General features: G+C 39.6%; 2 protein-coding genes and 1 long non-coding RNA gene across 6 annotated transcripts in view; 2 read left to right on the top strand and 1 right to left on the bottom strand.

Annotated features, from left to right (window-relative positions):
- Positions 1–14,099: 14,099 nt before the first annotated feature.
- On the top strand, positions 14,100–14,558 carry LOC144003609 (uncharacterized). Its single transcript, XR_013279029.1, has 3 exons — positions 14,100–14,112; positions 14,210–14,308; positions 14,418–14,558. It is a non-coding gene; the product is annotated as an uncharacterized LOC144003609 (long non-coding RNA).
- Positions 14,559–25,568: 11,010 nt separating this feature from the next.
- Positions 25,569–50,139, bottom strand: LOC144003475 (monocarboxylate transporter 2). Of its 4 annotated transcripts, none has more exons than XM_077499752.1 (6): positions 49,720–50,139; positions 40,403–40,646; positions 33,734–33,877; positions 31,004–31,792; positions 28,219–28,492; positions 25,569–26,651 (listed from the first exon to the last, which is right to left on the bottom strand). In XM_077499752.1, exons 2-6 carry the CDS (start codon positions 40,617–40,619, stop codon positions 26,531–26,533), a joined length of 1,545 nt encoding a protein of 514 aa, XP_077355878.1. In that variant the 5' UTR covers positions 40,620–40,646; positions 49,720–50,139; the 3' UTR covers positions 25,569–26,530. The 4 variants fall into 4 exon arrangements, with proteins under 4 accessions (XP_077355878.1, XP_077355880.1, XP_077355881.1 ...); XM_077499754.1 differs by lacking the exon at positions 49,720–50,139 and adding an exon at positions 49,502–49,698; XM_077499755.1 differs by lacking the exon at positions 49,720–50,139 and adding an exon at positions 42,246–47,235.
- Positions 50,140–68,163: 18,024 nt separating this feature from the next.
- The window catches only part of lrig3 (leucine-rich repeats and immunoglobulin-like domains 3), a 25,552-nt gene continuing 21,626 nt past the window's right edge, over positions 68,164–72,089 (top strand). Inside the window, exon 1 of the mRNA XM_077498896.1 lies at positions 68,164–68,583. Coding sequence (XP_077355022.1) covers positions 68,411–68,583 — 173 coding nt within the window. The 5' untranslated portion in view covers positions 68,164–68,410. The remainder of the gene's footprint in view (positions 68,584–72,089) is intronic.

Consider the following 72,089-nt stretch of genomic DNA (forward strand, 5'->3'; position numbering starts at 1 on the left):
ACAGGCGTTGGACTTTGAAAATTTTTGGGCCTGCGTCAGACTTTGAAAATTTTCGGACAGGCGTTGGACTTTGAAAATTTTCGGACAGGCGTGGGACTTTGAAAATGTTTGGGCCTGCATCAGACTGAAAATGTTTGGGCCTGCGTCGGACTTTGAAATTTTTCGGCCAGGCTTGGGACTTTGAAAATTTTCGGACAGGCGTCAGACTGAAAATGTTTGGGCCTGCGTCAGACTTTGAAAATTTTCGGACAGGCGTTGGACTTTGAAAATTTTCGGACAGGCGTCAGACTTTGAAAATGTTTGGGCCTGCGTCAGACTGAAAATGTTTGGGCCTGCGTCGGACTTTGAAATTTTTCGGCCAGGCTTGGGACTTTGAAAATTTTCGGACAGGCGTTGGACTTTGAAAATGTTTGGGCCTGCGTCAGACTTTGAAATTTTTCGGCCAGGCTTGGGACTGAAAATTTTCGGACAGGCGTTGGACTTTGAAAATTTTCGGGCCTGGTGACCCAGGCTATTGAAATGAATGGTGTGGGACTTTGAAATATTTCAGGCAGGAATCAGACTTTGAAAAAATCTCACAACCAGGCCAGAGAGCAGGCCGGCTGCCCAAGGAGGCCGCCCCAACCCTCCTCTTTGTCGGACATAAGTCTGGTGAGCCTCCCTTGTTCGGCCCTGGAGGTGCCTCGTCTGAAATTGCTCCCTTCTGAAATCGTGACAACTCCATTTTGCGGTTTAGGTGGAAAGGTCCCCAGATAGGGAACCGGGTGCCCTATCTGCAGCGCCCCCCAATGGTGGCCGGCGGTACTGCAACCCTTTTAATCCAGGCTATTGAAAAGATTGGTGTGGGACTTTGAAAATGTTCGGACAGGCGTGAGACTTTGAAGATTTTCGGCCAGGCTTGGGACTTTGAAAATTTTTGGACAGGCGTGGGACTTTGAAAATGTTTGGGCCTGCATCAGACTGAAAATGTTTGGGCCTGCGTCAGACTTTGAAAATTTTTGGACAAGTGTGGGACTTTGAAAATTTTTGGACAAGCGTGGGACTTTGAAAATGTTTGGGCCTGCGTCGGACTTTGAAAATTTTCGGCCAGGCTTGGGACTTTGAAAATTTTCGGACAGGCGTCAGACTTTAAAAATTTTCGGCCAGGCGTGGGACTTTGAAAATTTTTGAACAAGTGTGGGACTGAAAATTTTTGGACAAGCGTGGGACTTTGAAAATTTTCGGACAGGCGTGGGACTTTGAAAATGTTTGGGCCTGCGTCGGACTTTGAAAATTTTCGGCCAGGCTTGGGACTTTGAAAATTTTCGGACAGGCGTCAGACTTTAAAAATTTTCGGCCAGGCGTGGGACTTTGAAAATTTTCAGAAAGGCGTGGGACTTTGAAAATGTTTGGGCCTGCGTCGGACTTTGAAAATTTTCGGTCAGGCGTGGGACTTTGAAAATTTTCGGGCAGGAGTGGGACTTTGAAAATTTTCAGAAAGGCGTGGGACTTTGAAAATGTTTGGGCCTGCGTCAGACTTTGAAAATTTTCTGACAAGTTTGGGACTTTGAAAATTTTCGGACAGGTGTGGGACTTTGAAAATTTTCGGACAGGCGTCAGACTTTGAAAATGTTTGGGCCTGCGTCAGACTTTGAAAATTTTCGGACAAGCATGGTACTTTGAAAATGTTTGGGCCTGCGTCGGACTTTGAAAATGTTTGGGCCTGCGTCAGACTTTGAAATTTTTCGGCCAGGCTTGGGACTTTGAAAATTTTCGGACAGGCGTTGGACTTTGAAAATTTTCGGACAGGCGTCAGACTTTGAAAATGTTTGGGCCTGCGTCAGACTGAAAATGTTTGGGCCTGCGTCGGACTTTGAAATTTTTCGGCCAGGCTTGGGACTTTGAAAATTTTCGGACAGGCGTTGGACTTTGAAAATGTTTGGGCCTGCGTCAGACTTTGAAATTTTTCGGCCAGGCTTGGGACTGAAAATTTTCGGACAGGCGTTGGACTTTGAAAATTTTCGGGCCTGGTGACCCAGGCTATTGAAATGAATGGTGTGGGACTTTGAAATATTTCAGGCAGGAATCAGACTTTGAAAAAATCTCACAACCAGGCCAGAGAGCAGGCCGGCTGCCCAAGGAGGCCGCCCCAACCCTCCTCTTTGTCGGACATAAGTCTGGTGTGCCTCCCTTGTTCGGCCCTGGAGGTGCCTCGTCTGAAATTGCTCCCTTCTGAAATCGTGACAACTCCATTTTGCGGTTTAGGTGGAAAGGTCCCCAGATAGGGAACCGGGTGCCCTATCTGCAGCGCCCCCCAATGGTGGCCGGCGGTACTGCAACCCTTTTAATCCAGGCTATTGAAAAGATTGGTGTGGGACTTTGAAAATGTTCGGACAGGCGTGAGACTTTGAAGATTTTCGGCCAGGCTTGGAACTTTGAAAATTTTTGGACAGGCGTGGGACTTTGAAAATGTTTGGGCCTGCATCAGACTGAAAATGTTTGGGCCTGCGTCAGACTTTGAAAATTTTTGGACAAGTGTGGGACTTTGAAAATTTTTGGACAAGCGTGGGACTTTGAAAATTTTCGGACAGGCGTGGGACTTTGAAAATATTTGGGCCTGCGTCGGACTTTGAAAATTTTCGGCCAGGCTTGGGACTTTGAAAATTTTCGGACAGGCGTCAGACTTTAAAAATTTTCGGCCAGGCGTGGGACTTTGAAAATTTTTGAACAAGTGTGGGACTTTGAAAATTTTCGGACAGGCGTTGGACTTTGAAAATTTTCGGGCAGGAGTGGGACTTTGAAAATTTTCAGAAAGGCGTGGGACTTTGAAAATGTTTGGGCCTGCATCAGACTTTTAACATGTTTGGGCCTGCGTCGGACTTTGAAAATTTTCGGTCAGGCGTGGGACTTTGAAAATTTTCGGGCAGGAGTGGGACTTTGAAAATTTTTGGACAAGCGTGGGACTTTGAAAATTTTCAGAAAGGCGTGGGACTTTGAAAATGTTTGGGCCTGCATCAGACTTTTAACATGTTTGGGCCTGCGTCGGACTTTGAAAATTTTCGGTCAGGCGTGGGACTTTGAAAATTTTCGGGCAGGAGTGGGACTTTGAAAATTTTCAGAAAGGCGTGGGACTTTGAAAATGTTTGGGCCTGCGTCAGACTTTGAAAATTTTCGGCCAGGCTTGGGACTTTGAAAATTTTCGGACAGGCGTCAGACTTTAAAAATTTTCGGCCAGGCGTGGGACTTTGAAAATTTTTGAACAAGTGTGGGACTTTGAAAATTTTCGGACAGGCGTTGGACTTTGAAAATGTCTGGACAGGCGTGGGACTTTGAAAATGTTTGGGCCTGCGTCGGACTTTGAAAATTTTCGGTCAGGCGTGGGACTTTGAAAATTTTCGGGCAGGAGTGGGACTTTGAAAATTTTCAGAAAGGCGTGGGACTTTGAAAATGTTTGGGCCTGCGTCAGACTGAAAATTTTCGGACAAGCGTGGTACTTTGAAAATGTTTGGGCCTGCGTCGGACTTCGAAAATGTTTGGGCCTGCGTCGGACTTTGAAATTTTTCGGCCAGGCTTGGGACTTTGAAAATTTTCGGACAGGCGTTGGACTGAAAATTTTCGGACAGGCGTCAGACTTTGAAAATTTTCGGGCAGGCGTGGGACTTTGAAAATGTTTGGGCCTGCATCAGACCTTGAAAATGTTCCGACAGGCGTCAGACTTTGAAAATGTTTGGGCCTGCGTCAGACTTTGAAAATTTTCGGACAAGCGTGGGACTTTGAAAATGTTTGGGCCTGCATCAGACTTTGAAAATGTTTGGGCCTGCGTTGGACTTTGAAAATTTTCGGACAAGTGTGGGACTTTGAAAATTTTCGGACAGGCGTTGGACTGAAAATTTTCGGACAGGCGTGGGACTTTGAAAATGTTTGGGCCTGCATCAGACTGAAAATGTTTGGGCCTGCGTCGGACTTTGAAATTTTTCGGCAAGGCTTGGGACTGAAAATTTTCGGACAGGCGTCAGACTTTGAAAATTTTCGGGCAGGCGTGGGACTTTGAAAATGTTTGGGCCTGCATCAGACCTTGAAAATGTTCCGACAGGCGTCAGACTTTGAAAATGTTTGGGCCTGCGTCAGACTTTGAAAATTTTCGGACAAGCGTGGGACTTTGAAAATGTTTGGGCCTGCATCAGACTTTGAAAATGTTTGGGCCTGCGTTGGACTTTGAAAATTTTCGGACAAGTGTGGGACTTTGAAAATTTTCGGACAGGCGTTGGACTTTGAAAATTTCCGGACAGGCGTCAGACTTTGAAAATGTTTGGGCCTGCATCAGACTTTGAAAATGTTTGGGCCTGCATCAGACTTTGAAAATGTTTGGGCCTGCGTCGGACTTTGAAAATTTTTGGACAAGTGTGGGACTTTGAAAATTTTCGGACAGGCGTGGGACTTTGAAAATTGTCGGACAGGCGTCAGACTTTGAAAATCTGTGGGCCTGCGTCAGACTTTGAAAATTTTCGGACAGGCGTGGGACTTTGAAAATTTTCGGGCAGGAGTGGGACTTTGAAAATTTTCGGACAGGCGTCAGACTGAAAATGTTTGGGCCTGCGTCAGACTTTGAAAATTTTCGGACAAGCGTGGTACTTTGAAAATGTTTGGGCCTGCGTCGGACTTTGAAAATGTTTGGGCCTGCGTCGGACTTTGAAATTTTTCGGCCAGGCTTGGGACTTTGAAATTTTTCGGCCAGGCTTGGGACTGAAAATTTTCGGACAGGCGTCAGACTTTGAAAATGTTTGGGCCTGCGTCGGACTTTGAAAATGTTTGGGCCTGCGTCGGACTTTGAAATTTTTCGGCCAGGCTTGGGACTTAGAAATTTTTCGGCCAGGCTTGGGACTGAAAATTTTCGGACAGGCGTCAGACTTTGAAAATGTTTGGGCCTGCGTCAGACTTTGAAAATTTTCGGACAAGTTTGGGACTTTGAAAATTTTCGGACAGGTGTGGGACTTTGAAAATTTTCAGACAGGCGTCAGACTTTGAAAATGTTTGGGCCTGCGTCAGACTTTGAAAATGTTTGGGCCTGCATCAGACTTTGAAAATTTTCGGACAGGCGTCAGACTTTGAAAATCTGTGGGCCTGCGTCAGACTTTGAAAATTTTCGGACAGGCGTGGGACTTTGAAAATTTTCGGGCAGGAGTGGGACTTTGAAAATTTTCGGACAGGCGTGGGACTTTGAAAATTTTTGGACAGGCGTCAGACTTTGAAAATGTTTGGGCCTGCGTCAGACTTTGAAAATTTTCGGGAAGGCGTGGGACTGAAAATTTTCGGACAAGTTTGGGACTTTGAAAATTTTCGGACAGGTGTGGGACTTTGAAAATTTTCCGACAGGCGTCAGACTTTGAAAATGTTTGGGCCTGCGTCAGACTTTGAAAATTTTCGGGCAGGCGTGGGACTTTGAAAATTTTCGGACAGGCGTGGGACTTTGAAAATTTTCGGACAGGCGTTGGACTTTGAATTATTTCGGGCCTGCGTCAGATTTTGAAAATTTTCAGACAAGTGTGGGACTTTGAAAATTTTCGGGCAGGCGTGAGACTTTGAAAATTTTCGAACAAGCGTGGGACTTTGAAAATTTTCGGCCAGGCTTGGGACTTTGAAAATTGTCGGACAGGCGTTGGACTTTGAAAATTTTCGGGCCTGGTGACCCAGGATATTGAAATGAATGGTGTGGGACTTTGAAATATTTCAGGCAGGCGTCAGACTTTGAAAAAATCTGACAACCAGGCCAGACAGCAGGCCGTCTGCCCAAGGAGGCCGCCCCAACCCTCCTCTTTGTCAGACATAAGTCTGGTGAGCCTCCCTTGTTCGGCCCTGGAGGTGCCTCATCTGAAATTGCTCCCTTCTGAAATCGTGACACCATTTTGCAGTTTGGGTGGAAAGGTCCCCAGATAGGGACCAATCTGCCCTATCTGCAGCGCCCCCCGATGGTGGCCGGCGGTACTGCAACCCTTTTAACCCAGGCTATTGAAAAGATTGGTGTGGGACTTTGAAAATTTTCAGACAGGCGTGGGACTTTGAAAATTTTCGGACAGGCGTCGGACTTTGAAAATTTTCGGACAGGCGTCGGACTTTGAAAATTTTCGGACAGGCGTCGGACTTTGAAATTTTCGGACAGGCGTCGGACTTTGAAAATTTTCGGACAGGCGTCGGACTTTGAAAATTTTCGGACAGGCGTCAGACTGAAAATGTTTGGGCCTGCATCAGACTGAAAATGTTTGGGCCTGCGTCAGACTTTGAAAATTTTCGGACAAGTTTGGGACTTTGAAAATTTTCGGACAGGTGTGGGACTTTGAAAATTTTCCGACAGGCGTCAGACTTTGAAAATGTTTGGGCCTGCGTCAGACTTTGAAAATTTTCAGGCAGGCGTGGGACTTTGAAAATTTTCGGACAGGCGTGGGACTTTGAAAATTTTCGAACAAGCGTGGGACTTTGAAAATTTTCGGCCAGGCGTGGGACTTTGAAAATTGTCGGACAGGCGTTGGACTTTAAAAATTTTCGGGCCTGGTGACCCAGGATATTGAAATGAATGGTGTGGGACTTTGAAATATTTCAGGCAGGCGTCAGACTTTGAAAAAATCTGACAACCAGGCCAGACAGCAGGCCGTCTGCCCAAGGAGGCCGCCCCAACCCTCCTCTTTGTCAGACATAAGTCTGGTGAGCCTCCCTTGTTCGGCCCTGGAGGTGCCTCATCTGAAATTGCTCCCTTCTGAAATCGTTACACCATTTTGCAGTTTGGGTGGAAAGGTCCCCAGATAGGGACCAATCTGCCCTATCTGCAGCGCCCCCCGATGGTGGCCGGCGGTACTGCAACCCTTTTAACCCAGGCTATTGAAAAGATTGGTGTGGGACTTTGAAAATTTTCAGACAGGCGTGGGACTTTGAAAATTTTCGGGCAGGCGTGGGACTTTGAAAATTTTCGGACAGGCGTCGGACTTTGAAAATTTTCGGACAGGCGTCGGACTTTGAAAATTTTCGGACAGGCGTCGGACTTTGAAAATTTTTGGACAGGCGTCGGACTTTGAAAATTTTCGGACAGGCGTCGGACTTTGAAAATTTTTGGACAGGCGTCAGACTGAAAATGTTTGGGCCTGCATCAGACTTTGAAAATGTTTGGGCCTGCGTCAGACTTTGAAAATTTTCGGGCAGGCGTGGGACTTTGAAAATTTTCGGGCAGGCGTCAGACTTAGAAAAAATTCTGGCCAGCATGGGACTTTGAAATATTTCAGGCCTGCTTCAGACTTAGAAAAAATTCTGGCCAGCATGGGACTTTGAAATATTTCAGGCAGGCGTCAGACTTAGAAAAAATTCTGGCCAGCATGGGACTTTGAAATATTTCAGGCCTGCTTCAGACTTAGAAAAAATTCTGGCCAGCATGGGACTTTGAAATATTTCAGGCAGGCGTCAGACTTAGAAAAAATTCTGGCCAGCATGGGACTTTGAATTATTTCGGTCAGGCGTGGGACTTTGAAAATTTTCGGGCAGGCGTCAGACTTAGAAAGAATTCTGGCCAGTATGGGACTTTGAAAATTTTCGGACAGGCGTTGGACTTTGAATTATTTCGGTCAGGCGTCGGACTTTGAAAATTTTCGGCCAGGGGTCAGACTTAGAAAAAATTCTGGCCACCATGGGAGTTGGAAACATTTCAGGCCAGCATGGGACTTAGAAAACATTCTTGCCAGCATGGGACTTTGAAAATTTTCGGGCAGGCGTCAGACTTTGAAAAAATCTGACAACCAGGCCAGAGAGCGGGTCGTCTGCCCGAGGAGGCCGCCCCAACCCTCCTCTTTGTCGGACATAAGTCTGGCGAGCCTCCCTTGTTCAGATCTGGAGGTGTCACGTCTGAAATTGCTCCCTTCTGAAATCGTGACAACTCCATTTTGCGGTTTGGGTGGAAAGGTGCCCAGAAGGGAACCGGGTGCCCTATCTGCAGCGCCCCCCGATGGTGGCCCTCGGTACTGCAACCCTGGTAACCCAGGCTATTGAAATGAATGGTGTGGGACTTTGAAAAAATTCAGGCAGCTGTCAGACTTTGAAAATTTTCGGTCAGGCATCAGACTTGGAAAAAATTCTGGCCACCATGGGACTTTGAAATATTTCAGGCCTGCTTCAGACTTAGAAAAAATTCTGGCCAGCATGGGACTTTGAAAAATTTCGGGCAGGCGTTGGACTTTGAAAATGTTTGGGCCTGCATCAGACTTTGAAAATTTTCGGACAGGCGTCGGACTTTGAACATTTTCGGAGAGGCGTTGGACTTTGAAAATGTTTGGGCCTGCATCAGACTTTGAAAATTTTCGGCCAGGGGTCAGACTTAGAAAAAATTCTGGCCACCATGGGAGTTGGAAATATTTCAGGCCAGCATGGGACTTTGAAAAAATTCTGGCCAGCATGGGACTTTGAACATTTTCGGCCAGGCGTCAGACTTAGAAAAAATTCTGGCCAGCATGGGACTTTGAAAATTTTCGGCCAGGCGTCAGACTTAGAAAAAATTCTGGCCACCATGGGAGTTGGAAATATTTCAGGCCACCATGGGAGCTGGAAACATTTCAGGCCAGCATGGGACTTAGAAAACATTCTTGCCAGCATGGGACTTTGAAAATTTTCGGGCAGGCGTCAGACTTTGAAAAAATCTGACAACCAGGCCAGAGAGCGGGTCTTCTGCCCGAGGAGGCCGCCCCAACACTCCTCTTTGTCGGACATAAGTCTGGCGAGCCTCCCTTCTTCAGCCCTGGAGGTGTCACGTCTGAAATTGCTCCCTTCTGAAATCGTGACAACTCCATTTTGCGGTTTGGGTGGAAAGGTGCCCAGAAGGGAACCGGGTGCCCTATCTGCAGCGCCCCCCGATGGTGGCCCGCGGTACTGCAACCCTGGTAACCCAGGCTATTGAAATGAATGGTGTGGGACTTTGAAAAAATTCAGGCAGCTGTCAGACTTTGAAAATTTTCGGTCAGGCATCAGACTTTGAAAAAATTCTGGCCACCATGGGACTTTGAAATATTTCAGGCCTGCTTCAGACTTAGAAAAAATTCTGGCCAGCATGGGACTTTGAAAATTTTCGGGCAGGCATTGGACTTTGAAAATGTTTGGGCCTGCATCAGACTTTGAAAATTTTCGGACAGGCGTCGGACTTTGAACATTTTCGGAGAGGCGTTGGACTTTGAAAATGTTTGGGCCTGCATCAGACTGAAAATTTTCGGACAGGCGTCAGACTTAGAAAAAATTCTGGCCAGTATGGGACTTTGAAAATTTGCGGACAGGCCTTGGACTTCGAAAATTTTCTGACAGGCGTTGGACTTTGAATTATTTCAGGCCTGCGTCAGACTTTGAAAATTTTCGGACAGGCGTTGGACTTTGAAAATTTTCGGGCAGGCGTGGGACTTTGAAAATTTTCGGACTCCTGGTAGCCCGGCCATTCAAACCAATGGGAGGATTCGGACCCCTGCTAGCCCTGCCAATCAACTCAATGGGGCTTTGAAATATTTCGGGCAGGCATCAGTCTTGGAAAAAAATCTGACAACCAGGCCCGAGGTGGCTGCCCCGAACCTCCTCTTTGTCAGACATAAATGTGGTGAGCCTCCCTTGTTCGACCCTGGACGTGCCTCATCTTAAAAGGGACCCTTCTGAAATCATACCCCATACCTTATGCGTTTTGGGTGCAAAAGTGCCAGAAAGGGGACCCAGGTACCCTATCTGCAGCGCCCCCCAACGGTGTCCCGCGGTATTGCCCCCCTGGTAACTAAGCCCATTGAAATGGATGGGGCCCATTCAACTCAATGGGGGGATTGGCACTCCTGGTCGCCCGGCCATTCAAACCAATGGGAGGATTCGGACCCCTGGTAGCCCGGCTATTCAACTCAATGGGGCTTTGAAATATTTCGGACAGGCGTCAGACTTGGAAAAAAAATCTGACAACCAGGCTAGGGAGGGGAGGGGGTCATCTGGCCGCCCCGAACCTGAGTCGTACGTGTGGCGAACCTCCCTTGTTCGACCCTGGAGGTGCCTCGTCTGAAATGCTGACAAGTTAGGTCAGAGGTTTGAGCACTTACTTAACACATTGGAAGATGTGTGTTCAAACCCCCGCTTGGGTAACTCTTTAGTACAAATACAATATTGAATACTAATCATTGTCATATTATTTTACATCCATTACTTTTCCATTACCATCACATTTATGCTAAGCGATATAAATTTTAACCAACTGACTATCATTTCAGGAAATTAAATGGTAAATGCACGTGTCCCTATTTGGCTTGCATTCAGCATCAGATTACTGATCATGACTGACAACTATCTGCAGATACAGCCCACTGCATAATAATGGTGGGCGGATCGATCCAAATATCGATATTATTGATACCTAGACAGTATCGATACCGGATCGATACTGTCACTAAAATATCGATCTATTAGTTTAGTTTCGGTTTGGCTCAACTTTGTAGCAGATTGCATGAACACATACAGTACTGTACTCAAAAAATATATTTTTATGTTTTGTTTTATATTTGTTGTTCAATACAATTACATAAAATGTCTGTTTGTTTCCATTTTGCAGATTCCTGGTGAAAACTCTGTCAAAAAGAGCTTGTTGCAACATGGCTCTGGCTGATCTCTTTTACTCTGCTGTCACCTGCTGGTCGTTTTTTTCTAATAACTACCATTGCTTTAAGCGGCCTCTTTAAGTCAGAAGCTGCATCAAAGCCTTCTGTATGCTCTAGCATAGAAAAACATTTTTTTTTTTAAACAAAAACAAAAAAACATATAAATACGTTTTTGGGAGTGCAGGACAAAGTTTAAAAAAAAATATTTAAATGTTTTTGGAATTGAATAGAGTTGGAATAGAGTTAAGGGCCTTCATCGAGATTCAAACCTTAGAACTGAGAAGCAGACATACTAATCACTTACTTGTACACCATGCTGGCACGTTAAACATGTCACTTTTTTTTAATGAATGAATAGCTGTCAGTTGTTGCTACCTCATGATGGCGTCTCGTTTTCCTGTTAACGATGAAGATATGCTGAAGGGTTACTTCTGCCAGGCAGGCAGGAAGTGGATTGATTACACTTGTTAGGTGTCCTTGATGAACTTGCAACACAATTAGTTCAAAAACAACGGTGCCGGGGAACATTCACAAAAGTACCCACAATACAAGTTACATTTCCCCCCTCAAATCTCCCATGTCGTTCTTGGCTTTTTGGTCACTGGTGTGAACAGGAGATGCTCCTCTGGAATCAAAAACTTGCAACGAGCTTTCAAGAAAGACACAATAGAAACCTGCGGCAGCTTGCGCTCTCCTGGGAAGACTTTCTACATGTGTTATTATGTACTTTATGAGCTCCTCCCCAATTAGCCTCAGTAGGCTGTTATTGTGCATTTCAAACTCAAAAAGTGCATAAAGTGAAAAAAATATGTATTTAATAAGACTGCTGGATGCTTTTAAATATGTTTTATGAACCACTCCCTCCCCAAACTATCCCTGAATAAATACAATGAACAAATAAATGTAATTAAATTGGATTCGTTAATGAATATTTCACAATCAAAATGTGAACAATGTGAATTTTTTTTTCTGTACACTGAGGCACAATCAAACTGGCATGATCACACAGCTGCAATAGAAATAAGTCACAATGGGATGTTTTTGTCCATTTTGAATGCCCATTAAGTGTTTTTCAATGCATCTTAATGAAATTCTTGATAAGTTCCCGGTGAAAAGTTATTTCAACAAAACTGTATTGTGAGCTACTTTAACGTTATACATCTTGAACATTAATGTTGCAGGAAAATGGAATAAATAAATGAATAAAGTCTCATATGATATGTTAAATACAACTGAGCTGTACCTGCAATGACTCCACCACTAGAGGGAGACTCAATCAGTGCAAGATCAATCAAGAATGTACAATATGCCCAATTCCAGTATTGTGTTAAAGTGTGCAGTTCACTATAACAGGGAGAGGGGGACGGGTTACAGTCTGATGGACTGCCCAGCCCGGTGACCTTTGACCCCCCACGTCACGGCATGAAAGAAAGCAGCCTGCCGCTGCTGGATGAATCCTGCGTAACCTCCGCTCACAAGACACGACACGTCTGCCACCCGCAGTGCAAAAGGTCGGGCGGAGGGGGGCTCCTGATCACGGCCGCTTGCTGCCTTTCTCGGTTTTCACTTGAGCAAAAAAAAAAAAAAAAGTCATGCTGAATTGATTGCGCGCATGGTCAGGAGTCAGCGTATGCTGATGCGAGCTGACGTTAAGTGAAAAGCTGGAGATTTTGAAGGTGGAAAAAGAAACACGCAGGCGAGCTGAGTGAGCCTCAAGTGAACTCGGACCGACGCTTTCACATTTCGCTTAGGTTCATTCGGAGCTACAATAATTCATACACCCCCCAAAAAACTGTTGTTTGAAAAATAAACCAATAAAGACACAATATAACCCAAGAAGTTGGGTCAGATGTGTAACCCCACAAAACCACCCTCAAAAAATGGTTTTGTTGGTTATTAATGTGTACACAGAGCTCCTGAGAGATTTTTTTAATACAAAAAAAAAACAAAAAAAAAATTGGACTGCATAAACTGAGGGAAATTTGTCCCCTTTCGACCCATAAATGTATTATTTTTGACTGATTTTAGATTGCATGCACTGGATCATAGGGTCACAAAATTAGGTACAATTTCAGGTGTTTTCTTACCTTATTATCTATCCATTGGTGGGACACAACTAACTCAATTACATAATGCAAAATCCCTTATAACTCACTTCAACTCGTGGCATATAAATCCATAATAATAATCATCATCACATAATATCTAAAATGGAATTCCACACACCAAAAATTCACAAGGCACAATCCACAAGGTGCAAGGTGCAATTAATTAAAATTGAATTACAATTTCAATTATTACACTCCACAATTACAAAATCAGCATAATCGTTAAAGAAAGATCAATACTCATTTTTTGAGTTGTTTAAATTTATACATTTGCACCGTTTTTAAATTTTACTAACTTAAAATAACTTAATAAATAATGTAATAATAATTTTTAAAAAAATCATCCAAATGGAACTTGCATAATTATAGTGTTTCAAAGAATTTTGTCTAAAAATATTTTTTGGGTTTTTTACGTTTAAACATTTTCTTGTTTTGTACCTGTACCAAACTATATATATATATATATATATATATATATATATATATATACATATCATCCCATTGCATAGTGCATATGCTGCACTCCAACTTCAAGTTTTTGTCAACATAAATATATATTATAAATATATATTAGGAATTACGTTTGGTCCAAAAGAAACTCACATCATTAGTGGGGTTTTTTTGTTTGTTTTTTTAATTGGTCCTAATATTTTTAAATGCTTAAACATTTTCTTGTTTTGTACAAAAAAAGTTTTCACAACATAAATAAATATATATTATTATAAATATATATTAGGAATTACGTTTGGTCCAAAAGAAACTCATGATAGTCATCATGATAGTGCTTTTTTTTTTTTTTTTTTAATTGGTCCTAATATTTTTAAATGCTCAAACATTTGCTTGTTTTGTACCAAAAAAATGAATTGTTTGAATAACCGTGATTTCAATTATTGCCAAAATAATCTCGATTACATTTTTTTCCATAATTGAGCAGTCCTATCACAAGGGACTACTTTTTTTTTCAAAATGCAACTCAACTGACATCAACATATTATAATAAATCATAACAATAATAATTATAATAATAATAATAATAATAATAATAAGAAGAAGAAGAAGAAGAATGATAATAATAATAGTACACCTAAGTCGAGCTTTTGTGACAACAAATTTGTGAGAGGATCAAAAGAGATGCAGGGACTCCACCTTGAAACTTTTATGGTTATATAATGATGTGCTGAAAATAAAACTAGTTTGGAAGATGCTTCAAGTCAGTCCACGAAAAGGACCAAAATAAACCACATAATAAATGTAGCAAGTAGCACCTTAAGGGGTCGCTGTAATCCTTTAACCAAATTAGGGTTAAATGAGAGCACGTGTGTGTGTACGTGGGTGTGGTTAAAAACGCCACACTGAGTTGACCACCAGAGTGATTGCTGGGCTCGCATGTAGGTGTTGTGAAGCGAACCTGTTGGTGAATGTATTTTAGACTGTTTTGAGTGTGATATTGATAGACTACGTGTTTTAATAATTTCTGTTTGACAGGATTATATGAGGCTTTGGTGCCAAGGACTTCACTGAGACAAGCATTGTCATCTGGGTGCTTGTAAGCATAACTGTGTGTGTGGCATTTACGACGCACAGGTATAACCTTTTTTTATTGTTTAAACATGTTTAGTGTCTTTCTAAGCATGTTTTAAAACTTGTATGTATATGATTGTAAATCCTGTAATTTTGTTTGTTTTTTTTACAGTTATTCTACATGGCACCTGCTGTCCTTTTTATAATTTTTTTTTTTTGTTAGCCTGACTAAGTGTCCTTTTTAGATTGATTAAAGGTTTCTTATTTTTATTGTTATTCTCAGGTCACTTCCCTCATAAATATTATATTATGTCATGTTACTTGTTAAATAAATATGACTATCTAATTGACTCCAAGCTTATTATATGAAATACGGCACTACAACATTTGCAGACCCGTTACCAGAGCCCAGGCTTAAGGGGGGCACATGAAATGCATGGGCGGGCCCAATTATTATGAATACCATACTGACAGCATTAACTTGGCCAATAGGCTATATTTGGATAAATTTATGTAGCACTGTCATGCATCTATCCATTGAAGAAACCTGTTTCTCCTTGGAGATGTATCATCAAGCCACAACTCATTGGATTAATAAGGAATTATTATTACCTTTGATTATATTATCCCATTCAAAGTCAATATTACTATTTTTGCCGATGTAATGGCAAATACAATTGCCACATCCAATAGGGCGGATGTGCTGACATATTGCTTCGAACGGGCCACCTGTTTGAACGGTGTCTGCAGCAGAATTAAAAAGAAAAAAGGAAAGAAAAATCCTACTTCATTGTAGATGCCAAAACGATATGTGGGTCCCGTAGAGTTTTTTTCTTTTTTTTTTTTTCAAGTGACTTTAGTTGCCAACATGAAAGAAGTTTGTATGTCCCTCCTCACTTGTCTTGTGCACCAGCGTCCTCAGAAACATGCAGCTTCACTTGTACAAAATGTACATGACTCTTGCATTGAACGCCAACATTGACATATTTGTCGCGTATGCGTATAAGTCAGCGTAAGGCAGGGGTGGCGAGATCCGGTCCTCGAGGGCCGCATTCCTGCTGGTTTTGGATATTTCCCTTCTTCAACACAGCTGATTCATGATCAGCTCATCAGCAAGCTCTGCAGAATCCTGATAACAAGCCTGTTAATTGGAATCAGCTGCACTTCGAGTAGGGAAATCTATAAAACCTGCAGGACTCCGCCCCTCGAGGACCGCAGTTTGCCACCCCTGCTTTATGCGCTGGAGCATAGCTTGCTTCTCAGACTCATCCATGGCAGCACAGAAATCCAAAACGGCCCGCTGTCTCAGACACCAAAAGGTCGTCTTCTCCTCACTGTTCCTGCTGTCCTTTATACTAATTAGGCTTAAAAATAAATAACTCAATGGTCACTTCCCTATCCTGCCGACAACGCCAAATGTTCACACCCGTCACCATGGGCGGGCCATAGGGGTCCGTGCCCGCCCAGTTGAGGCATGAATCTCTAAAATGGTTCTCCTTTTGTTATATTTTTCCATTCATTCGGTTTAGCACTCTTATATCCGAGTGTCAGTAAACGCAACACAGGTCTCGCGGTGTCGGAGGTATGTTACATTTGTGTTGGCTGCTTCAGTTCATTGCTTCTAATGCTCGCCGAATTGTTCGTTTTTGGCGTCGGCTACGGCCAACGGTGGCCATTTGTACAAGTAACGTTTTCTGGCGGCATTCTTGCAAGATGTCACAATATGAAGAAATAGTGGTATGGTTTTGTTTGTCTTATCTGCAACAGCCATCACAGTCTTTCTGAAAATAATGCAAGATATGCCTTACGCCAGGGGTGGCAAACTGCGGTCCGAGAGGGCCGGAGCACTGCAGGTTTTATAGATTTCCCTACTCGTAGTGCAGCTGATTCCAATTAACAGGCTCGTTATCAGGCTTCTGCAGAGCTTGCTGATGAGCTGATCAGGAATCAGGTGTGTTGAAGAAGGGAAATATCCAAAACCTGTAGGACTGCGGCCCTCGAGGACCGGATCTCGCCACCCCTGGATTAGAGTGTTGCCCTGCTGTTTTCCTGGCTGACCTCCGTGGTTCAAAAACTATGGGCACGCCCTTTTCCTGAGTGGGATCCTGATCTAGGTTAAATTGAGAATCAAACAACTCAGCATTTGCAGGATACATAGTTACATTACTATCCAACTCTAGTACAGACTCTACCTCAGACAAATTACCAGCACTATCATCTACATTCACGTCCGCTGGTGCGTCTTCCATAGTACAATTCTCAGTTCGGCTCTCAACTGCACTTCTCAATTCTGTCCTATGGAGTTGCCGAAGAGGCCCCTCCTGACCCACTGGAGTGACTGAATAGACAACCCCCTTTGCGGGTGGTGGATGAACTACTTGATAAAGGGCAGGATCCCAAAAATCTTGGATTTTATTCCTCCCCCTAACCGAATGATTTCTTGTATAAACAAGATCACCCTCTTTGAAGTCAACAGCCATACATTGGTCCTGCTCTCTAAGTTCTCTCTTTTTATCCAATCTTTTTTGTACGGTTTCATAAGCCATATTGAGGGACCTCTGATGTTCCTCCACCCACTCCTCCAAAGGGAGGTCCAATTCGGACTCCATCCATCCATCCATTTTCTTGACCGCTTATTCCTCACAAGGGTCGCGGGGGCTGCTGGCGCCTATCTCAGCTGGCTCTGGGCAGTAGGCGGGGGACACCCTGGACTGGTTGCCAACCAATCGCAGGGCACACAGAGACGAACAACCATCCACACTCACACGCACACCTAGGGACAATTCGGAGCGCCCGATTAACCTGCCATGCATGTCTTTGGAATGTGGGAGGAGACCGGAGTACCCGGAGAAGACCCACGCGGGCACGGGGAGAACATGCAAACTCCACCCAGGAAGGTCCGAGCCTGGACTCGAACCGGAGACCTCAGAACTGGGAAGCGGACGTGCTAACCACTCGACTACCGTGCCGCCCCCAATTCGGACTCCTCCACTCCAATCTGCATATCCACAGGCAACCTTGGCTCCCTCCCAAACATCAAAAAGTAAGGAGTCCTAGCCGTCGACTGGTGCACTGTGGTATTATAAGCATAAGTCACCTGAGCCAAATGCCGAGGCCACCTACGCTTCTGCTCCGGTGGAAGGGTTCGCAACAAGTCGTGTAAAGTACGGTTAAACCGATCGCATTGGCCATTTCCCTCTGGATGGTAAGGCATAGTGCGACTTTTATCGACCTTCTAGATTTTACAAAGTTGCTGAACAAGACTACTTTCAAAATTTCGCCCCTGATCCGAGTGAATACGACTCGGGGGTCCAAACAACTGAAACCAGTGTTTAACTAGAACTTCTGCTACCGTACTAGCACGCTGACATCGTTTAGTAATCATGTCCATCAAGTCCATAAGGGTATGAGAGTAGTCAATCAAGGTCTCCCCTTCAAGTTGTTTACAGTTGTAAAACCGCCGCTGTAATGCAATATGAGAGTGCATACAGCCATAGACTTCTTTTAAGACGCTGAAAATTGACTCCATGCAATCTCGCGCTGCAGGTAAAAATTTTACCTCTGTGCGAGCAGCGCCCTCTAGATGGTCAAACACGATTTGAGTTCGTTCTTGTTCAGTCCTACCTCTTTTTTGTGCAAAAAGTCTAATTTGTTCAATCCATTCATCCAGAGTCCTGGAATCCTTACTGTCCACCTTTCCAGAAAACGATGGCAGCTTCCTGTCCTGCTGCACCAAGATGACTGGAGGCTGTATTTGACTAGGCCCCCCACCTGTAACCCCAGTGGAAGTGGATGGCATCTGGGAGTCCTCAGCTGCAGTTCTTATTGCAGCCAGCTCACTTTCCAATTCCTTTATCCGTATCGGCTGCCACAATCGGTACAGGTGGGGAAAACCACTACCTCCTAAACTTAGTGCATTATTTATTTATTTATTTTTTTACATCGTCGGGTCGACGATGCTCTTTGTCGGGGAGGAATGTAGCAAGTAGCACCTTAAGGGGTCGCTGTAATCCTTTAACCAAATTAGGGTTAAATGAGAGCACGTGTGTGTGTGTACGTGGGTGTGGTTAAAAACACCACACTGAGTTGAGCACCAGAGTGATTGCTGGGCTCGCATGTAGGTGTTGTGAAGCGAACCCGTTGGTGAGTGTATTTTAGACTGTTTTGAGTGTGATGTTGATAGATTACGTGTTTTAATAATTTCTGTATGACAGGATTATATGAGGCTTTGGTGCCAAGGACTTCACTGAGACAAGAATTGTCATCTGGGTGTTTGTAAGCAGAACTGTGTGTGTAGCATTTACGACGCACAGGTATAACCTTTTTTATTGTTTAACATGTTTAGTGTCTTTTTAAGCATGTTTTAAAACTTGTATATGATTGTAAATACTGTAATTTTGCTTGTTTTTTACAGTTATTCTACACTGCACCTGCTGTCCTTTTTAGAATTATTATTTTTTGTTAGCCTGACTATAAGTGTCCTTTTTTAGATTGATTAAAGGTTTCTTATTTTGTTATTCTCAGGTCACTTCCCTCATAAATATGTTACTTGTTTAAATAAATATGACTATCTAATCTGACTCCAAGCTTATTATATGAAATACGGCACTACAACATTTGGCGTTGTCGGCAGGATAGGGAAGTGACCATTGAGTTATTTATTTATTTTTAAGCCTAATTAGTATAAAGGACAGCAGGAACAGTGAGGAGACTCCAAGCTTATTATAATATATATAATAATTTATTCACCATATATGTAAGTTTACCTGTATGGAACTTCCTCCCTTTATGGAGCATGCCAGTCCCTATAAATAAAATACTAGCGGTGTTAGTGCAAGGAAAACTCGAGGTAAGAGTGCCCTCTATGTGCATTTTTTGCACCTTGCTGGAAAAATGTCCTGCAAAACAAATAATCAAGCGCTCCCCAATTAACGAGCAGAGGTCAGTCAGCAGCCTTCAAAAAGTCGCAATCGGGATTTGATGGCAAGTCTCCAGCAGGCAGTAGATGAAGAGCCGATCTGGATCCCAGCTCAGACGCTTCTGTACAAACCTTTTTTTTTTTTTTTCTTCCACTAATTCCGGATGACGACACTCCAAAACAGCAGTCACGCTCGCGCGGGCCAAATGAGAAAAGCACTCCGTTTGAAGTCCTGTTCAGTTAATAAGTCCATTACAGAGCATAAAAAACGCAATTAGATGGGAAAATCTGCAGTTAGAGTCCCCCCACAAAAAAAAGCACATCCCTGATGGTTGGCCATGTTGCTGCAAGGCAACCATATTAGTCCATCAACCTGCACTCAAGTAATTAAGAGTCCAAATCAAACGAGGCCGTGTACATCACTGATTTGCATGCGCACTGCGTATACCAGCACTTGTAATTATGTCGGCAGAAAATGAGATTAAGCAGGCTCATTATGTTATTGATTAGACCGGATATATGGATGGCAGGCAGGCAGGACAAACAGCATCTTTAAAAAGAAATCAATCCATAGTGGATTGAAGGCAGAAAAAATAAATAAAAATAAAAGTCTACACACCCCTATCCAGCTTTTTGTGATATCAAAAGTAGAATACCACAATAAATCATTTCAAAACTTGTCCCTTCGTTAATCTGATGTCCAACCTCTATTGAAATTGGTGGTGGGGGTGGTGGGGTTTGAATCATATTTTTTTTTTGTGTGTGCGTGCATTTGCATGTGCGTGCGTTTGCATACAAATACGTATAAATTTATACTCATTAATTCACCTAAAACTTTATAAAAATCCCATTACCCTTCACCTTAACCAGGTACTTCAGAGTCTCGCCAGAGTCGTGCGATTCAAATGGTCAGGAGACCAGAGAAAAGGTCAGAAAAGATAAAAAGAAAAGAAAGATAAATCAAAGTGAAATCCAGCACCGACCAAACACTTCCTGCCTTCCCCATGGTTACAAAATCAAAGTCTTACGCCAACCCCAGAAGCCTCTAAATTCCAACAAATTAACGAGATCTCAAGAGACCAGAGGAAAAACTAAAGAGAGGAGGGAGGGAATGATCGATAAGGCAGAGTGAGATCCATAGAAGCCAGTACATCCAATCCATCAAAGTGAAATCCAGCACCAACCAAACCCCTCCTGCGTGGTTACAAAACCAGAGTCTTATGCCAACCCCAGAAACCTCAAACTTCCAATAAATTGAGATCTCAAGTGACCAGAGGAAAAACTAAAGAGAGGAAGGAGGGAAGGATAGATAAAGCAAAGTGAGATCCACAGACATCAGCACCCACTGATTCAACGGGCTGTGGGAGGGAGAGGCGAATTCTGTTTGAGTTTCAGTAGATGCTGGTGCGATGGATCTGGCATGCATAAGGACCACCACCAAAGAAAGAAGCCGTCAACCGCGGCCTAGCAAAGCGAGCACCGCCCCCCCGGAATCCCCCAGGCCGCGGCAGCACCAAGGCCACCCCCACGCCACCCAAGTGGACACTGGTCGGCGAGCCGACCCAGACGCCCGGAACACCCCCGCCCCAGCCCCGGCCCACACCCCAGAGCCCAAGGCCGCAGAACGAGGCCCGGCGGGTTTCTGGGGTTGGCGTAAGACTCTGGTTTTGTAACCATATGGATGGTAGGAGGTATTTAGTTGGTGCTGGACTTTACTTTATCTTTCTTTTCTTTGACCTTTCCTCTGGTCTCCTGAACTTCACGACTCTGGCGAGACTGAAGTATCCGGTTAAGGTGAAGGGTAATGGGATTTTTATTAGGTTTTAGGTGAATTAATGAGTATAAATTTACACGCATTTACACGCACGCACGCACCAAACGCACACATACGCACAAAATAAAAAATAAAAATAAAAAAATGATTAAATAAAGAGCAACCAGTTGGCTGGCAACCAGTCCAGGGTGTCCCCTGCCTACTGCCCAGAGCCAGCTGAGATAGGCGCCAGCACCCCCCGTTACCCTTGTGAGGAATAAGCGGTCAAGAAAATGGATGGATGGATAAAGAGCAATGATGATAAGATGTTGAATGGGTAAGACTGCCGAATGAACAATTCTGAGCTCTCTCTTTTAAAAAAAAAAAAAAAAAAAAAAATAATTAAAAAAAAAAAAAATGGAATTGCAAGACCCTTCTTCATGTACACGATGCACACATGACGTCCCATCCGCAGACAGAGGGTGGGGAATTCAAAACCCGACTCCAGTCTGAAAACTGAAATTGGCCAGAGAGGCTTGCAGGAGTCGTCCTTGTCAACAGTCCAGGTGTGCACCTACTAATTTGAAGATGTTTCAGTCATAAATATCCAAATAAAATGGTGATTGTAAAGATATTTTTTGGTCAATTTGTTACAGAAAATAGCTATATTGCCATGTTGGAATATATAGGGTTTTCTTTAAATATATCTGTCATTATTTTTTTTTTTGGGGGGGGGGTCATTTTATGTATCAATAATAATCATGGTATAGTGATATATTATTGTTAAAAAAAATAGTATTACATTTATATACATTTATAATTTTACTTTTAATAAATTTTTGACAACTGGACACTTGATAAGGTACACCAAACGCTGCCCTATGCAATAAAAAAAAAAAAAGTAGTGTCTGTTTTAACATTGAAGACATATTTCAGTTTGCATGTAGAGCTACATGGTAGTCAACAAAAACTAAACATGAAATCATTTTGTCAACGCACATTCACCGGACTAAAATTAGACTACACTAGATTAAAATCAGGATGTATTTTCCTCGACTAATGAAGATGAGATGAAAATGTGCTTCACTTCTTAAAAAGTGGACAAAAATCTGGACATTTTAGTTCATGAACAAAAACGAGACGATTGTCTCTGCTAATCTGTCATGTGACACATAGTGACACACCCCCTTTCAAATTGAAGCTAATAAGTGCAACATGCACAAACATGGGACAGACAGGAAGTGGATTCACGGAGAAAGGTTAAAAAAAAAAAGTAAATTAACTTACTAGCTTGTAGCATGGAGCTACTTGTTGATATACTGTACTGTCATTGTGTCAAATTGTTTTTTGTCAAAAAGATGAGAAAATTTTATGTGAAATAATGTTGAACATTTCCGATCTAAAACTATCTGCTGACAACAACAAAAAACACACAGGGGTAAAATGGTTGTCCTGACTAAAACTAGACTAAAATGTTGACAGTTTATGTTGACTAAAACCAGACGAATAAAACTGTTTTCCTGAACTAAGATAAAGACCATTTATAGTCAACTAAAAATGGACTAAATAAAAATAGGATGGAGGTTGACTATGTTAAAAACTAACAAGCGTCATTGTAAATGGACTGAAACAGACTAAATTTCAAAATGGCTGATCAAATGAACATTACTACATGAGAAGGCGAAAACATTCAAAGCAAATCTCAGTCTGAACTTTCAAGTGTGTCGGAATTTGAGGCACTTGCGACTTGTGTTCAACTTGTTGCAGCCATTTTTTTATTTTTTTCTTGCTGAAAATATGCACGGAGTGCAGCGTCGGGAAGAACAAACCCGTCTCCGACCTGGCCACGGCGCTCAGCAAGACAGATGTGCTGATATGCCATCTATAGCTCGCGGGCCTTTTTTGCTGAGTTCTAAAGGCTTCCGCTGTCAGAACGGGCCCGCTTGGGAGCGCATGACACAAAAGTTAAATGAAGGTTAAATGGAGGCACTTCAAAGTGGACCATCTTCGCAGAAGAAGAAGAAGAAGAAAAAAAAAAAAAGTCACGGCGGAAAGAAAGGTTAATGCGTGTCTTGTTGAGACACGGCAGCAAGCTTGTAGCTTTTGGGAAGAACAGTCCAAGGTCCACGTTTGGGTCACAACACCTCGGGGCTGCTGCCCATTTTATCATTGGCTTTCTACGCACACTTTTTTGCAAGTGTGGGACTGGAACGGGGATGTGAGTTGATGCTTCCACTCAGCAGTTTTATTCTTCGAATACACGAGCAGCAGCCACTGTGTGCAACGGATAGTTAAAAACAACAACAACAAAACACCCCTCTTCACATAGGTTTTTAATATTATAAGATCAAGATGAAGCATTTTAAATACTATTTAACCCCGGAAAAAAACAAAAAACAAACATGTTATTGCAAAAGTGTGCACACCCTCTTATAACTAGAGATGCCGGTGTTCGGAATGAATCAATGCCATTCAAGTTCATGATAAATGAAGTGAGCACACAGCTGCTGCCAATTAAAGTGTTTCCCAACCCCCAAATTAAACTCAGGATGTTCTAGTAGGATTTTGGCATCATAGGAGACTTTCTAAATCCATTGTATTTGTTCCAGTTGAGGCAATTCTAGCAGAATTTGCCAGAAAACCATAGAAGGATCAGTATTCATATTTTGCCATAAAAAAAACCAAATAAAAAATAAAAATAAATATTTTGACTCATTTGTTCCCAAAAACGTATGAATACATTCTATTTTAAATGCATTAAGTGTCCCAAAGACGCATTTGTACGTCTCGGGTTTTTTTTTTTTTTATGCTAGAGCATACAGAAGGCTTTGATGCTACCTCTCAACTGCAGAGAAAGGATGAAAAAAAAAGGTAGTAATTACAAAAGCGGCCAGCAGGTGGCAACAGAGTATAAAGAGTACAATAGATCAACCAGGGCCATGTTGCAACAAGCTCTTTTTGTCAGTGCTTTCACCAGCAATGTTAATATCAATGACAGTTAGCTATATTCTAATGCTAATTGCTGCGAAACGGAAACAGAAATATACTTTTTTTTTTTTCCCCTGATGACAGAAGAGACTATAATCTTTCTTTTGGTAGGTTCCATGTTTTGATAGCAATAAAACACAATATTCTGTGGACCTTGCAAAATTAGTCAAAATCCAGTAAAACAGCTGGGCGAGAAGGGGGTCGCTTCTGTGAAAATGGCTGGAAGTTAATTTATTTTAAATTTCTTCTTTTTTTTCTTTAAGCTTTGCTTCAATGTCTAAAAAAAAATACAAATATTTCGTTTAAGCATTCTTTTTTCATTGAGTCAAATTGCAATTTAAATAAAAAATATATATATAAAAAATTCTTAAAAATGTACAAATAAAATACAATGCATTCATCCTGACTAAAGTGACTTTTATTGGCTGGCTGGACTGTGACTTGAAAAAAATTACAACATTTTGCTAGCATATTTTCAAAGTAGGATGTCAAGGGCGCATACATACTTGTTTTTGATCATATTTAAAATAACCAAACAATACGTAAATATTAAAATTATATTTCAATACGTGATTAAAACTTGTACTTTTCCACTAATGAGATGAGTGAATTGCATTTTGTACAAAACTTGACCAAATTTTGCCGCATTGCAAGTCATGATTATTGGGTATTTTGACATCAAAACAAAATGTGAGAATTCAAGTTTTTTTTTTTTTTTTGGGGGACATATTCTTACTAAATCCTGATACTGATTGTGAAAGCAAACATTTTCCATCATCCTATCCGACTCCCACTAAATTCTCTTGTGCTGTTGTAAGTTCATTAGTGCTGTTATTATAATCGCTGCCCAGCAGAGCCATGTAGGGAATAGAGGTGCTCTTTTGAAGGTCATATTCATGCACTCCAAGCCCTCCAGCAGGTATCGGCCCCCCACCCACCATCACCAACCACCCTCCCACCACCGCCGCCGCTGGGGTCTGGCTGATCACATAGACCTGCAGAGGCTTATTGTTCTCTCCTCCCCGGTTGACCCTTACTGTCCCATTAAAATCTAGCCTCAAACTCCGCCTGAGGGTCTCCAGCCATCATCGGCTCGCCAAGGCAGCGCATACAGATGAGGGAAGAGGTGTGCATTCCCACCCTCCTGCATCTTTTAAAATGTTAACTGTGGCTCACGGAGGTGAGGGGTGGTCACCGGGCAGAATTACTGACAGACTGGCACTTGATGATTAGCCGGTTTCATGCAGCCAAAGAGCAAGCGGAGTCATACTTTGAGTTGAGAGACGCACGTCCAATCCTGATGAGCATGTGAGCCGAGCCAAGGTTATTTTTAGTTCACCAAAACTAAGGAGAAAACTAAATTTCAAAGAGAAATTTCGTTAATGAAATAAAATAAAACTAAAAAGTGTTTTTTTTAAAAACCAAAACTAACAAACTACATTTTATGTTTACAAAACTTACCAAGACTAACTATAGTTAGAGCAAAAATGTCCTTCGTTTTAGTGTTTGGTAATTAATTTAATGCATAAGCCTTTGGGGATGATTTTAAATGTGATTTGAAGATTTATTTTGATATTAACTGGAATAAGGATGTTTGAAAGTGTGTCACAGAAGTGACGTCATCGAGCAGCAGCCAATAGAAAAGCACATTCAGATAACGTTGCTCCCATGTTTTCTTTTTTTATTTTAAAATTGCACACAATACACATAAAAAAACAAATAATCAAAATAACTAAACCTAAACTAAAAACAAGCATTTATTAAATAACTTAAAACTAATAAAAACTAATAACCACCTGAAAACTAAATTAAAACTAATTTTAAAAAAACAAGCCGCAAAACAAAATTAAAACTGAATAAAATTTAAATTCCAAAACTATAATAACCTTGGCGCTGACTGATATTGTTATGACTCATGGTGCTCACAACGTTATATCACAATAAGGACTTTTATTTGGTTGATCATCATAAATTCATCTGATATCAACATGTGACACATTAGTACTACTGATATACAGATAAACTGGCTGAGCATTTGGCTGGATATATACTTTATTGATTACGTAACATGTGACAAATAAAAAAAAATAAAAAATCATTTGTCTACACCCGTGTTGTATATTTGCCCTCAGTGTGACAAGGACGTTTGCGGAGGTAGTGGAAGGATTATAATCTGAATGGCCATACAGAAAGTGTACACAAGAAGGTTTTAACTGCGTCTGCTACTGGTCGGACACCATGAACACCATTTTTCAAACTTTTTGCTGTCGGCTATGTTGTACGCACAAGGAAACTTGGGTAGGAAGCCGGATCCAAAATATACACGCGAAAGACCAAAATTGGAATCGATGCAAGTGCATAATATAATATAAGGCACCAGAGAGTGACATGAGAAACTCCCAGAAGCAAACCAGTTTGTTCACAATCATCCACATTTTTTTTTATCCTGCCAATTCAACCCAAACTGAAAAAAAAAAAACTCCTAAAAAATATACAGGAGATTCAAAATCTGTTTCTAGTAACAAATGATATCATCTGTTTTGTTCAGAGAATAAATACGCAAGCTCAAAATACAAAGAAATGTTTGACTTTGTTCTCTGTACAACATTGGAATAAGAGGAGAACTTCACATCACGTCTCCAAGCAGCAACTTCTTTCCACAGCAATAATCTGACGAGTTGACACACCAGCAGGGGGCAGTGTTGCAAAGCCAACCTGTGATTGTACAGCTTATTTCTTCTCCCCTCCTTGAAAATCAGCATGGGAAAAAAATAGTTTGCATAGCGATTTTCATCGATTCAACGAGAAAACATTCAAAGTCATACAAAGCACAGTGAAGGTGGACTTTTGCTAACATATCAAAAATACTGTGTAACACGCAAGAGTTGCAAAATATACAATCATATATTTCTACTGGCTGATTTAGGGGAGAATCTCAGTTGGAACGCAATGGAAGAAAGTGCTCCGTTCAACAATATAAAGGTACAATTTTGTTAGGATCAATGTGTAGCAGCTGTTTTATGTTGACACACAGGACAACTTTGATTAGTCAGTTTTGGAACATGTGGACAGACGGTATATTGGTCAACAGGACTACCGACCTTGGACAGAAATGCAGCACAAATTAAATTATACAACCAAGGAAAAAAAAAACTTTTCCTTGATGACTTCAGTAACAAGAACTTTTTTCACTACTTCCCACTTCATTCCTTCCATTACAATTAAGGCAATGGCTGAACGTGAAATTTCACTTGCATTTTCAACATATTTGTGATATGATCATTTGAGAACTGCAAAGGATGCAATTTCAACCGGTCTGTGGAAGTTGTTAGCGACCACATAAAAATAAACAAAATTCATCATAAATTCAGCTCTATGCGGCCAATATGATGTTTCTCATTTAAATCGACAAATGGCAATATTTAGGGAATAAAATCCCAATTGGACAATTATCCAAAATCATTCAGCCCTAATGGCTACTCAAATAAACAGTTTTACTGTGCACTTCATTAGGCAAAGGGCAAAATAAACTTGATAGATTTTTGTTGTGTCTATTGTTCAGTTTTATGCAGATGGTTTTGTTCATTATTACCTTATTATTATTAAGGCCTGCGAAGGAGAGTACATTCAATCCTACATGAGTTGAAGTCAAGCAAGTTGTTTTCGTTTGGATTAAGTGCAGATTAAACAGTAGCAGCAGCCCCCAAAAGAGGGATTGTTATGCCCTGGGGTTCTCTAGAGGGCGCCAGAGGGGGACGTTGAGGCTGCCAGTCACACTGAACAATTAGGAGGAGCTTGCATTCCATTTCCTGCTCGGCGACATGTGAAAGCTTACCAGCATAAATGATGTCATCGTCACAGACAACAACCAGTCGGAGCCGTTTTGAGTTTGAAGGCGTCATCCACGCCTTTAGACGAGAGTGACTTCAAGACGGCCCTTTGTAACACTGTTTTATGGCTCATTTACTTCAATGCTGGATCGTTGAGGAGCTGCTTCTCTTCTGGGAAATACGGCAACGCACTTATGCCACGTTTGGATCTAATTGGAAGACATAAATCGCTATGACGTGGCTTTTTCCACGCTCAATTTGTTGAATTTCCACTATTTGTAACTGATTTGTGACATTTTAGGACATTTTGAAGTCTACAGTGAATCAGACATGAGTTTTGAGTCAGTGTTCCTTTGGCAGTGTTGAGGAGTTGCAGAGGCCCCAGAAAAGAGCCAGGTGGAACACCGCGAGGCACTCTCTCAGCTTGATGGTTGCAGACGACGGAAGGAAGCTTTCGAAAACAAAAAAACAAAACCGTTCTTACATGTTGGTTTCCCGTTGCATGGACTCCCTGCCCGCCTCCTCATCCGGCTCCGCGTCCTCGCCTAAGGCCGGCGGGTTCTCGGCTTCCGCCTGCTTCCGGAGCGCGTCGGGATCGTCCGACCCCGCGGGCTTGTACTGCTCAAGTTTGCGCTCGCGCTCCAGCAGCCTGTAGTTGATGAAGTTGCCGATGAAGAGCCAAACGCTCGCCACCGTCACCACGGCGCCGCAGCAGAAATACATGATCTTGTAATTCTTGGTGACGTCCACTAGTTTCCCTGTGAGAAAATTCAAACATCTGAATTTAAAAACAAATGTATAACAAAACACTGAAGCTAAAGTGCTTCAAAAACATCAGAAAATATGCACACGTTACTTCTATTATACTGGAATGAGGGATGGGCAGAATTGTTGCTTTAGAAGTCTTAGCAATTGACCATACTGTAAACCACGGCTGCATGACCTTGTAAACCAATCTGCGGACGAACAAAAGCAATCCAGCTCCCGGTGGTGGATTGCGTTGTTGTCCAAAGCCAAGAAAAACATGAGTAAAAATGGTTAAATGCTGTAGTCACGGCTTGTGTAAGAGTGATAGCCGTTATCCCAATCGACTAACCGGCACCCTGCTGTAGTCACGGCTTGTGTAAGAGAGACGAGAGACACTGTCCGGTTTATTCCCTTCCCTAAACAACTATGAAAAATGTCTGCGCTGGATCAAACTGTGACAACACGCACACTCAAAAGTTGTTTGAAATTAGACACTGTCCTTATGAGATAAGGGGTACAAGTGTGTACAAAAAAAACAAAACAAGAACAAATATTATGCAAAGGTGTGTCTCCGTTAAAGGAGTTAATTTGTGGAATAACTTGGGAACTGACCTGAAAAGATGTAATTCACTTGTTGAATTTAAAAAAATGTTTAAAAGTAAAGTTCAATATTATTATTTAAATCAGACATGAGTTAAGAAAATTGTAGAAATGATTTATTTATTTACTTATTTTTCTTTGATGTATCAATATGAGTGTAATGAAATTTGTATATATGTGTGTTACTATTGTGTATTTTTTTTAATTTTTATACGTTATATGAGTAGGATTATATATTTTCTTTTATTAAAATGTAATTTATTGTAAATAAGTGATATGATATGAAGAATAAGGGGTAGGACTGGATAAGTTTTCAACTTCTTCCTACTCCCTTGAACATATAAATCGATATTTATTGGATGTTTCTTTTATTTTTACTTTTAACTTTCTTTATTTGTTTATGTGTTTATATAATTATATATGTATATATGCATATGTTCAATAAACTTCAAACTTCACACGAGCGGTTGAATCCCTCCAAAATGAGCAGAATCGACTACATCTGCGCTAAGGTCATGTTCTCCATTGTTGTTATTAGCCAAAGGCTAACGATAGCTCCGGGTAGCTAACCTTTGTTGATTTACTATTAATGCGAAGAAAACATTGAAACTATGAGGTGATATCAATTCATTCTTACTCTGCTTGACAGAAAAATGTGCAAAAACTTCGGTTTTGCCAACAAGCGGTCGAAGTGAGGCGACTCGGTCTTTATCTGACTTCTACAGCAGCAGACATTGATGCGTTTTGGGGCAAAATTGCATGGTGAGGGAAATAAAAGCCCCCTCTGCTTGCTTGGAAGAGAAATATCGGTGTCCTGAAAATACCTGACGAGAAATCACGAGGAGGTTTTGACAACTTTGCCATTTACAGCGCATTTTGTTTCACTAGATCTTACCCAAACAATATCAAAAGGAGCTGCTGGTTGCACTTTGTTGGGGGGGGGGGGGGGTGTCCACGATAAGGTCACTTGCTTTGGTTCTATGCCAGAAATTTGCTAAATCAGAGAACTTGCGGCATTTGCGTCCTCATAATTTGTGTTGTTTCCACCAAGGTTATTTAACTAAAACTAATGAAAAAACTAAAACTAAAATTAAAAAAACAATTTCGTTAACGAAATAAAATCACGAAAATGCTTTTTAAAAAAACAAAAATGAACTGTAGCTACATTTCATGTTTACAAAACTAACTAAGGCTAACTATAATGATACCAAAAATGTCCTTTGTTTTTGTTTTGGTAATTTAATGTAAGTCTTTGGAGATGATTCTAAATGTGATTTGAAGTAGATTTATTTTGATATTAACCGGAATAAGGATGATTGAAAATGCATCACACAGAAGTGACGTCATCTAGCAGCAGACAATCGAAAAGCACTTTCAGATGACGTCGCTTGCCTGGTTTTTGAATATTAATCACAAGTAATACATATTATTTTTAAAACTAAAAGTAATACTGAAACCTAGCATTTATTAAATAACTAAAACTAATGAAAACTAACCAAACCACCCTGAAAACGAAATAAAAACTAGCTAAATTTAAAAATCAAAACGAAATAAAAACTAACTAAAATGGAAAATTCCTAAACTATAACAAGCCTGGTTTCCACCAGGTGATTGATTGTTATGCCCTTCCCTAGTTAGCCATATATGAAACCACATCAAGCTCGCTAATGATACCAACAGTGTATATTGATGTCATTAAAACAAATGGGTGACATATTGTTATGGTATGACCGCCCCTAGTTGGCGTACAACGAAAACGTGCCCGAGCCATAGTATTAAGGTACACCCGAACAAGCTAAAAATAGAAAGATGTGCAATAGTTTTTCCAATGTGGATACCCAAAATATTTCTATGTAGATTGGCCTCGTTCAAGTTTTGGTTTTACTTGGACGTACTGACGAAATGAACGGCGGCCGTCGTACCTGCGATTGGCGGCCCGAGGAGGACGGGGCAGCATTCCACAATGGTGGTGAGTCCGACGGCGCTGGAGAACCTGGGCGCCCCGACCAGGTCCATGAGACTCTCGAAGAGCACTGAGCTGACCATGCCGAAGGCAAAACCGAAGAAGACGGCGTACACCACCAGGCCGGCGTAGGAGTCGGCCAGCGGGCACAGCATGTGGCACACGCCGTTGTACAGCACGGCGAAGCTGAAGAAATACTGGATCTTGGGCCGGATCCAGCGCGAGTTGGCCAGCAGGCCCATGGAGGGCCTGGCGAACATGTCCACGAAAGCCAGGATGGAGAGCAGGAAGGCGGCCGAGTACTCGTCCACGCCCGTGTCTTTGGCGTACGCGGCCAGGAAGACGATGGGCGCGAAGAAGCCCAGGAACATGATCACGTTGCCCGACAGGTAGATGAGGAAGCCGCGGTGTTTGAAGAGCGACAGGTCCAGGTACTTGTTGACCAGTTGCCAAGGCGTGCGCATCTCCTTGGCGCTCGCCACCTGCTCTCGCTTCAGCTTGGAGGGAGGCGGCCCCAGAGGCCTCATGAGCGAGCCGGCCACGCAGCAGTTGAGCAGCAGGCCGCCCTGGATGAGGAAGCTCCCCCTCCAGCCAAAGTTGTTGAACAGGTACTGGTTGAGCGGCGCCAACGAGCTGAGGAAGACTGGGCTGCCGGCCATGGCCAGCCCGTTGGCGATTGGGCGCTTCGCGTAGAAATATTTGCCAATCATGGTTAGGGCGGGCTGCAGGTTAAATGCCAATCCAAGTCCTAGGTGGAAAAAAACGACACATTTCGTTTCATCACATAATTCTGTATTAGTATTAACTCTTTGACCGCAAAAAACGTTTAATGACGTGTGCTAAAATCCTAATGAATGCCGCCATAAACGTTAATTGACGCTTTACTACTGTTTGCCTTGAAAGATGAGTGAAAATGCTCAAAATCAGCTGTCACTGTGGGTGTTGTTTTTTGGATAGCATTTGGAAACTCAAAAAGTTCATGAGGAGTTACAGTGTCCCTTTTAAAAAGCTGGAATTTGCACACAATAAATTGCCTAAAGTTCTGAGGACTCGGGTTCGAGTCCAGGTTCCGGCCTTCCTGGGTGGAATTTGCATGTTCTCCCCGTGCCTGCGTGGGTATTCTCCGGGTACTCCGGTCTCCTCCCACATTCCAAAGACATGCATGGCAGGTTAAATTGAATTGTCCCAAGGTGTGCTTGTGAGTGTGGATGTTGTTCGTCTCTGTGTGCCCTGTGATTGGCTGGCAACCAGTCCAGGGTGTACCCCGCCTACTGCCCAAAGCGAGCTGAGATAGGCTCCAGCACCCCCCGTGACCCTTGTGAGGAATAAGCGGTCAAGAAAATGGATGGATGGATGTTTTATATATAAATATTATTCACAAATAAATATGTAACAAAATGACAAAATATTTGAAAAAAAAAACAGTTATTTACAATCCATTTTCAAAGTAAATGACCTATTTAAATTGATAAAATATTTGATTTCATATACGTTTTATGCATTTTATTGCAATATGAAACCTAATTCACTGGTCTTTAGCTGTGTTTCTAAATGCCAAAATGGCTTATAAGCACTATTATGTTACAACATTAGTCACTACAGTACAAAAGCTGTTATAATTAAAAGATGACAATACAGCAAGGACGGGATTCATTTAATTGTTTTGGATATTTTTTTCGATTAAAATACAAACAAGTGCAATGGGGTAGGGGTGTTAAAAAAAAATCGATTCGGCGATATATCGCGATACTACATCGCGCGATTCTCGAATCGATTCAATAAAAAAAAATCGATTTTTTTTTTTTTTTTTTTTTTTTGTGTGTGTGTGTGTGAATCGATTTTTAAACTTCCATTTTTAATGGAAAAATATTCAACAAAACGTCTGACTTCGGGTTAGGATTCGCACCTTGAGCATGGAAGAATGTTATATGAACGGAACATTAAGCCTTAATATTTTATTTTAATGCTGTTCAAACATGAAACAGATTACAACCTCTATAAGACTGAAATTTCAGATAAATAAATAATACATTTTCATATAAATCTTACACTCTACAAGCTTACTGATTAGTATTTTCTAAATTTGAATGAAAAAAAATCGCAACAATCGACTTATAAATTCGTATCGGGATTAATCGGTATCGAATCGAATCGTGACCTGTGAATCGTGATACGAATCGAATCGTCAGGTACTAGGCAATTCACACCCCTAGGATATAGTCTTCCTTTAAAATCATTTTTGGTTCAATAGGAATTTAGATCGGCACTTGGTATCAACTCCTCAAGAGTTGAGTACTTTTAATTCAGAGTAAATTCTGTAGCGCAAGTTTGACTATTCTTGATTTTACTCTCTTCCAAGTGTAAATATTACAGTACTCTAAAATGGAGTCTATGTGGTCCCACTCTAGAGTCAAATTTACTACACAGAATTTACTGTGTAGTATTAGTCAGAAAAAAACAAAACAAATAAAAATGTGGGATCGGACACCCCGACTAACTCATTGGGTTGAAGAAAATTGATTTTATGTATGCATGACAACATCAGATAGATTAATGGTCAATTCAATCTAAAAATAGAACCCAATCACATGAACACTGACACGTCAAACACGCTTCCACCCCTGATCCATTTCAGGCTTGCAGACGCTAATCAAGGGCAGGTCAGTTAAGTGGATTACGAGGGACTTACCGCCGATAACGCCGATGCAGATGTAAAGCTGCACCACGCTGGTGCAGAACGACGCCAGGGTCATGCCCACGGCGCACAGGCAGCCGCCCATCATGACGATGGGCCTGCAGCCATACGTGTTCACCAGGATACTGCTGATGGGACCTGGTGCACAAAATGGCACAAAAATTCAATCACTTTCCCCTCATTAGCATTCGCAGCCAATGATCAGAACGATTGGGGGACGGGGCTCCAGGGGGTAACCAAACATTTAAATTCCTCCGGGAAAGGATGCTTATCATCTCGTGGCCAGACACACAGCGGGGCAAAATGTCATCCAAGCACCTGGATCCCCCCAAAAGAGGGCGACCTGTGCCCAAATGTGTGCACAACAATATGAATGTGTGGCGTGATTGATAAAAATGCAGCCAAGTAACTTTCGCTGTTCTGATGATAAAATAAAAAGAAGAAAAAAAATCCATTAACCCTACAAAGCCAAACATATAATAAATGCAAGACATTTTGAGCCCTCTATTTGATGAGTATAAATATTTTTTTTACCCCTTAAAACACCGACGTATTTGATTTGACACATGCATTGCATGGATAATCCCTTAGTGGGCAGTATTACCCGGCTGATGGCTTTTCCAGCAACCTTGCAAAGATCGCCCCAATTGAGAAACGAGAGACACCTATACTTATTAACTCATTCAATCCCAAAAACATGTAAACACATTTTTTTTTTAATACTTTGTCCTTCACTCCCAAAAATGTGTTTACACGTTTGTTTGTTTTTTATGCAAGAGCATACAGAAGGCTTTGATGCAGCTTCTGACATGGCGAGGTGGCTTAAAGGGATACTTGATTCATTGAGACAGTACAATTAGTTCCCTTAAAAAGTAATTTTTCTACTTGCTGTCGCGACTGATTATGACATCACCTGTGCTGAGGAAGTCGATAACGACCAATCATGGCTCAGTTTACTGACCAAACCCAGAAAACGGGTGAACCGTGATTGGCCATTACTTCCTCAGCACATGTGATGTCATCATCAGTCAACAGCAAGTAGAAAAAATACTTTTTAAAGGTATTAATTGGACATGAAAACAATGAAGTTAGCAAATTAATTCTGCACATATTAACTTTTCACTGCTGCAATAGCAATGGTAGATATTAAAAAAAATAAATAAAAAAATAAAATAAAAAAAAAGGCCAGCAGGTGGCAGCAGAGTATAAGAGATCAACCAGGACCTTTTTGCATCAAGCTCTTTTTGCCAGTGTTTTCATCAGGAATCTAATATTGATTAAACTTAGCTATATTCTAATGTTAATTGCTACAAAACGGTAACAAATACAAATATACTATTTTTTTTCTCTGGTGAAAGAAGAGACTAATCTTTCTTTTTGGTAGATTCCATGCTTTGATAGCAATAGAACACAATATTCTGTGGGCCTTGCAAAATCAGTCAAAATCCAGTAAAACCGCCAGGAGCAAAGGGGGTTGCTTCAGTAAAAATGGCTGCAAGTGAATCAGATAATAGTACGAAATGTTCTTTATGATTTTTGGAAATACTAATATGTTTGACGTGTCTATTAAACATATTTAAAGCAGTGTGACCAGATGTATCAAATATGAGACAAACTAAAAGTCATATGATATGATCATTGATTTAAAAAAATAAAATAAAATGTTTAAACGGACCAATGAATACTGTATTTTCAAAGAATCAGAATTTTCTCTCATATTTCCTGGTTCAGGTTTTATAGAGTTAAAGACTAAATACAGCCTGTTGACATAAGGCTGACATCATTTTCCAACATGTGGACTTTTGGATACTGTGTTGAATCAAATCAATTCACCAAGTTAAATAATCGATTCTTTTCCTTAGACCAGTGGGGGGAAAAAAAAGAAAGTTGTATTCAGCCCCCCATTATAATCGGCCGTAGGATGAACTTAATGCAGTGCAACACTGCCATCTACTAGTGGTTGTGCATTGGCAAAGTTGCTTCCACAATTAGCATTTAAAAAGGTGCGGCAGCAGACTCGTCCCAGTTGAAGAAAAAAACAAAAACAAGTCTACGCTTCAATAGCAGTGAAGCAGTAGTATGCTGTCGTTACATTTCGCAACTATTGTTTGGACAGTACATCCCCCGTCAACAGCGTGTCTTCGCTTCGATGCAGCCTCGCCCAAGGGCAACACTCACTCGCGCGCTCTCTATCTCTCACTCACTCACTCACTCTGGATTAACTCCACTGATCCCACGCCGGCACACAGTTTGCAGATTGAACACGTCACTCGTGAGCAATGCTTACCTCACGCAGCTGCCAGGAATAACTGCTGGCTGAAATGTGTCTAACACATTTTTTTTTAAACTCTTTTATCTCTGTCAGAAATATTCATTAATATGCTTATCTTATTAGGATGATTGTTGTTTGCAGTCATTTATAAAGACACTGAAAGACGCATACTCCTAATATGGCGACCCCCCCCTCCGCGCCAACCTACATTGTAGTCATAATCATATTTTTAATCTCATTGTTGGCGCTCTAATAAAAGTCCACATCTCCATCGTTGTATTTCATGCAAGCCACAATTCCTCCGAATCACTGAGATTTTCGTTAAATCCGGGATTACCATCTCGCCATCCATTTTCGATACAGCTCAGACTCATGCGGGTCGCCAATGAGCTGGAGTCGATCCCAGTTCACAGTTTATGGCTTTCTGTGCGTTTTTTTGTTTTTTTTTTGTTTTTGTTTTTTTTAATTGACTGGCTGTGATTTCTAATAAGGTATTAAAAACATGGCCCACATCAGATGGCGGTATTGCACTTTTTTTTTTAAAATTTAAAATTGGTTACAAAATATATATATATATATATATATATATATATATATATATACATATATATAAATAAAACTTGAAAATGAATTAAAATTTGCTCGTTTTTGTTTTAAAATGTTGAAAGAAATTAATGTCCATTTTATTCAAGATTTATTGCATCAATGCATCTTATTTTTATTTATTTATTTTTTACTTAACAATTAAAGAAATAGGTGATTACAAAATATCCAACTTTAATTTTAAATGATTGAAAATGACTTGAAATTTGCTCATTTTTGTTTTAAAATGAGAAATTAATGTCCATTTTATTCAAGATTTATTGCATCTTATTATTTATTATTTATTTTTTACTTTAATTTTTTTTAAGTCATTACAAAGTATCCAACTTTAATTTTAAATGATTGAAAATTAATTTAAATTTGTTCGTTTTTGTTTTAAAACGTTGAAAGAAATTAATCTCCATTTTGTTCAAGATTTATTGTATCAATGCATCTTATTTTTATTTATTTATTTTTGACTTAACAATTAAAAAAAATAGGTGATTACAAAATATCCAACTTTAATTTTAAATGATTGAAAATGAATTAAAATATGCTAGTTTTTGTTTTAAAATGTTGAAAGAAATTAATGTCCATTTCATTCAATATTTATTGCATCTTATTTTTATTTATTTTTTTACTTAAAAAAAGTTTTTAAAAAGGTGATTACAAAATTTCTAACTTTAATCTTTTTCTTGAAAGAAATTAATGTCCATTTTATTTAAGATTTATTGCAATTTATTTGTATTTGTTTATTTTTTTAAATGAAACAAATATTTTTTTCACAACAACTAATGTTTTGATTTGTCACGGATGAAGATAAAAACAAACATTTTTTTCCCCCTTTCAAGACATCCATCCAGTTTCTTGACCGCTTATTCCTCACAAGGGCCACGGGGGGTGCTGGAGCCTATCTCAGCTGGCTTTGGGCAGTAGGCGGGGTACACCCTGGACTGGTTGCCAGCCAATCGCAGCCCCTTTCATTATATTTAACACCTTTGCTCCCAAAAACGTATAAATAGGTTCTATTTTAAATATTATCATGCTCCCATAGACATATTTATACGTTTTTATGTTGTTTTTTATGCTAGAGCATATAGAAGGCTTTGATGCAGCCTCTGAACTGAAGAGAATGCTTCAAGCAATGGAAGCTATTACAAAAACGGCCGGCAGGTGGCAGCAGAGTATTAGAGATCAACCTGGGCCATGTTGCAAAAAAGCTCTTTTCCCCACTGTTTTAAACAGATTTGAGAAGAATGATGAAACTGTGCTATATTCTAATACTAATTGATGCAAAACGGAAACATATAGAAATTTTTTTTTTTTTTTTTTGTCCTGATGAAAGGAGAGACTAATCTTTCTTTTGGTACGTTCCATGTTTTGATAGCAATAGGACACAATATTCTGTGGGCCAGTAAAACAGCAAGTGAATGAGTTAACTGCTTAGCATCTGTTAAGCTCCAGTATACAATATTGTTTTTAGCCTTTGGCCTTTTTGTGGAAAATTATGAACATCCCTACTTTTTTGAGGCACGAGTGTTTCCTGGAAATTTTCTGGAGCAAGTCGGAAGTGTAATACTTGAGTCACAGTCGCTCCAGCGGTTTGTTGTGACTCATCATAACGCTAGCTAGTGTCAAGAGACATGACCTGAATTTTGAAATTGGTGAGCTCAATCAATTACAATTCACATAACTGACTTCTGTTCATCTGATGTTGTTCACCACGATTGGCTGAAAGCCTGCAGCATTGTGCGAGGTGCCGCCACAGCTGCCATCTGGCCGCACTGTTAATCCTCCTGTCACTCCATCTACTGCCGTTATCATCGCCATCTGCACAGATCAACGACAGCGACGACTCGCCCATGTTGTGCATTAGCATCAGCCGCATATGAGCCGACAATCAATGTGTGTACCGACCGATCTACTGATGTCACTTTCTATGTTTACGCGACATCTCCGGTTACAGGGTGCCCCGAGTGATAACGAGCAAAAGCATTTGGCATCTCGTAACATGAATACAAAATTAAACAAATGACCTCGGAGGTCGTCCAGTGATGCAAGTGTCTGAGTGAAAATCTGTAATGAAATCATGCAAACCACATCAAATGTTAAAACGGTGTTAAAACGTATGGGGGACCAAAACTGTCAAAATTCAAAATAAATCAACAACTAAATAAATAAATGACTAAAAGTGAAAATAAAAATGGATATAAAAAATATAATTTGAAAATTCTATACACATATATATACACACACACACACACATATATATATATATATATATATATATATATATATATATATATATATATTTTTTTTTTTTTATAGAATTTTCAAATTATATTTTTTATATCCATTTTTATTTTCACTTTTAGTCATTTATTTATTTAGTTATATATATATATATATATATATATATATATATATATATATATATATATATATATATATTAAGGGTGTCACGATTTCGATTTTTTATCGAAATCGATCGAAATTACGTCACGATTTCGAGCATCGAAATAGAAGAGAGGACACACGATTCGATGCCCCCCCGTCCCCCCCCGCGCCCGCCGCCACCTCCCAGGAAAGCAAATGAGACGCAGCCATTCAGCTACTAGCTAACGGCACTTGTTAGCTGACTTCTCCTGCAGTCATGATGGCAAGCGCGGACAGACACAGCAATGGTGCTTCAAGCCGCTCCCGCTTCTCTCGTCAACATTTTGCGTTCCCGGTGAGTTATGTCGACAACGTTCACGTTGTCGATAAAAAGACCACAGTTGCAAGATATGCTATGTGCGCGTACTGTACTCGGCCACGGGAAACACGACAAACATGACGGGACATTTACGCAGGCATCACAAAGATTTAGATTTATCAAATTCAACTAGAAGTGGGAAAACAACGGTCCAACCAACTATTTCATCCTCATTTACAGTGAAACTTCCACACACTTCAGCTCGCGCGAAACGCCAGATCCATAGGTCTATTTATAGCAGCAGACCTGCAGCCTTATTCGGCGGTGGAAAACGCTGGATTCAAACATTTAATTAGTGTACTTGAACCACGCTACAGTATGCCCAGCAACTGTAAATGTTGGGATATAGTTTGTTCAGGCTGTATTTGTTCCATGACTTTGGATACAATATATTTTTTGTTGTTGTTGCACATTATTTTAAGAGGAACGCACAGCACACTGTTGTAACCAAAAACAGTCAATAGATGGCAGGCACCCACTGTGACTTTTTGTTTTTGTTTTTTTATTTTTTATTTTACACTTCAGTAAGAACAAGACGGTTAACTTTATATTGTAAATAAATTCTTTGAATTTGATCATTCCTGCCTAATGTCAATTATCATATATTACATAAATTTACACAAAAATAATATGGAAATTGCATCACCTATATGTAGCCGATCTTTTGAAATAAGATTTACTGTACAATGAATAGAACCAATGATCATAGACTAGCCTTAGCCTACAGAAGCATATGCCTCTGTGTTAAAAAGTGGGGGAGCGGAGAAAAAAAAAAAAAAAAAAATCGAAAAAAAAATCGAATCGTGACCCCAAAATCGAAATTTAAATCGAATCGTGGAGTTGGCGAATCGTGACACCCCTAATATATATACATATATATACATACATATATATATACATATATATATATATATATATATATACATATATATACATACATATATATATATCTTTTTATTTTCACTTTTAGTCATTCATTTATTTATTTTGAATTTTGGCAGTTTTTGTCTCTCCACACAATTGGCCCTGAAATGTTGGCGAGCGAGCGGCTGACCTGCGGCGTACATGACGGCGAGCATGATGGAGGAGATCCAGGCGATTTCGCTGTAAGAGGCGTCGAAGATGATCTGGATGTCCTTGAAGAAGACGGTGATGGCTTTGGGGAAGGCGTACGAGAAGCCGATGGAGATGAAGGAGCCCACCACCACGGCCCAGCCCCAACCGCCGTCCGGCGGGGGCACGGCGGGGGGTCCGGTGACTGGCGGCGGCATCGCTGGACCGGTGCGGCCTCCTCGTCACTGCAAGGAGAAGAAACACAAACTGTTTCGTGGAATGGAATACGATAGAGTCGTTGGATTGACTATGCAAGTTGATCCTTTTAATTATTGAGAAAACATTTTACATTCATGGATACTATTGACACTTCTAGAACATACAGTAAGATGGTGCTCTTATAGATAGCCTCCAGTGGACATGAATTTTACAACTTGTGACTTAACAGGCACCCACTCACCAGTAGGAGTGTCACAATGTATCGATATCGCGATAAATCGTGATACTTTGTCTCCCAATGGATTAGTGATACGCCTATGCAAGTATGGCGATATTTGTTGTTAATATACAGGCACTATAATGGCACCTTTTTGTGTGATTAAGGGCTATATAAATAAATAAACTTGACTCAATTTTTCATGACTTCTGGAGCAATTACTTGGCGGGCCGCTAGGGGGACCACCTCATAAGAATGGTCGAGAAATGGACGCAAGTCTTCAAGCGAAGAAGACTCATCAGCTTACTTACTCAATTTTGTATACGTTTCTATGAAAAATGTGTATTATATCTTCAATTTTAACATTTTGAAACATATTTTATGTTCTGACTTTTGAAGTACACATTTCTGAGGAATATCAATATTGATTTAATTGGATTTAATATTTAAGTCATTGTATTTATTTTTGCAACGTTATACAAAACAATTGTGTCGCAGTTTATAAAATGAAACAATTGACTATGTAACTGATTGACATGTTGCATATACAGTGGTACCTCTACTTACGAAATTAATTGGTTCTGGAAGAAAGTTCTTAAGTAGAAAAGTTTGTAAGTAGAGACGCATTTTCCATGTAAATGCCCTAATCCGTTCCAAGCCTCCCAGAATTCAGACATAAATGTTTTATAAAGCATAAAAATGCATCAAAACATGTAACAAATACATGTTACAATTAGATTATTGCACAATAAATGAGAGTTGTGCATAATGTAAAAAAACAAAGAATAAAAAGGATGGTCATTTACCTTTTTAACTGCTGTCCTCATCGTTTTTTGCCCTCTTTGGTTCATGTTCTCCTCTCTCAGAAGTGTTTTTTTTTTTTTTGCCTGGTGTTTTGTAAAGAACTTATCCATGGATGTTTGCTTTTTCTTTTTCTTTTTTAAACAATCCTTCGGAAATGTCCAAGGCAAACATCATCTTAGTGAGCAAACGCCCGACTGGTGAACACTTTTTCTGGGCGATTCTTTTAAACAAATTCTGAAACTTCATGGAAACTTCCGGTATGGCGAGGCATCTTTTCCCAAAAAAAGGCCCGTCTCGTCGCAATTAAAAACTTACTGTGCCTTCATCAATCACCAATTGTTTGAATTTTTGCACAAATTCGTCGGCCGTTCGTTCATACATTTACGAAAAACTATCGGAACACCACATGGGCCGCGGGATGAATGATGAGGACGCTGTATAGACACCGATCTAGTATCTAGGCTCATAGATACCTATGGTAGAGGTTCCTCTTAGCCAATGGGATGCCAGAAACATGCACAAACACCGATCTAGTATACGCTCATAGATACCTATGGTAGGAAATAGCCATAGCCGAAAGTATGTTGCGTTCGGTAATTTTTACCTTTCGTATCTTTTCCCGTTGAGGCGTTTCGTAACTCGAAAATTTCGTATGAAGAGACGTTCGTAAGTAGAGGTTCCACTGTACTGTAAAAAAAAACAAAATTCTTCACAGAAAGTTTTGTATTTGTATTAAAAAATACCATAAAGTACTCACTGTGAAGAAGACACCAGTTTTAATATGTGTGATGGTACAAAAAGAAACTATTTTCTCATTGAAAAAATAGTTTGTCTTCTTGAGTAGTTTTATCGTAGATTATTGCGGATTTATGACCTGACCGATGTATCTATAATCGCGCTGTCGTGAGATAATCGTTAACGTGATCGTTGCATAGTGTCGTATGGTGAGGTACCCGGAGGTTCCCACCAATGTCCCGCCTCTGCAAGCTGCGTGTGACCAGGTGACTCAACTGCTAACCGATGCTCATTTAGCAGGAATGCAGTGCGAGAGCAATTATTGGCGTGATTCATTCATGCAGTGCTGTTTCAATTCCAATCACTAAAGCCCCCCCCCCCAAATGGCTGGCCGTTCCACAGACTTTGATGCCCTTCAAGAAGCTGCCAGCAGTGACGTAACGCAGAAGAGGGAGGAGGGGGCAAGGACATAGCAGCAGTCCTGTATCCTGGTGCAAAACACGACACGCATGCACACTTCTGACATGTGCTCGTTCCTACCTGCGACTCAAGGTTGAGCTCCTCCACCCACCATTCACCTTTGAGCCCGCCCCCGTGCTCCACAAGCCCAGGGGCAGGCAGTAATGGCAAGCAGGCGGAGGCACGCCATTCAGATGTGAGCAGAGCAAACAGGCTAGTAGCGAGTGTTTGACAAAAGCAAGCCAAAACAAAACAATTGTTTGTGGCCTCACGTGTCATCGATGGCGAAGCACAATGACAGTGCATTTATTCCCCCCCCCCCGGCTCCCACAGATCAACACAAAGGTCTGTAGCTGCACTTGAACTAAAAAAAAAAAAAAAAAACTCCAGCACTTTCACCATCTAAATCAGCATTTAGCTTGCCGAGTCAGGTGTGTTGTTTTCGTCACATTTCTACTAAAGCGCCACAAGACAGTGACTCATGTTAACGTGAACTTCAACATCAAGCACAGTTAAGGTAACAGTGAAGCAGCTACTGTTAGATTTATTGTACGTGTGGCTGATAATGCAACATATTATATACATTTATATTAGTACTCAATTGCCATGACATACAGGTTAAATCTAACTGCATTTAAAATAGATTAACTACAATCCAAGTCTTGAAAATAACGTACTTTAATGTATTTTTGGAGTTTTCATTTGAGTTAGTTTTTATTTCGTTTTGAGTTTTGATTTGTTTGTTTTTTTTATTCATTTAGTTTTAATTAGTTTTCAGGGTGGTTCTGTTCTGTTTTTATTAGTTTTAGTTACTTAATAATTGCTTACTTTTAGTTTGGTTTTATTTTATTATTTTTTTTTTAAACCAATATTCAAAAAACACCATGCGAGAGACGTCATTTTTGGTGCTGTTCTATTGGCTGCTGCTTGATGATAACACTTCTATGTGACACACTTTCAAGCGTCCTTATTCCGGTTAATATCAAAATAAATCTACTTCAAATTACATTTGGTAAACATAAAATGTAGTTTCAGTTAATTTTCGTTTGTGTAAAAAGCATTTTCGTTTAGAGATACACGGATATGTTTTTTTTTTGTTTTTTTTTAGGCAAGGCAAGGCAAGTTTATTTGTATAGCACATTTCATACACAAGGCAACTCATTGTGCTTTACACAAGGAAAGACAACACATAAGCATCAAGATTCAGTAGTTAACATTCACAGGAAGAAAAATAAATGAAAATAGGTTACAAAATTTACTAAAAAGAACATACAATAACAATCTTAAAAACATTATTTATTATTTATTTATTATTATTTATATATATTTAGGAACAATACCGATTATTAGTAGTCAAGGCCGCCAATAACCGATATTTGGAGCCGATATTCATTTTCACAAAAAAGGGAAAATATTAGCATCAGAATTTGGAAAAAAATACAAACTCCAGCTCTTAACTTTTTTTTTTTAAGGCATATGTTAACTGAGCAACTTTAAGTGTTGGGAGGTTGTTGTTTTTTTGTTTTTTTGTTTTTTTAAGTCAATAGACATCTTTTTAAAAATCTAACAAGTTCCGGGATCTCCCAGGGGCAGCAGCATGTTTTCAAAAGTTAAATAAAAACAAACAATTGTTTTCTATACGAAATAAAGTATTCAAAAATTTCAAAATATCTAAAGCATTAAATTTTTATTTATCTTGGTTTTAATTTCGAACAAAAACAGAAGGTGCAGAGAGTTCCCAGGGCTGGCAAAAATGAAAATGAAAACTTGTAAAAAAAAAAAAAAGTTTTTAATTTACATTTGAATTAGTTCACTGAAGGTAACACTTTTTTTTTTTTTTTAATGGGTCTATTATCAGCTAAATGACTCTTCAAAATGGCCAATGCCGATATTTGTCAAAATGCTGAATATCGGCGCCGATAATTGGCCCAGGTCTATCCCTAATTTTCGTTTTTATTTTATTTCATGAACCAAATTGCTTTTTTAATTTTAGTTTTATTGTTAGTTGTAGTTAGTTAACTACAATAACATTGATTCAGAGCCCACCTGACAATGACTTTTGCATGGGCATGTGTGAGAATATGGGAACCCCCATTAACAGTATCAGTTACCAACATTTGAAATTGAGTACAAATAATACACACTCCAATTCAACTACCAAGTTTAATTTAGTGATATTAAAAAAAAAAAAAAATCCTTTCAAATCTTTTCCCACTCCCATTTAACTCGTTTACAGTCCAATGGCAATGGATCTGTGATGTCTACACATAAAAAAATATGTTTTTTACATGAATCTAATATAAAGTTTTACACAATATTCATGTCTTGAATGACTTTCCTAACTTTGACACTTGTACTTGCATGAATGTTGCTAATATGTCAAGTCAGCGTGTCGACATCACTTAGGCTATAACAACAATGTGCATCGCCTCAAACTCTTTAATTAAGAAGCTTAAACTGATGAATTTTGTCTACGATTATATATGGGAGGCTCAAATTTGGCTTCTGGTTCCTGATCGCGCAGATCCCTTAAGCACATAAGTAGTGAACGAGGGCGAGCAAAGTCAACCGTCTTCACAAGTCACAAAGTCACCACTCACTTGGCTCACGTTGTGTTGCCGTCTTTCGCTACCGGCAACAAGCTCGACACGCTCAGAACTATTTACAGCCAAGATTAGACTATTTTGACAGCCTCAAGTCAATGTTGAAATCTTACTTCATGAGGACACAAAGTTAAAGGAGATCCAATTCTTAATTGTCCTCTTAATACAGCTATTTAACAATAATATTTTGCTTCTTTCATATAGTTAGTTAACGGAAACGCTGACCTAAATAAGGGGACCTCAAAAATGTTTCTATTGGCTCCCTACATTCAGTGTAATGGACCACCCCAAGCTGACGACCACCATTCAGTGAAAATACTAGACGCTAGGGATGTAGCGATACCGGCAATATCGTGATGTCACGATATAAAAACTGCCGCAATATATTTTTGTCATCATGTCATGATATTAAAAGCAGCACATTTGTTGACGTCAGGTGTGATTTCCATTTGTGCAGTTCTAGCAACCTCTGGTGGCTACTCTTTTTAGTGCAGTTTAATTTTCACAAGGCATGTTTTGGCCCTTCTATGTTTCAAATTCACGTTCATGGTCAGCTGAAGGATCACGTAATATGCTTGTGAAGCGAGGAAATCCACATGTGCTTGCATTAGCAAGTAAGTGCCTCAATATTAAATCTTATTAGAGATTGTAGGTTGTTTATTCGTATTGCTGTAATGAACAAAAAGCACAATATGGTGCGGTGTTTTTTTTTCGTATGGGCTAATATTTTTACAATATTATGACTTTTTGTATCCCCAACCTCCCTACAATATTGTGATAATTATCGGAACTCACGACAATATTGTGATATTTTAAAACTGCCACTCAGGTTATTTCCATTTGTGCAGTTCTATCACCCTCTGGTGGCTAGTTTTTTTTTAGTACAGGTTAATTTTCACAAGGCATGTGTTGGCCCTTCTATGTTTAAAATCTGCACTAATGGTCAAATGAAGCAGAACGTAATATGCTTGTGAACAGAGTCGATATGTGGAGGAAGTCATTGTGGACTAGCATTAGCAGGTAAGTGCCTCAATATTAGGTATGTTATTAGTATTATTATTATTTTTTAGTATGAGCTCATTTTTTAACAATATTGCGACCTTTTTTGGTATCGCCAACCTCCATTATTGTATTGTGACCTTCATATCGTGATAATATCGTATCGTGATGTTTGGATATCGTTACTGGACACTAGAGATGTAACGATAATGACAATATCGTGATATCGAGATATTAAAACTGGCACAATATATCGTCGTGGGTCATGTCACGATATTAAAAGCAGCACATCTTTCGAAAAAGATCAGGTTGATTTCTATTTGTGCAGTTCTAGCACCCTCTGGTGGCCTAGTTTTTAGTGCAATTTAATTTTCACAAGGCATGTTTTGGCCCTTCTATGTTTGAAATACATGCTAATAGCCAGATGAAGCGGAACGTAATAAGCTTGTGAACAGAGTCAATATGTGGAGGAAGTCAATGTGAGCTAGCATGAGCATGTAAGTGCCTCAATATATATTTTTAGTATGAGTTCTTTTTTTTTTAACAATATTGCGACCATTTTTTGGTATCGCCAACCTCCATTATCGTATTGTGACCTTCATATCATGATAATGTAGTATCGTGATGTTTGGATATCGTTACGTCTAGGGGTGTGAATTGCCTCGTACCTGACGATTCGATTCGTATCACGATTCACAGGTCACGATTCGATTCGATACCGATTAATCCCGATACGAATTTAGAAGTCGATTGTTGCGATTTTTTTTCATTCAAATTTAGAAAATACTAATCAGTAAGCTTGTAGAGTGTAAGATTTATATGAAAATGTATTATTTATTTATCTGAAATTTCAGTCTTATAGAGGTTGTAATCTGTTTCATGTTTAAACAGCATTAAAATAAAATATTAAGGCTTAATGTTCCGTTCATATAACATTCTTCCATGCTTAAGGTGTGAATCCTAAAAAAAAAAAAAATAAATAAATAAAAAAAATAAAAAAATAAAAAATCGATTTTGCCTATTATTGAATCGATTCGAGAATCGCGCGATGTAGTATCGCGATATATCGCCGAATCGATTTTTTTTAACACCCCTAGTTACGTCCCTCCTGGACGCGCTCATTTCTTTCGTGATGTGTCATAGTTGCACGCTACAAAGTGAAAGCAAGAAGCTGGCAGGAGCGCAACAATCAAAAGAGTCTCTTGAAAGCCAAATCATGTAACCGCCAGTGACTGTCTCGGGTGCCACTCCAAGCAAAAAAAAAAAAAAAAGGCAGCAGCCTGTCTGCCCTACAAGGACACGTTGAAGAAAGTGGTCGAGCGTTCAGCCTGCAAGCCGCTGTGCGCTTTTGAGGCTTAGCAGACTCTTCAAATGGGATTGGAGGACTTTTTCCTTTTTGGACTTCTTTGTGAGCATTTCGGCCTTCGTTCACCTGATGCAATAGCTCGCAACGCAACTTCCTGAACAGTAACTTCACCTCTAATTATTTATGAGTGAGGCTCACGTGAGGGTGTGGGGAGGGTTCACTTAAAATATTTCAATTTGCCGAACTGCTACTAAACAATGGCGAAAAGTTGACACAAGGTTAATAAGTGACAAGTGCCAGGGTGGGCACATGACTGAGTCCTAACAATAAAAGACACGCCTAAATAAGATGAATATATGATAAGCCCTTTCTTTGAACTGCCATCCAAGCAAACAGGTGTTGCCAACTCTACAAAAGGAAACTCGACCTCTAAACGGTGAGCGGAGGTCAGCATTACCCCTCATCGACTCCCAAACAGATCCTAACACCCCCCACCGCCGTTGGCAGCCTCCATCCAAGTGGCATGTCTGTGCTCGATGATAATCTCAAAGGCTTCCTTGGACCGGCAGTAGAAATAGCTGACCATTATGCCCATTAGCAACTCACAACATGACAGCTGATCCAGGTAATAAAACTCGGAATCCTTAAATAAACAAATAGGAATCATGGCCATTGGTAGTACTAAATAAATAAAAAAATAAAAATAAATAAATAAAAAAGACAACCCAGCTTTTCCTAATGTAATTAAATAATAATAAAAAAAATGTCCAAACAAAGCGATGAAATTAAATCAAAACAGGACAATATGCCCTCAAGTGGCTATGATCATTTCATTGAGGCGTCATCACTGTGAATGATCAAAGCCAAAGATTCCTTTTAAGGTTGAAGCGCAGGACAGTATTGGCAAGTTTTGCATCAGGTGCTGGTCGTGTTTGCACAAAGCTTATTTGTGTTCACAACAAACCCAAAGAGGTCCTCATCTTGAAACCTGATCTAGCCACCCCCTCGCCAACTACAGCCTATAAGGTAGACAGGAGCTAAAATCAGCTGACAGGCAGCTCCCATATCAGAAATTTACCCAGAAGGCACATTTCTGCAAGCCAAATATTTCGACAACATGTTTTGTTAGGATGAAAAGCTGAATTAAATATGAATTGTGTCATTTGGACTTTTACATTGATTGACAAGATTCAAATATTTACAATTGTGAGGTTAGCTTAAAAAAAAATAGGCTCTTACATTATGGTGGGGTAGGCCTCTAAAAGCTCTTGCTTCAGCCTACTCCTTTGGGGCTTTTAACGCAACGTACTTAAGTACTGTAAACAAATGTTTGTCTTAAATATATATCAGGCCAAAATAAACTAAACTAGCTAACAATTGTGTTTACTATGGCTATGCTAGTTGCAGCTAAGTCCCAAACTGCTCATGTGATTGGAAATCTGGGCCAATATGCATACATTTCTGCTAATTACCCCCCCAACCCATTTTAATTTTCCAAGTTTTGAAAATCAGCCTCAGGTTAAAATATACAATGTGTCACCGCTATCCGCAAATAGTGAATTTCTGCATATAACTGACACCCAATGAAATGTAAACAAAAACAGGAGTAACAAAGACTGCGAACTCCTTTCAGACGTTCTAAATTTTCATAGTCTATCATGTGCTGTTGCTGATGTAAGACTCGCTAGGGAGTAGGGACACAGCTAAGGCCTACTAGTGGACGCGAGCTCCAAAAATAGCAGCACTTAATTAACTTACACCTTAAAATGATGCGCCGGCGGGATTTTCCAGCACGAGCAACACGTGAACGCACCACAGACACGTATATTCCATCACCCACACGGAGACTTCAAAACATGAATCCTCACTCTTTTTGGAGACATTTCTCACCCATACTGGCCCAAAATACGAAAACTCGGTTCAGTCCGATGTTGAAAATCAAAATCCACTGCGCGCGCGTCAAACGTTTCTTTTACCTTTCAGGAGAATAAAGGCGCGTCTGTCTAAGGGGGCTTTGAGGCTCGTTGACCTTGGAGGAGGAAAGATGCCGCTGCTCTCTGCCACAGAGTCACATACAGTGAATGTGTGCGTGCGTGGGTTTGAATTTCCTGAGATGACGTGACGTGTCCTGGTGGCGCTGTTGGGGGGCGGTGCCGCCTGCCGGTTGCCTACGTTGCTATTTTCCAGCCACGCCACTCATTGCATACTTCCACTGTACATTGCTGTAGCACAAGCAGGCAGTTTCCAGATCACATTTTAGTCTCAAGCGGCCCAATTTCAACAGGACTAATATATTTGTTGGAAAAATTATGAAGGGAAAAACACTTCGATATTTTGATGCCATGACGTTACGAAATGAAAAAAAATAATGCAGTGGGCTGATGGGGGGAAGGAAAAAAAAAAAAAAAAAGAGCAACAGTTCCGTTCCCCACCGGACACTTCATTAAGTACATTAATATCCATCAGGCGATCATGAAAAAAAAATCGCCCCCTAGCGGTAGGGAGAAGCAACCTCATGACGACGTGCCAACATTGGCCATGCTGTTTTCCAAGTACAGTCAGAAAATTTCATATATAAAATATATACTTTTACACAATGTAACGCATTTAAACAATCTGCAATCATTACAGCCTTTTTAAACTACACCCAAATTACAAAAATATAAAAACAAATATTCTTATTTTTATTCTAGAGCAGTGTAAAATCTTTCAGGGTAGAGCCCAGACCTCCACCAAGGCTTATGTATTAAAAATAGTGGGGACAAAATAGCTTTGATTGTGTGTGTTGTATACAGTACTATGACTGGGGCAAATCTGCATCACTTGACCTTAGCCAGCAGCTTTAATCCAAAAGGATCACAGTTAATCATTTGCGTAAGACAGTAAGACACTGCTGTCAAGTTAAAAAATAAATAAATAAATAATAAAATAAAAAATAGATCTATGGTATGGGAGACAAATACAAGAAACCCGTTTGGACTTTAGGCATATGTGTGGCCCCCTGTGACCAGGTCACTATTTGGAAAAGAGACTTTTAATCTCAATGAGTTTTTTTTGTTTTACCTGATTAAATAAAGGAATGATTGATTTGTGTGTACATTAATGAAAAGATACTACTTTTATCCCCAATGCAATTCCAGATGACATGCAGTAAAAGTCAAATGATTGTGCTGCCTTTAAGGACAGTGTGAGCACACATTTGAGTTGAAATGTAGTTTCAAATGTCACATTGAGCTTTCTGAACATTTTTCCTACTGCCCCGAACCGAAATCCTTTGAATTACTGCACTACATCAAATGACGCCACAGAGATGAGAATAAAAGTGGCCATTAAATAGTCGCGGCATGCAGTGTTTTTTTTTTTTTTTTTTTTTTTTTTTTAATGGCTGTGATAGATATTACTTGAGACGGATATAGCTACATTTCATTCTCATATCCTGAGAAATGTTCATTACAATAAAAAAGCTCAATGTTGAAAGTTGAAGGTCCATGTGACCTCACAAAGCGTGTCTTAAGCCAAAGTATTTATGAGTTAGAATCTATGATGTAGAGATTCTCTTTTCCTGTAGAAAAGGTCCTTTTAATATTAGGATCCAGTCTGTTACATTTCCATCCCATGCATCATGTGTAAATATTACGATGATGGTTTTCATGCTGCAGATTAAAAAAAAAAAAAAAAAACACTGCATGCCGCGACTATTTAATGGCCACTTTTATTCTCATCTCTGTGGCGTCATTTGATGTTGCGCAGTAATTCAAAGGATTTCGGTTCGGGGCAGTAGGAAAAATGTTCAGAAAGCTCAATGTGACATTTGAAACTACATTTCGACTCAAATATCTGCTCACACTGTCCTTAAAGGCAGCACAATCATTTGACTTTTACTGCATGTCATCTGGAATTGCATTGGGGATAAAAGTAGTATCTTTTCATTAATGTACACACAAATCAATCATTCCTTTATTTAATCAGGTAAAAAAAAAAAAAAAAAAAAACACTCATTGAGATTAAAAATCTCTTTCAGGCTCTCACTGTCGGGGGGCTCGCTCGAGGAACACCTGATTGCTGTTTCTTTTACAGATGAGCCGAGGAGAGCGTTAAAGTTACAAAGGAAGTCAACCATTTTGTGTCACTTGTCTACTTAGTTGGAGCCCTCAAAGCACCCAAACACGACACTCGATTCTTGATGTCATGACTGAAGACGAAAGACAAAGACAACAGGACCTGCAAATGATTTATTTATTAGGGCCCGAGCAGCGGCGGCGGCGGTGCCGCTGCGAGGCCCTATTGTTTTTGTAGGAATTCTTCTTATTATTATTATTCTTATTCTTATTATTCTTCTCCGCAAACAATCGCATTTTTGAGACACTAAACGTGACCGAAAACTCACCAAACTTTACACGCACATCAGGCCTGGCGAAAAATTTGATATTTTAAAGTCGCCATACATGATAACAGAAAAATGGCTCCATAGCGCCACCTACATAGGTTAAACGGATCCCTGTCCCGCTACGATTGTCCTATGGCGACGAAAATTGTGTGGCACCCGTAGCACATCCAGATGAACAAAAACCTCTTTGATGTGTGTACCCTAAAATAGACAGAAAGTGAGGTATGATCATCTGAATGTCCAATTTTGGCCCAGTTTTGCACATTTACAGGGGTCATACTTTTGCCCGCTTCTACTACACGGTTAACCCGATTGACTTCAAACTTGGGATGGACCATCTCAACACCTGGGACAACATCATTGTAAAAAATCTAAAGTTTTTGATATACTATATGACGGCGGCGACGCATGAAATTTAGAGTTTAAAAATTCTTACTTCACGAAGCATTGCCGGTTGTACGTTTAATCTAGAGCTACGAAAATTGGTACACATATGTAACAGGCTATGACCTACAAAAAACTCTTTTTGAACCATATGCTAAACCTCACAGGAAGTCCGCCATTTTTATTTATTTTGGAACGTGTTGCCATTTTTTTGGCCATTTCATTGGGGTCTTATTTTAACGAACTCCTCCTACAGTGTTTATCCGATCATCTTCAAACTTGGTGTGATTCATCTTAAGATGTTGAAGATGAAAAGTTATTGAAAGCTTTGTATTTCGTCGCACGCTGTTGTCATGGCATGCACTGTTTGCAAAGGAAAAAAAATATCCTTAAAGAAGCATTCCCATTTGTACGAAGCAGCGAGAGCTACGAAAATTTGTAGACATATGTAACAGCCCAAGATGTACAAAAAAGTCTCTTGGTGCCCTGTGCTAAACCCAACAGGAAGTCCCCCAGGGGCCGGGCATCACATTTTGAGCTAAAAAACTCCTCTTTAACAAAGCATACCCGGCTGTACGTTTCACCTAGAGTTACCAAAATTTGTAGAGGTATATAACAGCCCTCGAGGTACAAAAAAACTCTTTTTGAACCATATACTAAACCTAACAGGACGTCCGCCATTTTGATTTACTTTGGAATGTGTTGCCATTTTTTGGGCCATTTCATAGGGGTCATATTTGAACGAACTCCTCCTACAGAGTTTATCCGATCATCTTCAAACTTGGTGTGACTCATCTTAAGATGTTGAGGATGAAAAGTTATTGAAAGCTCTTTATTTCGTCGCACGCTGTTGTCGTGGCATGCACTTTTTGCAAAGGAAAAAAATCCTTCTTAATGAAGCATTCCCAGTTGTACGAAGTAGCTAGAGCTACAAAAATTTGTAGACATATGTAAAAGCCCACAATGTACAAAAAAAGTCTCTTGGTGCCATGTGCTAAATCCAACAGGAAGTCCCCCAGGGGCCGGGCATCACATTTTGAGCTAGAAAACTCCTCTTTAACGAAGCATTCCCGGTTGTACGTTTCACCTAGCGAGATGATAATTTGCAGGCATACATAAGAGCCCACGATGTACAAAAAAGTCTCTTGGAACCATGTGCTAAACCAAACAGGAAGTCTGCCATTTTGATTTACGATGGGATTTGTTGCCATTTTTTGTGGCCTTTTTCAGGGGTCATATTTTAACGAACTCCTCGTACAAAGTTCATCCGACCGTCTTCAAACTTGGTGTGTTTCATCTTAAGATGTTTAAGATGCAAAGTTATCGAAAGTTTTTTATTTTGTCGCACGCTGCTGCTATAGCGATGCATTGTTTGCCAAGTAAAGTGCTGCTTTGTTTTTTTATCTATACATGTGTGAAAACTCATGAAACTTTGCAAACACATCAGACTTGTCATGAACATGAATTTTTAGAGATTTATTGTGCAATTTGCAATAAATAGCGCCCTCTAGACATTTTTATGAAGTATTTCCGATTGTATGATTCTGCTAGATTTGTGAAAATTAGGACAGACCCCTATCAGCCTAATACCTACAAAAAAGTATTATGTAGCCATTTGCCAAACCAAAGAGGAAGTCCGCTATTTTGATTTTATTTTGGGAATTATACATCATTTTTGGCCTCTTTCATTAAACTTTGCACAGACAAGGCATGGAAAAAACTAACATTTTAAATGGTCCTTGTTCCATGTAACAGTACCCCAACGTGCCAGTACCCTGACGTGCAAGTAACCCAACGTTGTGCTCAATAGCGCCCTCTATGCATTTTTATGGAGCATTTCCAATTGTATGATTCAAGCGATACACAACTAAAGATGACTTGACCTAGATTTGTGAAAACTGGGAGGCATACCTATTAGCTTAAGACCTACAAAAAGTATTCTGTAGCCGTATGCTAAACCTAAAAGGAAGTCCGCCATTTTGAATTTATTTTGGGAATTGCACACCATCTTTGGCCTTTTGCACTCACAAAGCTTGTCAAAAACATTTTAGATGGTCCTTGTCCGATTTGACAGTACCCCAACGTGCCAGTACCCCGACGTGCAAGTACCCCAACGTGGCCCAGGTTGCGAGGGCCCTTTATAGCTGCTCGCAGCTCTAGTTCTATATTATATTTATGGGTGTCAGGCGATTCAAATGTTTAATCGTGATCAATCGCATGACTTTAACTCACGATTAATCATGAATTTTATTTCTATTCTAAATGTACAATAAAATACTTTCTTTTTTTTCAAAATTTTCATACTCTTGTTAACATAAAAGTGGAAACAAATGTTAAAGTAATATAAATATGGCTGCATGTTTTAATCATTCACACAGTCATTTCATAATCATAAAATTGAGTAAAATTAAAACGATGCACTGGACTGTAAAAAAAACATTTTATCTGCCACTAGATGGCATAATTGCATTTGTAAGACAGTGCATTTTTCATTTCATATTAAGAGCTCCCTGATTTTTTAACATGAAGGAACTTGTGAAATTCTGCAGATTTTTTAAAATGACCTTACACAACTTGACCCCAGTCTCCACAAATATATGCATTATTATTAAATGTATTACTGCAAAATTTTGATGTGAATATATCTGTTGCATTGCAAAGGGAATTCCCCTAGTATTAATCATGCGTTAATTTTTTTTTTTTTTTAATTGTGGCGTTAAAGGAACTTTAAATGAACTCAAAATGAACTCACTAATATTTACACCCCTAATTAAATTATTTATTTATTTATTTATTTATTTATTTATTTATTTATTCATTCATTGATTTATTTATTTTGTTAAACAGTACTAGTTGGTTGTTTACCACAAAAAAAAAAACCTTTTGGCTCTTGGTAAAATGTTGGACTCACAATGGACTATTTTTATAACGGTAATTAAACTGACCAATTCAAAAATATTCTGCTTGCAATCCGGTCGTATTTTCTTATTGGGGGCCACTGACATATCCTGACAGCAGGGGTCGCTATAAGGTCACCACTGTATGAAGAAATTTGTCCTTGAACGGAGCCACAGAGGAGGAAGAGGAGGAGGAGGAGGAGTAGAAGGAGAAACAAGCACTTCCCACCTCCCACCATCCCCCAGCAGTCTTTATGAGTGCAGTCAAGTTTTTCCAAATGGACCATAAAAACATACAATCCAATTTATGTTTCTTTCTTCTTTCTTTTTTCTTTCGCATTCGGGACCAAAGACAGCGAGCAGTGGGGTCATTTGTAGTTGAAGACAATTTGCTAGTATAAATGCATCACGGCTAAATAATATGGTGGAATGAGAATCAAAAGAGCTGTTTTTTTTCTGCTTTTATTTAGTTAACTGCAGAAGGGTGAGGCGTCCACTTGAGGGTGGCATTTTTTTTTTTTTTATAATATTAGATAATGTTACTGTTGTGTCATAATTCATGTCCCGAGGAAGAGTTTTGTTTTGTTTTGTTTTGTTTTGTTTTGTTTTGTTTTGTTTTGTTTTGTTTTGTTTTGTTTTGTTTTGTTTTGTTTTGTTTTGTTTTGTTTTGTTTTGTTTTGTTTTGTTTTGTTTTGTTTTGTTTTGTTTTGTTTTGTTTTGTTTTGAACAAAAGCAACTCAGACTGCTTATATATTTGGGTGCTGCCATTTTGGCTAGCAACAGAATTCAAACTGAATGTGAATGAGGACATGTTTGATATTTCCATATCATAATAACAGAATCAAAAGTACACACATTGCCTATGTACGGAAGCGTATTGCATTCACTTGGAAAAAAACAACAACCTGTTTTTCTGACCAATTTTTTGGGGGGGCTTTTTGTTTTTGTTTTTGTTTTTTTGTTTTTGTTTTTTTTTCTGTTTTACTGATATTTTTTTTTTCTGTCATAAAAGAAATATTCAGAAAAGGGAAACAATATTCAGAAAAACAAGGGGAAAAACATTATTCATAAAACAGAAAAAAAATATTCCAAAAAACAGAGCACCAACTTCTCTTTTTCAGTGTTTTTTATTTATTTATTTATTTTTACCTCTGAACTCCAAGTGACTTGTTGCAGACCACTGGCCTACAAGCTGTATATTTCTTACTAGTGTAGCGTATAGTTTATACAGTAGTCAGCTCGCGAAGTGGGAGTAACAAGATGGCCGCCCTGTGATTTTTAACGGCTTGCACTGGCTTGTATAGGCTATCGGCTATCCAGTCATATATACAGGTCAGTCACTAGAGGTCACTTGGAGTTCAGGGGTCAAAAAAAAAAAAAAGGTTTGCAACAAGTTACTTGGAGTTCAGGGGTCAAAAAGACAAACAACAACAACAACAAAAAACAACACTCCGAAAAACAGAAGTTGGTGCTCTGTTTTTGGAATAACTTATCTGGGGTTTTTTTAGGTTTTTTTTTCAGGTTTTTTTTTTTTAATAATGTTTTTCCACTTGTTTTTCTGAGTAATTTTTTCTCCTGTTTTCTGAATATTTTCCCCTTTTTTTTTCCGAATTGTTTTTATGACAGAAAAAATACTCAGTAAAACTGAAAATAACATATTCAGTAAAACAGAAAAATAATAACTAAAAAAAAAATACAAAAAATAAATAAATAAAGCTCCCCAAAAAAATTGTCAGAAAAACAGGAAAAAAAAATTCCAAGTGAATGCAATACACGTCCGTATATAAGTTCTATTAATAGGGGGGGAAGCCTAATTAAAGCAGACTTGACTAGTTTGCATCCAGTTAAGAGTCCATTTCAAGTCACTCATCAGTTTGTTGGGTGGGGGTGAATCGCATTTGCATATCTTAAAAGCAAAGCGTCAAGCTGTGCGTGGATGACGGGCTCCGTCGAGCACCAAACAACAGGTGGAGGGTGCAACAGCAGCAATTTGAGGAAATAAACGCTTTGAAATGCTCATTTAATGACCCTCGGAGTTGGATTCAGGTACTTTTCAAAGCCGATGCTTAGTATTAAGCAGATCAAGAAAAAAATGTATAGGCCTATTTTTGGAAAATATTCCTATGGTTGAAAAGTATATTTTGGACTAGCGTCATGTTTTGTTTTGTTTTTTTAATGCTTTTCAGGTGGTCTGTTGACATGCACAGGTCATTGATTTAAATACATCCTCCATCCAGCTGTTTGAACAGCTGCAATTTCTTTATCAGTGCTGGGACCTACTGCTGGTCCGAGCCGACAGGAGAAGGGTGAAAAAGCGTGTGAATGCATTTTGCGGGCTCTCAGCAGGGGGAAAGGAGGTCCCGCTGCGGCGACAAACGCCTTGTTTACCGTAACTCCAGATGTAAACACCACCATCGTTGTGTGTCGGAATCAGAAAAGGAGGACAGGAGGAGTCAATAGATGACAATTTGAAAGTGATTAAAGATATACTTCACTTATTGAAATATTTTTAGCAGTAAAAAGTTCATATTTTGTCTATAATTATTGTGGTAACTTTATTATTTTTCATGTACAATTAATACCTTTAAAAACACATTTTTTTCTATTTGCTGTTGACTGAAGATGACGTTACCTGTGCTGAGGAAGTAGGTAATTACCAATCATGGCTCAGTTTCCTGATTAAACCCAGAAAACAGGTGAGCCATAGTAGAAAGGGGAAAAATAATACTTTTTAAACGTATGAATTGTATATGAAAAATAATGACGCTATCAAATTAATTCTGGACAAAATATTCACTTTTTACTGCTGAAAATGGCTCAATGAGTCAAGTATCCCTTTAAGTCTATGCATAAAAAGTCTTTGGAGGGAATTATGAACAGCTCCAAATACCAAAGGTCACACAAAAAACATTCAGGTTTCCACTGGAAAGAAATAAAATGTGAGGAAAAGCCTACTAGAACATCTGAAATTTTGTTTGGGGTTAGTAAGAGGCACACTAAACCGTGACAGGACTCCCATTTAACATGAGTTTGAATGTGGTTGATTCCTTCTGAACACATTATATATCTAGAGGTGCAACAATTAATCAATTAGGGGTGTTTAAAAAAAAAAAAAAAAATATCAATTCTGCAATATATCGCGATATTACAGAGCGCAATTCTCGAATTGATTTGATATGCGGTCGAATCGATACTTAAGCATCCATTTTTGATGGAAATATCCAACAAAAATGTCTTAGGGTTACGATTTACACGTTACGCATGGAAGAATATCACATTAATGGGACATTAAGCCTTAACATTTTATTTCAATACAGTGGTTCATACTTATAAGCCTGAGGTTTCAGATAAATAAATACATTTTCATACAAAGTTTACAACGTATATGTACAAGTTTACTGATTTGTATTTTCTAAATTTGAGGGGGAAAAAAATTGCAATAATCTGTCATGTTTTGGTTTTGTGGGGGTGGGATTTTTTCTTTTGGTGTTTCTGGTTGTCATGTATTTCTTGTCTCTTCCCTTGTCCCGTCATGTGTAATCACGTCCACCTGAGTGTGTCTTCCCTTCCCACTGTGTTGACCAATCAGCTCCCTTGCCACTTGTGTCTTGCCCAGCTGTGTCTAGTCATTGTCAATTAGTCTGTGTGTATTTAGTCACCCGTTTTCCTTTCAGTACTTGTTGAGTCATTGTGCTTGTTGTGTTTCCTGTTCCTGTTCCTGTTCCTGTTCCTGTTCCTGTTCCTGTTCCTGTTCCTGTTCCTGTTCCTGTTCCTGTTCCTGTTCCTGTTGCTGTCCCTGTTTTCCATGCCACGCCTTGTGTGTTTTTGACCTTGTTAATTTTTCCATAGTACCTTGTTTACATTTTTTGTTAATTAAATCCCCTTTTTACTTGCATCCCTACCTTGCCCTGTTTTTGTTGCCCCCTGCATTTGGGTCCTGCCTCCAACACCCCCCACCCCCCATCGTGACATAATCAATTTATAGATTTGTATCGGGATTAATCGGTATCAAATCGTGACCCATGAATCGTGATACGGATCGAATCGCCAGGTATACTAGGCAATTCACACCCCTATAATTAATGATGAAATGAATCACTAAATATTATTAATCGATCCTGTGTTGATCTGGTCCTGTTTTTTAATAAAATGAATTAGGGGTGTCAAAATGAGTGCATCATTTTTTTTTTTAGTTAAAGTTCCTTTAATTAAAGCCACTGGTCAAGAAAACGTGTTTCAACAAAGATCAAGAAAAACGTTTGACTTTTATGGATGTCTGGTGTTTGTATACCGCGGATGCCATCTTTGAAAAGAGGAAAATGGGATTTGCGAAAAGGCGTAAACAAACGCTTGTGCTTTCAATATACTTGAACGCTTTGTTCCGAACACGGCGGGCGTCTTGGGAACCTTCCGTTCTTATTTTAAAGCCCGTGCCACAGTCAGCTTCTCAAGTAATACGACGAGGTGCACTCAGACGCTCTTTTCCATGATTTATTCATGGCTGGGGGGAAAAATAAATAGCAAATGTGTTCTTTTGCCTTACAACAATGAATATTCACTCAAATGTGGTTTTGCTTTTGCCTGGTGGAGAACCTCGCACGCACGCGCACGCGCGCACTTAACCACGTTGCCGAGTCCATTAAGGTAAAGTGCAAAAGGTTGATTGGGAAGTTTAATTGGATATTGAACGGACTCGGTCAGTCTTTCGCTGGTGCAGTTATGAGTGAATAAAAAGTGCACAATGAACAAAGAGGATGATTGGCTGACAAATGAGCGGAAATTCGAGCTTTGGGTGAAAGATGATTACGATCAATACCGACCTCAAGCATTGTGTGACCTTCAATCTGAGTAATATTGTCATCACCAAGGTTATTTAAGTGAAATAAAACTAACGGAAAAAAATCTTAACTAAAATTCAAAAAACAATTTTGTTAATTAAACTACATTTTATGTTTACAAAACTAACTAAAACTAACTAGAATTATCGCCAAAATGTCCTTCGTTTTCCTCTTTGGTAATTAATTGAATGCATAAGCCTTTCATTCATTCAAGGACGCATCTGCTGAGGAAGGACGTATCTGTACTTGCTCCTGCACTCGATCGAGAATCTAACTACTTGTTGATTTTTGCATTGGGATTTTTAACTACATTGTTGCAGAATGCCTGTAAAAAGAGCTGACGAGAATGAGGTGATAAAATCTACTCTTAAAAAGCTCAGTGGAATGGTTGATGAATTACTTGAAATGAAGAAGAGCATTGAGTCACTTCTTCAGGAAATACAGCAATTGAAGACAGAGACACAGGAAAAAGATCGACGCATTGTTGCTTTGGAACAAAAAGTGGATGATTTGGAACAAAATCTTCGTATCAACGACGTGATCGTCACCGGTATCAAGATCAAGCCGCGCCGTGGCCCTTTGAGAGCTGCGGCTAGCACGTGCATGGAATATTCTGACCAATCTTCAGGGAACGAGACTGTGGAACAGCAAGTGACATTTCAACTCAGAGATTTGGGATTAACTGTTGATCCTGCGCACATTCAGATGTGCTTTTCGCTTCCAACTGGAGGGACACGACCACCGGCAGTTCTGATCAGGTTTGTTGACAGAAAGAAAAAGATTGCTCTTCTGAGAGACCGTCACAAGCTTCGTGGGAAACATGTCTACATCAACGAAAACCTCACCAAACGAAATGCTGACATCGCCAAAAAGGCTCGACAAATGAGAAAGAATGGACTTATCGAAAGCACGTGGACAAAAGACTGCCGAATTTTTATTCAAACTAAAGATAACTCTGGTCAACTAAAAACACGAATCGTGAAAGGAGCTGAGGAATTGGCAGCGCTTGAGAGACAACCGTAATTCACAATATCACAACAACAACAACAACAACATCACTAATTACCCAAAGCTGGAGTTGTATATGATTATTTGCTGACTTTGCCTAGGCTAACTCTTGTTTATACACCTGCATTGATAACATGTATTGCTGTTCCCGTTTGAATCTAAATATTGTCTGGCTCGAATTCCGTTTGGACATTTGTTGTAACAGTCAAGGCTACATGATAAGGCTGTATTGTGGCTCCAATGAATCTGCTGTCAATACGCAAAATGGGGGTTGGTGGTCTGGTTCCTGGAATGCGGCTGGCGTGGGCCGCTCTGCTGGGTGAGCTCGGCTGGGCAGCGCACAGGAGTCATCAGATCGACAACGTGCTAGTAACCAGTGGTGCTACCTGACCAGAATCGAGGCGCTTGAATCGCAGTGGGCAGAATGCAAGCCGATCTACTCTTATGGAAAGCACAATGTGTAAAGCTGATCTGAGGTCAGCGAAGACCCTACTGGTGAAAGAGAAGAATTGCGCTTGCCTTGGCTGCTCGCCTGGCGGGGTGGGCTTGCTGCTGGCGTCTGGGGACCGACTCACCAGTTCTAAATGACTGGGACTAGCCACAATCTACACACGGACATTCAAGATGAACTGAGCGAGCAGTGTCTGGGATAGTATGGGATGGATAACGATAAAAATTAATGACTATTCTAAATAATGTACATGATTGATGTGTTATAGTAATGGGTCGATGGGAACGGGTCTTGAATAAGCTTCGGCTTCTACCCGTCAGCCCTTCTTTCGGATGTCAATGTTGCAAATGATGTGATCGATGTAAGCTGTAATGTGTCCGAAAGGAAAAAATTAATAAACTAAACTAAACTTTGGGGATGATTTCAAAAGTAATTTTAAGTTTAATTAATTTAATTTAGATTTATTTTATTATTAACCGGAACAAGGATGTTTGAAAGTGTGTCACACGGAAGTGACGTCATCTAGCAGCAGCCAATAGAAAAGCACCAAAACATGATGTCGCTTCCATGTTGTTGTTTTTTTTAAATACTGCTCACAAGTAATTCACTAAAAAAAAACAAAAAAAACAAAAAAAAAACCTAATACTGAAACGAACTAAAACTAAACTAAAAGTAAGCATTTATTAAGTAACTTAAACTAACAAAAAACTACAGATGATGTCGGTTCCATTGTGTTTTTTTTAAATACTGCGCACAAGCAATACATTAAAAAAAACAACTAAAACTAACACTGAAATTAACTAAAACTAAACTAAAAGTAAGCATTTATTAAGTAACTAAAATTAATTTAAAAAAAAATACAGATGATGTTGTTGGTTCCATGGTGTTTTTTAAATACTGTGTAAAAGTAATACACTTAAAAAACAAAAACAAAAACAAAAAAAAACCTCAAATTAATACTGAAACGAAAACTAAACTAAAGTGAAACATTTATTAAAGGGATACTTGACTCATTGAGCCATTTTCAGCAGTAAAAAGTGAATATTTTGTCTATAATTAATGTGGTAACTTATTTTTCATGTACAATTAGTACCTTGAAAAAGTAATTTTTCTACTTGCTGTCAACTGATGATGACATCACCTGTGCTGAGGAAGTAGGTAATGACTGATCATGGCTCAGGTTGCTGACCAAACCCAGAAAACAGGTGAGCCATGATTGCCTACTTCCTCAGCACAGGTGATGTCATCATCAGTCGACAGAAAGTAGAAAAATAATACTTTTTAAACGTATGAATTGTACATGAAAAATAATAAAGTTAGCAAATTCATTCTGGAAAAAAATACTGACAATAGTTCAATAAGTCAAGTATCCCTTTAAATAACTAAAACGGATAAAAACTAACAGAACCACCCAGAAAAGTCAAGCGCAAGTCGGCCAAGTCGAGTGTTTCTTTTGTTGTTTTTCAAGTGAATGAGAGCAAACGTGGGCCGGAAATGATGAGGTGAAAACTTTCGCAACATGTTGACAGATTGCGGCCATCAGAACACTCGCTGCCCGAGTCGGTCATGCTTTGAATTACGTGAGCACCGCGCACTGCCGCGTCTGTGACCCGTCGGCACAGCGGACATTTCTGTTTGCGACTTCAGGGTCCTGACAACGGCAACGCTGTTCTCTCTCTGCAGGCGCCCGTGTCATGCTGAGCGGGGACGTTTCCGTATGAACACAGCTCATATTTGCAACTCCATCCATCCATCCATCTTCTACCGCTTATCCGAAGTCGGGTCGCGGGGGCGGCAGCTTTAGGAGGGAAACCCAGACTTTCCTCTCCCCAGCCACTTCAACCAGCTCCACCGGCGGGATCCCAAGGCGTTCCCAGGCCAGCCGAGAGACATAGTCCCTTATTTGCAACTCATCTGTTTTTTGTTTGTTTTTTGTGTTTGTTTGTTTGTTTGTTTGTTTGTTTGTTTGTTTGTTTGTTTGTTTGTTTGTTTGTTTGTTTGTTTGTTTGTTTGTTTGTTTGTTTGTTTGGTTGGTTGTTTGTTTGTTTGTTTGTTTGTTTGTTTGTTTGTTTGTTTGTTTGTTTGTTTGTTTGTTTGGTTGGTTGGTTGGTTGTTTGTTTGGTTGGTTGGTTGTTTGTTTGGTTGGTTGTATTTTTTGCATTTGTATTTGCAACTCATGCAAAAAAAAAAATCCTCCACGCACTTTGAATATCATAAAAAATATTCAAAGTGAACAAGACAAACTGCTTTACGCACAACAAGTAGCATGTGTGAATCATTTATGGGTCATGTTTGACCTGCTATGTTTTGCAAAACGCAACTTTCTGGAAAACTTTTTAATTTTAGTTACTATTTATTTCATTTTGAGTTTTTATTTATTTATTTTAATTTAGTTAGTTTTAATTAGTTTTCAGGGTGGTTCTGTTAGTTTATTTACTAGTTTTAGTTATTTGATAAATGCTTAGTTTTAGTTTCGTTTTAGTTTAGTTTTAATTTATTTTTTTATTTTTTATTTTTTTTATTTTATGTGCATTACTTGTGCTTAATATTCAAAACCCACCATGGGAGCAATGTCATCTTGTAGGTGCTTTTCTCTTGGCTACTGTGAGATGATGTCACTTCTGTGTGACACACTTTCAAACGTCCTTATTCCAAAAATATCTATAAAATATATAAAAAATAAATCTATTAAAATTAAAATCATCCCCAAAGGCTCATGCATTAAATCAATTACCAAAGACTAAAACAAATCACATTTTTGCTATAATTATAGTTAGTTTTAGTTTTGTCAACATAAAATGTAGTTTCAGTTAGTTTTTTTTTGTTTTTTTTAAAAAGCCTTTTTGTTTTTATTTTATATCGTTAACGAAATTGTTTTTTGAATTTTATTTTTTTCATTAGTTTTATTTAACTAAAATAACCTTGAAGTCAAGTTTACCCGCCAAGTTGAATGATGATTTAAAAAAAAAAAAAAACACAGTGTAGTTTGATGGCCCATTTTATTATGTTACAACAGAACCCCACGTTTAAAATGATTGAGCCCAAAAAGGTTTGGTTACTTTAAAAAGCCACAAGATGGCACCAAAACACTTTTTTCCCTATTAGACAAGATTATGGTCTGACGAAAATTAAGCGCCTCCTCTCACGTTGACATCCCAAGATGCTTCAAGATTGTGCCCAAGCTGTTGTCATTTCAAATCTCACTTATTAAGACACGTGTTTATTTATTTCTGGAAAACATCGTTTGTCATCACACGATCAGTAAAGAAAGAAATATTGCTGTTATTTCAGTGAAAGTTCCCTCCACTGTCTGTTTGGACTGGAAGTCACCTGGAGCGAGGCATGCTGGGTAGGCATTTTTTTGCGCACTATTCTCAGTATCATTTCTGGCAGTCGGCCACAAGCAGCATTAGCCTCCGCCGCCTGTAAAAGTGTGTGTGCGTGCGCTTCACGCAGACCGCCAAGGCTCTGGCACACTCCAGGCCGCAGATCATCATGCAAAGTATCCCAAGGGTGGTTTTGGAGGTGCGCTGAAGGGTCGATGGGAGAAGAGGATCTAGCAAGCAAGCAGGCGCCGCTATGACCAAACAAATCTGACGGTGGTTACAATATTATGATTTTGCCAAGAGAGGAATTTGTTTCATTTCTGTTTCATTTGAAGGTAGTGGAATGAGGGTGTTGCTACTCGGGAAAGGTGAGAGGTCAAAATAACACTATACTGTGGTGGTGTTAATTTCATCAACGAAAACTAAATAAAAATATTTTAGTGAACACACATTTTTCACCAGACTAAAAATGTGTTTCCTTGGACTAAAATAAAAACTGAAATGCTAGACTTATAGACAACTAAAAGATGACTACATAAAAATGGGATGAGGTTGACTAACTATGATAAAAACTAACAAGCATGATTGAAACTGGACTAAAACTGGGACTACATTTAATAATGCCCGATAAAATTAACACTAAATTGACACATCGATGAATCATCATTTGCATCAGAAAGAAAGATTTTTTTGCTCACAATGTTTTGTCATTTTGTTAAATCAAATTTGACATATCAAAAGTACTACAGGTATTGGAACAGGTATTGGTTTGCAGCATGACCTTGCCTCCGATGGTGTTTGTGAAAATGTCACTTGCGTCGTTTCCATGTTGAATCGGAACAAAAATGTTCAGTGTGCCACTGAAAACAAACAGCACTTTCAAAACAACGGGGGTGATTTTAATTTTTGGAAGAAAAAAATAAACAAATGTACCCCCCCCTTTTCTGATTGTAACACTCAATGTAGTAAAATAAAAAAAAATAAAAACATTACTTGAAAGTGTCTGTGGCCCTTCTGATGTTGCTGGTGTCGGAAGAGGAGGCCATGAGGAAGCAATCCGTGTGGATGCGCTCCAAAATCCTGCAAGAGTCCACAGGGATCTAATCAATCACTACAAAACAGGCGCAAATACTCCAGCATGCCCCCGCATTCCTGCTGGGATGCTCTTGTCTGTTTGTTTTTTTTCTCCTCGCGGAGAGGTTAGCTCACTGAAATGCTTCAAAAAAAAAAAAAAAAAGTTAGTCCACTCATAACTTTGCACAAATGTCAAGCTGAATTATGAATGTAAAATAAATGCAATTATGTGAAAGGTTTTCCTCTCAAAACGGTTTAATGTATGTTATGGAGGTAAATATGGTGCTAAAGTAACTTGTAGAAAAAAAATTGTACCTGTAGAAAAAAAGTATGCATTTGTATCTGTAAAAGTTGTGATTTGTACCTGTACAAAAAAAATATGTGTACGTAAAAAAAAAAAAAAAAAAAAAAATTTGACCTGTAAAAAAAATTGTACCAAAAAAAGAAAAAAAATGTTGCGTATGTTAAAAAAATAAATAAATAAATAAAAACATGGACCTGTAAAAAAAAATTGTAACTGTAAAAAAAAAAAAAAAAAAAAATGTGTACGTAAAGCAAAAAAAATAAAATAAAACATGGACCTGTAAAAAAAATTGTACCTGTAAAAAAAAAAGAAAAAAGATGTGTACGTAAAAAAAATGAGGTAAAAAAAAAATAATTGTACGTAAAAAAAGATCTGTACATAAAAAAAATGTATGTAAAAAATAATTTGTAACTGAAAAAATATATTGTACCTGTAGAAATGATCATTTACAGTCAAAGAAGTGTTTTTTTCTGCTGCTGTCCAGTCACGTGACTTTTGCTCCAAATTTCTCACTACAGTATGTCATTAAATAAACAAGTTGTCGAAAATGAGTGAGTGCAGTGTATCGATTGTTGAAAGTAGCACAATCCAATGTATTGATTGATGACAAGCAAGTGGAGTGTGAGAGAAACGCTGCAAGTGTGGATGCGAATTCACTTCCCATTTGCCCCCGCTTTTTTTGTTTTTCATTAAATGAGTTTCTCACACATCGAAGCAGATGTTAACAAGGCAATAAAGCATTCAAAAGACCTCCTCTGCCACAAAAGACTAACTCATCACCCATCAGATGCTTTGTAACATAAAAAAAAGCAGCATGTAAAACAAGGCCATCTGCGGAGGTGTAAAAGTGGATTTCAAAAAATGCATATTGTGAAGTTGCGATATTTGTGTAAATCCATTGCAGCTAACTGATGTGGAAACCAATCGTTTTAAGTCATTGACGAAAAAATTGTCCATCAATTTTAGTTACCGTAATAGTTATAGTCTCAGTGAATAGCTTCTATTTTAGTTTTCGTTTAATTTTCGTCTTGGAAAAAAAAAAAAATCCATGACAAAAATTCTGATAAAAAATTTTCACTGGTGGAAACCAGACATTTGCGTCCGCGTGTCAATAGTCGAATGAGGTTGCGTCCTCCCCGCCAAGAGGAAATGTCCACAAAGAGGGAATATTTGACCCTGATTAACAGGAAACTGTCAGATACATCATCCCTAGGCGGGATGTCACATCCACCCGGGCATCAATATCCGATGAAGGGGCCATTAAATGTGGAAATTAAACCTTGTTAAATTGGGTCTCAGGCTATTAGTCTATATTAGTCTATTAATAACAATAACAACCTAGTAATATTTGATATTCATGAACGTTGCCCAAATAATCTGATTTTAAGCATCTTTCATGTTGAACACGCATGAGATGCATTTGAAACATAAAAGAAATCTATTAAATGTGTCAGAGATCAAGTCAAATGAATTTATTGTTTGAAATTAATTAGTATAATGATACATTGGCTTCATTTAAAAAAACAAAAAAAACAGTAGGTTACATGAATTCAATTTCACTCCCACTCAACATATTAAAAGACTTTCAACACAGACACAAAGGACATTTGTGGGGAAATAAATCAATCCAAAACGTCACTTCTTGAACTACATTACCCAAAAGCACCCGCGGCCCTTGGCTCCGCCCTCCCCGCTTACCTCTCCTGAGCGCTCATGCGCCTCTGTGGGGATTCCTCACAATGCAACAGCAAGCCCAGAGGAGCGCTCACGACAGAAAAGTTTGGTCGAAGGAATGGGCAAATGCGAGATGACCGCTTTTCTTTCACTCGTCGCCATCATTACCGGCACAACAACACGGAAGAGGATTTAAGGATCTATTTGTGCTCGCCAGTCTCATCACGTTTGAGGATTTTTTTGCACTCTTTGAAGGATTTGTCGTGAAAAAAAAAAAAAAAAAAAACTTGTGGGGTCTGTTTTGTGTCGGACCGGGAAAGTAAAATGCATTCTTGCACTTTTTGGGGTTCCGCGGTGTTTTTCTTGCTGTTTTGCGGTGTTGGGGCGCACACAAGGACGTGTCCAGCTCCGTGCGCTTGTTTTGGGGATCTGGTGGACTGCAGTCGACTGAAAAGGGGACAAATGCCAAAGTCTCTCCCGGAATGGACAGTACAACTGTAAGTTGATTTATTTTACTACTTTTCTTGGATTGAAACTTCTTTTCTTTTTTTTTTTTTTACTGTGAGTTAGACATCAAATGAGCTTTTGAGGGCGAGTTTGGCACTGTGATGATCCACATTCCTCTCCCAGTGAAAAGTGGCTGGCTTGTAAACCGCATGAAGAGCAAAAGACTGGCGAATTTGCCCCTTTATGTCACTCTGGCTACTCTTTGTGCATCTCTTGAAAGCTGTCATTAATCTATGTATATGTTCAACGGGGGGTTATTTATGTATTTCCCTCACAGCAGTAAGTGGGGCTCCCGAGGGCCAGAGATTTATTTATTTTTTTCTAAACACATCAATGTGCCTTTGTGTAGAGGGAATAATTTGAACTAACGAGCTCAGTGCCTGTTGGCTTGTTATTTTTATGGTTTTCAAGGAGGAATTTGGGATAAAACTTTGTTAAAAGTTCAGTTGAGCTGTCAAGTTAGTATCACAACATAAATCATGATATGGAGTTTTTTTTCCACCCAAAATGTGCTATCGGTTTCTCATTTGTCCACTTGGAAGCAGCCAAAATAGCAAAGACAAATTGACTGGCAAGTTTCATGCATGTTGTGCTCTACTTTACAGACAATTCATCTTACTGGACTTTATTTCATTGATCTGCGTAAAGCCAGATCATTTTTTTTATGAGTCCACATTTGGTTATGTTTGATTCGAGGTCTTGTCCAAAAGGCTCCTATTTGAATTCTTTCAGGTTGAGAAGTGGCTGCTTTGGAAACTTTTACGTTTGCCAGAGAAAACAGAGCGAGGCTGCCTCGTAATCAAGACTGGCCTTCCAAAAAAAAAAAAAAAAAAAAAAAAAGGAGGGGTGGAGAGAGAAAAGTAGTACATGGGGGTGGGGATTCTTTTCACTCTGGCATGCTAATTTGAGTGGCTCTCCGGCACATCTTAAACCCCTTATACTGGCGGGGCCCTTTGTTTTCCAGCACCCCATTATTTCTGCTGAATTAGCAACACCATGCAGGGCCATGGTACTGATTAAGGAGGGGCATGTAAGTTTGCAATAAAAGGAGGGGAGGAGAAAGGGAAAGGAGGCGAGAGGAGGGAGAAGAAACCATGGAAACGTGGGAGGTTGCATTACAGCATAGTCAAGATGCATTTGAAAACCGTATTGAACTGTGCACCGTCATCCTAAATAGCAGTGTATAGCACTAAACGTTCTGGAGTTTTGTTGTTGATGTTCAACTGGTGGTGATTTAATCCCACGTTTGTAATCATCATATAGCAAAACAAAAAGGAATTTTCATTCCTATACAATATTTTTAATGAGGATTAAATACTTTTATAAATGATGGGTAGTCGGGATCAGATTTCACTTTTGACTATTTTTTATCCATCCATTTTCTTGACCGCTTATTCCTCACAAGGGTCGCGGGGGGTGCTGGAGCCCATCTCAGCTGGCTCTGGGCAGTAGGCGGGGTACAACCTGAAATGGTTGCCAGCCAATCGCAGGACTATTTTTTAATAGTTTTATATTAGTTAGCTCAGGGGTGTCAAACATAAGGCCCGGGGGCCGGATCAGGCCCGCAATGGGGTTTAATCCGGCCCGTGAGATGGTTGTATAAAGTGTAATAAATAAATAAATGTAGGCCCAATTAATCAGCCGGCCACAATCAAAGCTTATAAATTCATAATTACACAAGTAAGTCTCAGTTGAGCAATGCAACTTGTACATGGAATTGCTCTGAATGTCGTTATTTTAAGCACAATTTAAAGTTAGTTTGTTTAAAAAATAAAAACATGATTCAAACACAAACGTGCTGAATAAGACACACATTCAACTACACATATGACAAGTATTAGCGTCCGTATAACTTCAGTAACGGCACCCGGCACACAATCAGTGAACAATATAGAGGTTTATGCAAAAACTTTTTGGGACAATATTTGTACAGATGCGCCCCACAATTTAGGGCTGGCCCACAAATAGCGAAACTCTGCATGTAATTGACGGCAATGTTTTAAAAATTCTGTACAATTTTACCGATCCGGCCCACTTGCGAATATATTTTTCTCCATGTGGCCCCTGAGCTAATATGAGTTTGACACCCCTGAGTTAGCTCAACAGCACCACTGCTGATCAGGGCCAGGCAGTGCGCTTCAATTTGCAATTTTGCGATCCTTGCTGAATGAGACTGAGTTTGCTTTTAACTCATTCAAACCCAAAAACGTGTAAACACGTTTTTTAAAACTTTGTCCTTCACTCCCAAAAACGTATTTACACGGTTTTTTAAAAAAAAAAAATTAATGCAAAAGCATAGAGAAAGGCTTTTATGCAGCTTCTGACATGAAGAGGTGTCTTCAATGAATGGTAGTTGTTACAAAAAACGACCAGCAGTGGCAGCAGAGTATAAGAGATCAGCCAGGGCCATGTTGCAACAAGCTCTTTTTGTCAGTGTTTTCACCAGGAATGTGAATATTGATCAAACTTAGCTATATTCTAATGCGACTTGCTGCAAAGCTTGAACAGATACACGAAAAGAAGAGACTAATTTTCTTTGGTAGTTTCCACGTTTTTATAGCAATTGAACACAATATTCGGTAAAACAGCTGGGAGTGAAGCGGGTTGCTTCAGTGAAAACGGCGGCAAGTGAATGAGTTAAAAGGCATCATAATTGTGGCATATAGAGAAGCACAAACAACAATTCTTTACAACTTGAGTGAGCCGATCATTTCAAATTGGGTCCTCCTGCCAGGTGTGAGTTTTTACCGCCCTCCACAAACATTAATGACGGACCTTTTCGACTGCGGTGTAACTCCTTCATTCACTTTTCAGCTCCTGATAAGAGCGTCGAGTCGCGCATTCTCGCATCCTTTATCATGTGCAGTATTATCTTGCCGTACTCCTGCGTACTACATTGTGAGGGAAGTGGAAGTGTCGGAGCTACTCGGGGTTTATCTAGGCCTCGTGATAGGACACCTTCCCCAAATACTGGAACTAAAACAACAACAACAATGCACAGCCACATTCTTTGAAAGGCTAAAGCCGTGATTGGAATTAACAGCAAAAAGCAGGCCACCTGAGAATTCAACCGAGGCGTTACAAACCTATGAAAGTGCAACCATGACTCGGTTCCTCCCCTCCTTCCAGCGTAATGTGATGGATTCCAGATGAGGGAGGCAGCACGGGGGGCGGAGGAGGTGTAAAGAAAAAAGGGGGTCTGGCACCACAGCATGCCGTTGATGGTGCGCAGCCGCGTCAATAACTCCACGGCTTTATAGTGCACGAGGCCCCGCTTGGCAGACTACTTGCGCCGGTTTTCAGGCGCCTCTTCAAAACAAGGCCACAAAAAGAAGAAAAGAAGGCAAGAACTCGCAGCCAAATACAGCTCAAGTTAGGCTGGGACCAATTTGGGCTCCAAAAAGAGGCCGCTGCCAAAATCAAGATCTCATGGAACGCAATTGAAGGGCTAAAAATGGCAACCAGGTGGTCTGACTTGCTTTCCTGACAGTTTACT

This window comes from Festucalex cinctus, chromosome 16 (genome assembly GCF_051991245.1).
Source record: "Festucalex cinctus isolate MCC-2025b chromosome 16, RoL_Fcin_1.0, whole genome shotgun sequence".
NCBI classification, from domain to species: Eukaryota; Metazoa; Chordata; class Actinopteri; order Syngnathiformes; family Syngnathidae; genus Festucalex; species Festucalex cinctus.

Coding starts and splice junctions, on each gene's coding strand:
- LOC144003475 (XM_077499752.1), bottom strand. CDS start 40,619: ATGCCGCCGCCAGTCACCGGACCCCCCGCCGTGCCCCCGCCGGACGGC. Junction 33,878..40,402: donor CGCCGTCATGTACGCCGCAG/GTCAGCCGCTCG, acceptor TTTGTGCACCAG/GTCCCATCAGCAGTATCCTG. Junction 28,493..31,003: donor CCTCGGGCCGCCAATCGCAG/GTACGACGGCCG, acceptor ATTTTCTCACAG/GGAAACTAGTGGACGTCACC.